Source organism: Cinclus cinclus, chromosome 2 (assembly GCF_963662255.1).
Source record: "Cinclus cinclus chromosome 2, bCinCin1.1, whole genome shotgun sequence".
NCBI classification, from domain to species: Eukaryota; Metazoa; Chordata; class Aves; order Passeriformes; family Cinclidae; genus Cinclus; species Cinclus cinclus.
In genome coordinates this window covers 31,819,126-31,890,047 of record NC_085047.1, presented here as the reverse complement: position 1 = coordinate 31,890,047, position 70,922 = coordinate 31,819,126, and the positions used below count along the sequence as shown (strand labels likewise).

At 43.8% G+C, this 70,922-nt stretch overlaps 2 protein-coding genes across 2 annotated transcripts in view; both read left to right on the top strand.

Moving 5' to 3' along the window:
* Positions 1–2,894, top strand: part of MFAP5 (microfibril associated protein 5) — a 9,697-nt gene extending 6,803 nt beyond the window's left edge. Inside the window, 4 exon segments of the mRNA XM_062513756.1 lie at positions 432–467; positions 1,181–1,268; positions 2,119–2,192; positions 2,776–2,894. Coding sequence (XP_062369740.1) covers positions 432–467; positions 1,181–1,268; positions 2,119–2,192; positions 2,776–2,894 — 317 coding nt within the window.
* Positions 2,895–17,326: 14,432 nt separating this feature from the next.
* Positions 17,327–18,913, top strand: AICDA (activation induced cytidine deaminase). The gene is made up of 4 exons (XM_062514900.1): positions 17,327–17,533; positions 17,997–18,267; positions 18,448–18,563; positions 18,860–18,913. Exons 1-4 carry the CDS (start codon positions 17,327–17,329, stop codon positions 18,911–18,913), a joined length of 648 nt encoding a protein of 215 aa, XP_062370884.1.
* Positions 18,914–70,922: the final 52,009 nt, after the last annotated feature.

Sequence of the window (70,922 nt, the reverse complement as noted above, 5' to 3'; positions counted from 1 at the left end):
CTATTTGACCCCTTGTCATGGACATTAAAGAAACAGTTGTGTTGGGATTCTGTTTCTAAAAAGGTGTGTGTCGCTATTTATGAAGGGCAGTCATAAACTCCTTCACCTGTTAACTTGATAAAGGGTAATTACAGCAGCTAAAGAAATTTACCTGACCTTTTAAGTAAGAATGTCCTTATAGTGTAATTTTTAACAGTAGTGGTAATACTTTATGGGAAAGCTTAGGCATATTTTTAGCATTGTTTATTACATAGTTGGCACTAAACTCACATTGGATTTGTACCATATGGTTTCATGTCAGTAACAATGAAATCTTTTTCCACATTAAAAGTTACAATGGAAGGCTCTTGCAAGAGTTTTCCAGATATTTGTTTTGATTAAGCTGATTTCTAGGAAGGAATCATGGTAACTAACTTTGCTCTATCTTCCAGTTCAGTCTGACAGCGAAACATCAACGGCTTCATCAGGTTTGTTTTAAGTTTGCTGCCCCCACCCCCTCCTAGACCCACTTTCACCCACCCTGTTAGCTCTCCAGATAGGTTCTGCCTGGGCACAGAACCTTGTCTACTGGAAAATTGCTTTAAATTCCTTGAGTTCCTTGAGTTAGAAGCGCTCGAGAATGATGGTAGTGGAAGCTGAAGCCTTCTCCTGGATGGCATGCCTGGGAAGGGAGGAGCTGGCAGATCAGCAGGCCAGATACAATGGGTCAATACTGTGCCAGTGTCAGTGGCCAAGACCTGGCATTTCAGAATGACGTGCAAGAAAATCCATTGTAGTTAGTTGCAATGTTGATTGTCCAGAAGAGAAAGGAAGATTTGTGTCCTGAAATGTGATTATTGCATGTCTATGAGAAACACATGTCTTAAATATACAACCAAAATTTACATTTTGTTTATATGTGTCTGTGCCTCTGGTATTCTGGGTGTCCAGTGAGCTTGGTTTGCATTTCAGTCAACTTTCCCTTCCTTTTGTCTTGTGAAGCAAGGGGATCAGAAATGTCTGCACCAATTTCCTCTTCTCTAAACCACCCCATCTCTCACATGAGAGCAACAAATAGGCTGGGGTTCTTCCCGAGAAGCCTGGGGGACTGTACCTAGTGATTAAGTTATATCTGTGCCTGAATGAGTGCACCTGGCCATGATGCTGGATTGCACCTCCGTGTTTTTGTGTGTGTTCTCAGACTGTCGTGAAGAAAAGTTCCCTTGCACACGCCTGTACTCTGTTCACAAGCCAGTCAAGCAGTGTATCAGCTACCTCTGTGTTACAAGGTAAGAAACCAGCAGTCCCTAAGAAAATCTCTAAAAATCGTATGTCCCTTTGTTGTATGAGCAATTGTTCCCTTAGATGTTTTCTCTGGTAATCTATTGGTGAGATGAATCCTATCCTCAGAGCATCTTTTTATGGTAATTATTTAAAACAGCACAATGACTACAGTCTGTCCACTGTACAGCACTAAGGAGCTGTAATGTGCCCTATATTGTAATCCATACTTAAGGTATTTATAGGGCCATGAAAATGATGAGAGGTATGGAGCACCTCTCCTACAAAGACAGGCTGAGAGAGCTGGGATTATTCAGCTTGGAGAAGAGAAGGCTTCATTGCAGCCTCCAGTACCTAAAAGGGGCTTCTAAACAGAGGAAGAGCAATGTTTTACATGGGGAAATAGTGATAAGACAAGGGGGAATAGTTTTAAACTTAAATAAGTGAGATTTAGATTTGATGTCAGAAAGAAATTCTTTACTCAGAGGGTGGTGAGGCACTGGCACAGGTTGCCCAGGGAAGTTGTCAATGCCCCATTTTTGGGAGTGTTCAAGGCAAGGTTCAATGTGGGGCCTTGAACAACCTGATCCAGTGGGTGACATTCCTGCTTATGGAAGTGAGTTTGGAGCTAGGTGATCTTCAAGGTGCCTTCCAACCCAAGCCTTATTATGATTCTAAGGTTTCATGAAGTCTTTACAAAGATTATTTTGCTATTGAGCAGCCTTATTCTAGGCTAAGAAATCATAAAAGTTGGGGGTTTGCCTGCTCATTAGTGAGTATACATATTTATTCCCTGTACCCCTTTTTTGTTTCTTTGTGTGCCTGTGCCTTCTGCTGCTGATCCTGGTGATCCCGCAGTGTGCGTCGCATGTACATAATAAACAAGGAGGTGTGCACTCGCATTGTCTGCAAGGAGAATGAGGTCATGCAAGGTGAGTGGAATCACAAGCTAGCCTAGAAGCATGGCTGCAGCCATCTGATAGAGTCTCTAAGCTAACTAGTTGGCTTAGACCCTGATCCACATACAGTATCTTCCCTGGACTTGGAAGGAATTTTAATGCAATGCAGTCTTGGACATAATACCCATGCCATGATAAAAAAATGGGAAGTAGATATTGTACTACTAAGAAATGTGATAGCTCTCTATTCCTCAATCTTGATCATGGTCTAGTAGTCCCAGATAGACCTTTATTCAAAGTCGTACTCCTTTAAGGTTAAAGGGTATATCTCTGTGTTTCTGTTCATGAGTAGAAGCAGGATCCAGTCTAGATTTTTTATGCAGTCTTTGTTGCAGCAACATACAAGTGGTTTTAATATGTAACATATATGCATAAAGCCAGAAGGAAATTCATAAAAGCCTAAGGACTTGCTTTGCTTGCCTCATGTATATGAGGACTAAGCAGTTTCAACAGTTTCTGCAGATGCAGTGAAAGATGTACCTCTAACTATTCTGCTGGTGAAGAATTTGAAGGAAGCTTTGATTATCTGTCAACCTGTGTGTCTGCTTGTCTTCAGATGAGATCTGTCGCCAGCTGGCTGGCCTTCCTCCTCGACGTCTCCGCCGATCCGGGCAGCCCCTGCCTCTACCTTGCAGGCAGCTCCTGGAGCAGCAGCGTGGGCCTGATGCTCTGTGAGCTGCCAACAGTAGGAGAGGAAAAGGAAGAGAGAAGTCATCATCCGCTACATACAGTCCAAGACAAGTGCTTCTTGTTTGTGATTCCCCCATCATTTCCTTGCTTCTATGCCTTCTACATCCTCTTCTTCAGGTGCTGCAGTGCACAGAGTACCCTCTCTGCTAGTCTGTCATGGTAGCTGTTGTCATCTTTATAATCTGTTGCTGAGGATATGGGATACTCCCCTCTTTTCTCTCACACTCTGCCCGGCAGACTGTGAGCTGCTTATTTCGCAGAGGTTCTTATAAATGTGCTGCACCTTCTCTTGCTTTGCCCCTGGAGAGAGACAGAAATGGGGACAGGGCAAAGTCTTCCCCAATGGTACAGATTCCCTAAACTGCATCTCATCTCACCTTCATGCCCTAGGACTCCTGCCCTAGATTTCTTGCCTGGCATCAGCATGAGCTCGTACGTAGTTGCCTGAGCCTCTCCAATTCTCCCGAGCCACTGAGTTTGTTGTGTGATAGCACATTCTCCTCCTTGTGTCTGCTGGCCTCAGGGAAGTGAAAGAACTGGGAAATGAGCTGTCCTGAACCCAAGGCAGACCTCATTGTCCCTGGGTGGCAACAGATCATTCATAACTACCTTTGGGAAGTTTTAGTCTCAAGCCCATTGCCTCCCTCACACACATCTGTTACCAAAAGGAAAAATTCTGGATTTAGTATGGAATTATATTTTTCTCAAGTAGATTATGTTGGGTCAGAGTGCTGCCTCTTCTACTCTTCCTCTCCTCTCCCCTGTTCTTGTCACTCCCTTCCCACTGAAGACATCTCTTGATGCCCATTCCAGGCAAGTTCCAGGGAGCAGTAATTACAGTTGCCTCCACTCCTAAGCCCAAGAAAGCCCATGAAGAACCTGTGTGACCTGACATTACTGAGACCTTGCAATGAATTGTCTCAGTGTTTTTTCTTAGTCTGGCTACCTCCGCACTCTCCAGTTGCTGTGCCTGCTTTCAATCCCCAGCTGAGTTCCTACCTCCTGACCTGGAAGCTCCTGCACAAAGCAGAAAGGAGCTGCAAATTGCAATTGGGTGTGGGAGCAGAATCATTGTCTGGGACTGCTGTTTATCTGAGACCTGGGATTTTCCTGCAGAATCTCTGACTGTGCTGACTTGCACAGAGCCAGGTGCTGATGGGGAAGGTAAACATATCTGTAGGTGTAAGCGCTTATACCAGGCCAGCCTGGACAGAAGAATTCACTGTGGCAGCACTGGATGTCTGGTCTGCTCAAGGACTTTGTTTGCTAGATATATGAAGACCATTTCCAGGTGTATGGGCAGTTTTCATAATAAGACCAGGAAGGGTAAGCAGTGAAGAGCAGTCTGAATTGTATTAATCACTCCATGTGACTCTTGGCACGATGCTGTGGGGCACCAGAGGATCAGCAAGACCCTGTCTCTAGGACCTCTGGGATGTTCCCAAGTAACTGAAAGCTAGTTTGCTAGTTTTGGCATTCACTCCCCTCACATAATAAACTCTTCTGCAGAACAGAGACCATCAGTCTTGCAGGAGCAGTGCTCTGTTGCACGGAACCAGGGTCACACAGTATCAGGGACAGTTTGCTGCACAGAGGCAGACGTCTCAGTAAAAGAGCAAAACAATTTGTGTAGGACCATCTCTCCAGCATTTCTGCTGAATGCAGCAAGAAGTGGTTACATCCTCAGTAGGGGAAGACACCTGGTGCAGACAGATTCCATATGAGGTCAAAATTAGATATAGATGAGCTAAATCTCTCTATCTTAATCCAGTATACAGGAGAAAGAATTCCAAATCGTGCAGTGACTAGAATTTTGTCCTACATAAAGGAGCACTGCACTGCTACTCAGAGGATGATGTTCATCTCAAGTACTCCAGGCTCATGAGACTGGGAATGAAGGAGGGATTTCTTTGTACTGAGAAGGTGCATATTTCTGTAGGGAGGAGGGTACTGAGAGCCTGATCTCAAAGACATTCCATGCTGGGATACCTGTGAAAATTGCCTGTGTGGAGGAAGGTAGGATGGAGATGGGATGTGAGATCTTGGAAACTGGATTAGGTCAAATCTGCACTCTGTATTTAGAGGTGAATATACATTGCTATAGATACATAACTGGGTAATATAGCTACTGTACAGCATATAGAAATTTAACTTTCATACAGGTTGGGAAGTGGTTAGAAGTCTTTCTGTTGCTTGCTTTCAGCAGGGACAGGAAGAGGTGCTCTTGTCCAGGAGAACACTGTTTTAATGCTAGAGTCTATATAATGCATATTAAAGGAAAATTTATTTCCTGTTATTCTTGGCAACTATCCTGTGTTTGGGTTTATTTTTCTCTTGCTGTATTTCCTCTAGATTTGTGGGGAGACTTGATTCCACATCAAATCCATAATTTGGAACCTTTTACTCCCTGCTAGCCTAGTCCTCTCCTGTCACCCTTGATTCACTCATGAATCACAGGTCTTCCTGGGAACTTTTTTTTTTTTTTCCTAGAGAAACATAACATTTTCTCCAGCATTATTTTTAACCATGGATAGCTGTGCTAGATTTTCCTGACAATTAGTAACTGCTGAATACAGCGATAACTCCTCCCAGCCTATGAAATTTGTGCTGAGAACACTTATTTTCACTGTGCACATGCCATGACTCTCTGATGGAGAATTAACATCTCCAAATAAAATGGCAAGATGACTGAAATAAGAGAAAAGCTGTAATGAATATAACATAAGCAGGGAAGAACTTGTTCACTACAGCCATTTAACTCAATAATGGGAATAACTGAGAGACTACATTAAAAATTACACATCTAGGTCAAAAATATTAGGAAAATTTCCTTTTCATTGATTTTCTGACTTTTTCATAGTTTTATCAGGCACTGATTACATCATATTTTCGTTGAGAAGATGAAGCACTAAGACATGGGGGACTCTGACCAGCGTCTTCATGTGCAAGCAGTCAAGTCTGCATTTAGATGGTATTTCTAGAACAAAAGTGGCTGTGGGCCAAATTACCCATTAGGCTGCCTCTGAGAGTGCCCCATAGATCTTCAGGACTAAACCACACAGTGCAGGTTATTTCACAACACTCTCCCCTATACCCCTTCCTGGCTGAAGCTGTGGTGTCCTGATCTGGCACTGCTGTAATGGATACAGCCTCAGTCCTAGTGACTGGAGACACTGCTCCCACCTGCACAGGCCAGACCCTGCTCTGTCTCTTAAACTCAGACTTTGCAGTGCTCCTGTACTGGCACTTTCCCCTGACTGTGTGAGCCAAGCAAAACACATGCCATCAGCTCTTTGTAATTCAGCTTATTCTTCCTTTTCCCTTACACTAGAGTCGACCCACACTTCATTAGCACTTGTCCCATACACAGATTTATCTCTCTTGCCGCTCTAACCTGAATTTACGTGATATCTGGACATCACTTTCTCTTGCAAGCCAGGGAAGTGGTTTTAATATGCCTCCAGATAGGTGTGCTGCTCATGCAGTTGGGGTAGCCACAAAGAAAGCTGTCAGAGTTCTGTTTTTAGAAGCATGATTCTGCATTTGTGGCTGATTTTCATAACCTCTTCTCACCTGGAGAAGGAGTTAGATGCCCTGGGGTCACTTCCCACACAATGGCTGTTCCTTCTCCTTTTGTTGTCACAGCTCCCCAGTACCCATCTCTGTGGCCAGTTTGAAGGCTGCTGTTCAAAACCCGTGCTCCGATGTCTCCTCCGTGGCTTGAAGCAATGCCTCATTGCTGGGTGTGCAGAGCTCACAAGCATGGGAAGCCTGTTGGAAGCAGCTGACACATCACCTAGAAGCTCCTGAAAACTGTTGCCTGAATCTTGTCCACAGAACCCACAGTGTGAACAAAGAGCATTTAACATTGGGCATCTCAGCTTGGAAGGATGCCTCAAGGATATACTGCTGGCTGCTGTGGGGGCTTGTTCTCCATAGAGGGAACTGATCCTTGCCACCCACCCAAAAAGAGCACCTCTACTAGGCAAAGAATAGCTGGGTTGAAACCAAAAGGGATTTTAGCTTTAATTTTTTATAAAAAAATTGTTTGTTTTTTTTTTTCTGGAGGTATTAAAGTACATGATCCTGTAGTATTGACCCCTGACACCACATGGTGACATTGTTTGACAGTATGTACATTTGTCCAGCTGTGAACAGCTCCTTGACTGGGGCACAAGAAATCTAAATTCCTGTTCTGAATCTCTTCACCCCCTGCCTCTGATCTGTAGCATATTGCTTTTATCTCTATTCCCTGCCATCCTTAGCCCCCTGTCATGCAGAAAGTTGGAATAAGCTCCCACAAAAGAGAGAGCTGGATTTTAGTCCATTAAAAAAGTCATTTAAAAATATGTGGGAAATACCACAAAGGCATTTGATTGTCTACTTTTGCTATTAGTGTAAATTATTTTTTCAAATAAAAACATGTTCCGTAATATGAGTTATATCACTTAAAATGCAACCAGCATGTTGCATACTCTTGCTAGTATGCTGAAGTATATTTAAAAAGTGAATTGTGAAAAACATTCAATTCATTTAATGAATAAATTATCTATCAGAATGCAGTTTGGGGCATTTTATTAAGATTGCAATTTCCTTACCAATACAGCTGGTCACAAATTGGCAAAAAAGGTGTAATAGAGAAGCATATGTCATTCAGTGTGTCTAACTAATAAGTCATGTCAGATCTCAGATCTCACCTGCTTAAGAATAAGAATAAATGTAGGTTAAGCTGTGCATTTTTAAAAAAAATAAATGTAGATATTGAGATAGTATATGCTCCCAGTTAAGATCACAGATAAACTTAGATTGAAAGCTGGCATGCAGAACTAACTTCAAAGCTGCTCAGTTTGCTCAGAGCCTTGTCCATGTGAATTTTGAAAAATTCAGCAGGGGATAGAGAATCCACAACTTGTTCTAATATTGCACCACGCTTAAGATGGAGAATAGTTTCCTGATGTCAGATCAGAAATTCCTTTATTGGATCTTTTGTCTGCTGCCTCTTGTTCTTTTTGCTGTGTATCTCTGAGCAAACTGTCTCCCCTACAATATTGCTGCAGACAACTTAAGAAAAAAACAAGAAGAAACTTTTAATTAATACAAAGCACAAGTTTAATTGCAAAACAAGGCATTACAATTATTGAAATCAGTTCTCTTCCTTTGGGGAAATTGTGTTTAAAAATGCAAAACATGACAAAATTCAGTGGTTCAGCTAAAGGATTTGCAGTCTGTGTCCCTGCAGCAGGCCACTTTTTCTATGCTCACACAGCATCCACTACTTGTGCACTACCTTCTCACCCTGAGGTGAGACACTTTCAATTTCTCTGCCTTGGGTTTGGTAGCCTTGGGTTTCACTGTTTTGCCCTTAGCTGGATCTTTGCCTCGTTTGGTCCTTCAGTTTTCATATTCTGTAGCTATTTCTTGGCCGTGCTGGCTGCCAGCATCTTGGCTTTCCTTGGGACTTTCTTCACAGCCAGAGCTAATCAGGGCTCCTTGGCAGTGCCAGTTTAGGGCCGCGTGCTTTTGCTGCCTTCTTGGCACCTTCAAAAGTGTTTCTTTTCTGCCTGGTGCAGTGTGAGTGTAGTTGCTCCTGAGACTGTCCATCCTGTGGTGATCAGTGATTTTCTCATCGCTTCTGCTTGAGCCCAGCACTGTCATCACACACCTACTCTTTTGGCTCCATTGTCCGTCAGCTGCTCTCTTTGTAGTCACTCACTGGTTTAGCTTAGGAAAGGTGTCTGAACTCTTTGTAGTCTCTGCAAACCACTTTGCCATTTCTGTTCCCTGAGAGTCCCCTGGGGCTCACGGTAGATTTTTGTTTCTCCAATCTAAAAGGTTTTTTGGCCTTTTTCCCGGTTTTCCAAATTGGAAAGGGATCAAGCTAGCCACCCTTAAGTAAATTTGCCTGTGCTTTATCTGTACCTGCACAAAAATGAAAGGAGTGGACCTGGTGTCCCCACGTTGAGCACAGACTGGGCAAAACTCATATACCTGGCTGTGTATATGAGTACAAGATCAAGAGATGCCCATGAGGATTTCCAGCCAAGGAAACATTGTACAACTGCAAGGTACTCAGCACACCACTGACAGCCAAGGAACATCCAACATGTGATGTTTTTACTGACCTCCCAAGACTTCTGTCACAGTCTCTCCAACAAAGTGCTTCTCCAAAGACAGCAGGGAAGTTAAAATCAGGATTTACCACCGAGGCTTCAGGTGCAAGTTCTTTTTGCACTGAGTAGCACGAGCTGCAGCACTGCACAAACACGAGCTAATCACAGGCAACACTGGTTTGCAAAACCATAACCACAGCTAGAAGGTGAGCCTCATCGTGGAAAACTGCAGCGCAAAACCGAGTTTCTCCCCGTGGCTAGCAGATGACTGCAGAGATATGGAGCCAGTGACTTCCACTGAGGAGGGGGAAGATGAGATCTGAAGCAGGGTGTGGGACGCCCAGACCAGGGGGGCCTGAGCTGTAGGAGAACGGGGTAACACTGGAACAGAGCCTGCAGCTCCCTGAGCACACAGAGGGTGTTCTCCAGGTCAGCACAGAGCCAGGAGCCAAGTGAGATGGGCAGGGCATGCTGGAGGCTGAAGCTGCAGGCACTGCAGTGGGAAGCAGCAGAGTGCAAGCAGCTCTGGTAGGTATTTTACCCCCCAGCTCTCTGCATGGGGAGGGCGCGTTCTGCTTTTATCACAGAGTCTGTTTCTCTTGGCGCAAATGAAGCAAGCTCCCAACCATGTCACGGCCTCAAGCCAGACAACACACTAGAGGACATTTAGCATGAGTACGTGCATTTTGGTCACATTTCTTATCTGCATTCATAATGGGGAAGCCATTCACTAGGTGTCAAACTCCTCAACCCAATCTAGCCTCTTTCCTGCCTTCCTGCTGGTGATCCCAGCAGGTGTCACTCTCTGGTAGCAAGGGCTGGAGGTGCTGTGACCCAGGGACATGGTGGAGGGTACTAATACAGGCAGGGAGAGAAAATAATTGTGGGGTCACACGGCCAGAACTGAGGATTATTAGTTCCTATAAGGAACCCCGGGCTGGGCTGGCAGAGAGCTGCAGGGCAAGAATGAGAAGCACCCACGGTGCAGGGCTGCGGTTGAAAGATGTATACTCAATTCAATAGTTTCACCCTGATTTGCCTCATCCCCCAGCACCAAAACAAGCTCAACAGTGAAACAAAAATAAACTGCAGGTCAAGTCTCCAGGTAAAGATTTTGCAGTGCAAGCCTGGAAAGCTGAATTACTAGTAAGACACACCATAACGTGCAGCCTTAGTGCACACCCAGCAACCAGATGCCCTCGATTCTGCATCAGTGCCATCATTGACAATCCTGCAGCGTGCAGCAGTGCAAGTTTTGTAAACCCACCCTCCCACACATCCTGAACTCCTGCCTTTTTTACATCCCCATGCCTCTCATAACCTGGGATCCCTGCTCTTGTCTAATTCAGATGCAGCCTCTCACCCCACAGCGCTCCAGCTTTGCATTTGCAAACCCCACCACCACACCATCCCTCTCTGGTGAAGTCCAACCCAGGCAGACCTCACACACATCCTCACAGCTTTTATATATCTCTGTGGTGCTGCATATTCTGCAAAAATCACTGCTTTGCAATGCAACAGCTGAAACCTTCTCCTCAGGCATGGCATCCACAGCTGCATCCCAGGATGAGCTTGCAGCACTGGGGACAAAGCTCTCTGCCCCGTGTCCTAACACTGGAGTAATGGGAGTGGTGTGCCTGGCACAGGTGTCTGAGCAAGTGCGCTACCTTTTTGTTGGGTCTGTCATTCCAAACAGGGCGATAAATCTTTGTGGAGTGAGCACAGTGAAATGTGTGTAATAAACAAGGATACAGAGTCTCATGCTTAGTGTATGCTCATATAAGTGAGCATGTTCTATGTGCTTATAATAAATAAGCATAACAGCTTATTTATCTGCCAGTGCCTACTGCAAGGAGCTCCACCATTCCCCTGCTCAGGGTCTCTGTGCAAGTCAGGGGCTGTGGTGCATCAGCACTTGTGGAGCAGAGAAAGTTTTTCTGTTTGAGGTTTTCTCTTGAGACCAAGGGAAGCAGGTGTCTGCATTTTTTGTGTTCAGTGTAAAACCAACCAACTGGTGATAGAGGCGCTACTTTCAAAAGGTGATTTCTGAGCAAAGGGTGAATGGAAAAAATAAATATATATTTATAATGGCATGCACCAACACATGACTTCCTGTTGACTAAACAAGCAACCTCTCCTCTGATTTGGGGCTAGATAATTTAAATTATTCATTGCATTTTTGCTGTCTAATTTCTTGGTAATTTGCTTTCTGAATCTTTCGTACAAGTAGTGGTGGCATTCCTCCTCTCACCCCACCTCACACCTGACCCTGCTCTTTAGCCAGCAGTTATTTCTCTGTTCTCAGTCCAAGGTAGAAAATAAAGCCCTGAGCACAAGAAACTTAAAGGGATGCTAGAACATCTTTCCATGATCCTGAAAAGCTGGAGCAGTGCCTCTTGCTAGATAACACTCCAAACACAGCAGCACTGGGACCCTCTCCAGCTTTCCCCACCAGCCTTTAACTGACCCAGGCTCTGATCAGAAACAATGATGCAGGCATCTGCAATATTTTAGTCTCCCATCTTCAGGTCCCTCTCCAAATAGGTTTTCATTTCAGCAAAAAGGACAGAGAACTGAAGTATATCAGCACATCTCCTCATGTATTTGCTCCCAGAGTATGCTTGACATACGTAACAGATCTGACAATTTACAACCAGGGAGAAAGCTGGACAAGCAACCAGATCAGGGATCAGCAAGTTTTCCACAGTTTTCCAAACTACTTTTTTTTTTTTTTCCAACCAGAGCAGGGGTCATTACATCTGCTAATGAGCAAAATCCTGCTGTGGCAAGAGAGTGCAACTCCTGTTTTAGGTAGAACTGCACAGGAGCTGAAAGTCCCTCTTGAAATGTCCCCTAGACTTGCTACATGACTCTGAAACACATCCACACTAGCATGTTTCTGCTCTGGTGATTAGAGATAGAGGCAGAGAAACTCTACCACTGACTTTGTGCACTTTGCACCTCACATGTGAGGGAAGTCACCAGTCTAAATGAACGGCATTAGAAAGCCTACAGCAGTGTTTAGACTTGAGAGCTTTGCCCTTAATTATAGTTCACCTGTTTGTTCATCAATTCTTTTTTTTTTATCTCTGTGGAGAGGACAGAAATTCTCAACATGTAAGGGAAAGAGCATGTTTTAAACATGGAAGGATGAATTCCACCTACAGGCAGCACCAGAGAAAGGATCTAGTTATACGTTTTATGAGACTTGACATGTAACACCTTCAAGAAAATAATTTTGCACCAATTAAATTTATGGGGAAGACCATGCTGACCATGGAGATATTTCTTGACTCCTTTCAAAGTGGAAAATTTTTATATAAAACTTTCTGTAATCTTTTGGCTATGAAAATTGAGAACCAGCAAAAGAATAAAGGTGAATTTACTTTGACATATTGAATGGAACACAAACAGTTGCGATGTCTAAGAAGCGGGATTCCCAGACTGTTTTGCTTTTTGTTTTTTCTTTTCTCCCCCTTTTTTTTTTTTTGATGTCCTGTGTAACAAATGTCCTCTTTGAATTATTAAAAGAAAATCTAGTATTAAAGTGTGATGTGTTGTTCTGACCTAGGAGATTTGTCACAAGAGCAAAAGCTGAATGGGGACAGCTGTTTCATTAGCCAGAGTGTTCATTTAGACTCAGTTAAGTAGGACAGGGATTCTCAAGGATTTCAGTCTCTTCTAGATTTGGTCAAACACTAGCAGCCAGATCCTCAAGGAGGATAATTGCCACAGCTCTTACGACCAATGCAGCTGCCAAAATGTGTGTTTATTGAGCACATGTCCTGCCCAGGTATTTCCCTCAGGAGTAGGACAGCCGATGTCTGGGCCTTGCAGGAGTGCTTCTCCTTTTCCTGAAGTATGCCATGCTCCCTGCTCTCAGAAACAAGTCCTCTCCAAGCGCTGGGCTAGAGAGTCTGCTCTGTTCTGGCAACTCATCTCTCCTTTGCATGTTTTTGCATACACCGGTTTCACAAAGCCTTAGCATTCTGAAAACCAGTAAAATTAATAAGGAAAGTAAATCAAGCAGAGAAAAACCGAAGAACAACCCTAGCGTGAGGTAAACAAAAGCCCTGCTTCTCAGCCGTGTCCCACTTGAGGCAGATAGGGAGCAGAATTTCCCGGCGCTGCCCCATCCCTCGGCCGTCCTTCAGCCCTGCAGACAGGATGGGTGCCAGGGCAGGACCAGAGCCTGGGCAGCCCAGAGCAGTGCTGGCAGAGCAAGGTGTGTGCATCCTGAGTGCCAGCCCGGCTGTGGCAGCCTGGACCTCACTCAGGGGTTCCTGACTGTCACCCTGCCACCCGCAGAGCTTGGTGCTGGTTCCAGAACCACCTGGAACAGCAGGGTCAGGTCCAGGGTCACTCCCCACTGGTGCTTTGTGTACAGCTTTGCAATGTAGGTGTGCCACCACTCCCGGTGTGGTGGACAGGGCTCAGACACCCTTGGCAATGTTCAGGTGCCAAAGTGAGGCCAGCCAATCCCCCCTGAGCCCTGGGAGCTGAGTCCCTCTCACTCTCATCTTCAGCTTCGGCGTTGCTCCATGCAACTGCCAGGCCTTTCGGGGGGTCACAGAGCAGCTGGGAAAGTCTGCCAACAATTTGGTGTTCCCTGAGCTGCTTCCAGCAGGGTGGCTCCAGCAGAGCTGCCTCTGTGGTGGAGCAGGGCAGGGTCACCACCATTCCTGCACAGCTGCGTGATGCGAAGCCCGGAGGGATGGTGTGGTTTTGCCCACATTCACACTACTGGTACACAAGCTCTCAGGCCCCCCTCTAACCACTAGACAATGTTTCCTGCCTTGTTATGCTATTGATATTATTTCAGAATAATTTTGCAGGTGGGGGGGTGCAGTAGGCAGTGCTAGGGGGATGGGGGTGGTGACCAATGGGTGCTGAGCATCTTTCAGAACTGATGCCCCTTTGCATCTCAGCACCTTCCTCTTCAGCTCCTGCAGCTCCAGAGACCCTTCTAACTCCTCCCTCAGCCACACCCTGATGAAGGCCAGCAGGGAGTAGATAGGGGTGAATGGGGAGGGGACACACAGGCCAGTGCACATTTCTGTACATCAGGTCAGAGGGCTACACAGACACAGTCTGCGAGATAACCTCCCTGTAATCCCGTCACCTGAGAGAGACCCTGGGAGTCATGGACAGGTAAAATGAGTCACTCTAATTTCTTGCTGATATGAGAGGAGAGTCTTTCTGTCAGAATTAACTTGCTTTCCCTCTAGTGTTGACCATCCCTTTCCCCATCTGAGTCACTGAACTAACTCCCTGCCTGTCCTGCTCTTGCAACTTGCATCTCTGTGTCTCTTGTTCTTTCTCTTTGACTGTCTGCCACCTGCACTCTTTTCCCTTTCTGTAATTTATTTCTTGTATTTCTGTTCCTTTCATTGTTTTTCTTTTCTAGATACAAGGGATGATAATAGAAGGATGAAGAGTCAGATCTGTTATCTGCCACTTAAGCACCTCAGTCCTCTACCTGCACTGCAATTACTCCATGAGCTTATTATGACTAATCACTCTCCACAATTGCATACTATGCACACACTCAGAGGGCTTCACTCTGATGTCATGAATCTTTATTTGAGAAGATCTCTGCTCAGGCTGCTTCTTCAGTGCCCAGGTATAATCACAGCTCCCGTGTCCTTGCTGCTTTCCCTTGAGCTATGCTATAGCCATAAGAGCTGCATGTGTATCCAGCAGTTTATACCTAACCAGACATCTGCTCAGTTGCTCCACACAACATCTGTTCATTCATTATTCTGTTTGCACCAGCCATATTCTGAAATCCTCCTGGGGAAAAAAAACCCTGGGACAGTAAACTCCAGAGGAAAGGGAGAAAAAGAACTGATGTTAATGAACATTTGTAGTTGAACAAATTTCTTCTGTGATTCAAATTGTCTTCAAATTTTTCTGAAACTGAAAAATAATCTAAGTGATTGTAATTTTATTTTTTCTATGGTTTGGGGTCATTTCTTGTTCTTCACTCTTATTTACATCCACATGCTACTCTGCAGGGGCAGAAACATTGAATAGAGAAAAATGGAATGAGATGAGAAATAGGACAATTAGAAGAAGAATCAGAAACATTTTTGAAAGCAAATTATTTTGCCCAAAACTTAAAAAAAAAGAAAAGGGGAAGTCTGTTTTCCGTTATATTTTTGATGTGATAAAAAGCATTTTTCCATATGGGTTTTAATGAAACATCAACATAATTGTAATTGTTTTTCACCTGGCTTATATGTTTCTTCAGCAAGCAATTGCCTTGTGCACAGTGCCTCTGCTCTGTTTTCTGCAGTTGTGGCACACCCCAGGTAAGTGCTATGCAAGCCTCTGGCCTATCACACCTGTACAATTTTCTGGGTTATCCTTTCTGGACAACCCAAGGAACTGTCACCCCAGAACATATCCCCTCTACAGCATCTCTGGTACGGGGCACAGTCTTTTCTACACCCCTGCAATGACACATCTAAGAGTTAGAAACCTGTGGCGAACCACCAGCTAATCATTTTATGAGGAGACCAATGCGTGTGTGTGTGTGTGTGTGTGTGTGTGTGTGTGTGTGTGTGTGTGTGTGTTAGGAACACACACTGGTGTTCATTTGTAAGTGTGTGTACAAAGGAGGGATAGGGTGAATCTAAGGTGGTAGGAAGTGAGTCAGCTCTAAGTGTGAGAAGGATGATGAAGAACATACAGTGGGCATGGGAAACACGCACACAACATGAACAGCCAGAGAAAGGGGTGATGAAATGCAGTGGGATCAGATCATGCTCTACTCCTGACACAAACTGCAAGCCCAACAGAATAGGACTGCAACAGTGCTTACAGGGCAGACCTCCAAGAATGGCCTCAGACTGTTGTTGGGCTTAATGAAATACTTAATAGGATGCTTTACCCTCTTGAGTGAGTGCAGTCTTCTCTATGGACTTTCTTGTAACAGAAGACATGCTTGCATGTGATGTGCTTCTGCGGGAGCCTGTCTGTATAAAGCATGGCATAAAAGAGTATGTGTGTGCTTCCTCTTTCTGTGTGAGCAGGACAGGTATTATTTCACTGCAGGCTGAGGGAGACAGGGCAGGAAAGAGTCATTTGCCTGTCTGTGGGACAATCAGGGGAGCAAGAGTACCTGAGGAAGAATATGTCTGATGCAGGTGAGGAGCAGTAGGGAGTGTCACACAGTGTCAAAGTACATCACTGGGTAACAGGCAAGAGGATGTGCATGAGTGTATGAATGAGTACCTGTGATGCAGTGGCCATGTATTAGGGTGCTCAAGGGACAGAAATTCCTGGAGGAGCAGAGAGGATGCCTGTTAGCTGGTCATTATGTGCTCTGCAGTGCTTAAGCTTTATGGTGACATTGGCAAACAGATGAAGGGTGTGTATTTGTGCCTAGACTCTCAGATTTAAATTCCTAACAAACCCAAATTCCCCTTTTCTACACTTCACTGGAGATCATCCAGAAAATCCAGCTCAGTATCTCTTAAACTTACCTCATTTTTGTACTGAACGTCAGCCTAACAGTGGGAAAAGATGACAAAGGACATGATTATTTTTAACCTATTCACTTCTGTTTTGCATTGCTGCGGGGGAGGTGAGTATCTCACCTCAATGAACCCAGCTGCCTGTGTCCCTCCACTTGGCAGCGAGGCTGTTAGATGTGGCTTGTGACAACCTTATGGCCTCCCTGTGCTCCTGCTGCCTCTCCCCAGCAGGATCCCTGGGCACATGAGCAGGCCCATGCCAGTCTTGATGTCTTTCTGCTGTGGTACTAGTACTTGTGTCTGGAGAGGTGTCAGCATACCTACCCTTTATATGTTCCATCTGTATGCTCTGGCTACTGGATGGCATCTTTCCCTAGTCCTGCACAGTTTCAACTCTGCTCTTCTTTTAGGCAGTGCTTGGAAGATGCTCGGTCCAGTCTTCTCTGGAGAGAGTCAAATTTGATCTGTCCCTTGCTCCAGTGAATTTTCAGGGTTTCATATAGCAAAAATAACATCTCTTGATCACTGAACTCCACATCCTCTCATCTTCACAGGTCTTCTCAGACGTCTTCATCCTTCTCCCTCATTGGTGTCCATGTTCTGGATATTTTCAGATATTTTCACACTCTGCCCAGCCATAGTTGCTGTTTGACTAATCACTATTAATTCACATACCATTTCCACTCACAAGGTCACCTGCTTCATCCCCAGAGTCACGTCTGCATCCTTTCCCTAGAACATTTCATGCAAATTACTGACACTGTTCTCGTACCAAGAGGCTTGGATGCGAAGAGGATATTTTTGGTGCTGAGCCCTCAAGAGAGACATGGTAAACTGCTGGCTGCAGGGTGGAGCTAACGTAAATTCTCTCGTCTTCTCCTGCAGCATCCTCATGCAAAGGAGACTCTTCCTCTACAACTTCAGGAACCTGCGCAAGGCCAAGGGCCGGCGCGAAACCTACCTTTGCTATGTTGTAAAGCGCCGGGATAGTGCCACCTCGTGCTCCCTGGACTTCGGATACCTGCGCAACCAGGTATGGGGAACAGGTGTCCACCCTGATCTGAGGCGCCTGCAGCTCCAGTTTGCCTGGGGCAGCAGGGAACAGAGGGCTGTGACAGCAGCGCAGGCACCCCTGGGCTCTGTGCCGGTACCCACGGTTTGAGGGATGCAGCCTCCGGCTGAAGCTGCCCTGCGTGCTACCCCGAGCGTGTTACCCGCACGACATCCAGGCTGCCTGCTGCGTTACCAGCCCAGCTACCTTCCCGCTTAGCTCCCGCCCGCCCCCTGCGTACATCCCTCCACATCAGTGCCCTCCTGCGCTTCTCTAGCCCTTAAGCACAGCCGCGCCTTCTCCCCGTGTGTGCTGAGCCAAGAACACGCTCCCCACCTTGTTCCTCCTCCCCCACACCCCATCAGCGCCTCCCCTCCCTCCTTACCCCGCTTACTCCCCGCTCACCTCACGCCCTGCCCTGTCCCTCTCTCCCCCTTTCCCGAAGATGGGCTGTCACGTCGAGGTGCTCTTCCTGCGCTACATCGCAGCCTGGGACCTGGACCCGGGGCGCTGCTACCGAATCACCTGGTTCACCTCCTGGAGCCCCTGCTACGACTGCGCCCAGCACATCGCCAGTTTCCTGCGCTCCTACCCCAACCTGACCCTCCGCATCTTCATGGCCCGCCTCTACTTCTGCGAGGACCGCAAGGCAGAGCCCGAGGGGCTGAGGCGCCTGCACAAGGCGGGGGCACAGATTGCCATCATGACCTTCAAAGGTGAGTTGTGCAGGCAGGAAAGTGGTGATGGAGAGCTAAGGGGCGTTAGGGAGACCCAGGAGAATGGGAGAAGATTGGGCAAGGAGCCGGAGTAGATGATGCAGAGTGGGATGATTTAGTGATCCTGGGAGGGGTCGGCGTCCTGTTGAGCACCCTGTAACTCCCCGGTACCTTGCACAGATTACTTCTACTGCTGGAACACATTTGTGGAGAACAGGGAACAGGCATTCAAAGGCTGGGAAGGGCTGCATGAGAACTCTGTCCATCTTGCCAGGAAACTTCGACGAATCCTCCTGGTAAGGGCCAATTCTCCTTCTTCTTCCAGTGCCTCTTCCCTCAGCTTATTCCTCTTTTCCTCACTACAGTTCCTCTCTGCTTTTGCTGCTCATCCCTGCCATCTGCCATTTCATTCACTCACGTGTCTTCATCTTCCACATCTCTTATGCCTCTTTCCCCAACTTCCTTCATCCCTCCTCTCCTCATTCACTTCCCTTTCTTCCACCCCTCATCCCATCTCCTGCTATTCCTTCCTCACGTTCATGGGTTCCTGCTCACTTGACAACTGACCTACTGTTTATATTTTGTCCTGCAGCCGCTGTATGAAGTAGATGATTTACGAGATGCTTTTAAAATCCTGGGACTTTGAAGTGAAAGTCATCAGCAATCAGAAGACTCTGCAAACATTTGTTCTTTGATTTCCAACTCTCTCCCTTAATACAGATCTTTCTCCTCTTCCCTCCTTACATCGCTCTTCCTTCCAGCCCTGTGTCTAGAGATAAGACTACCCTTACTTTTCATTTCCAAGGAGAATTAGGCTGATGTAGTGAAGACCCCTTCCCCAGGCTCACACCTTACCCACTGCTAACTGGGAATAGCCAGGACTGCAGCAACATTGCCAGAGAGTGATTTGCTTCCCCTCAGTCCCTGCGGAGCTAATCCAGGTGATCCACTAAATGGAGCTCTGGGTTTAGCCTTGCCAGGTGGGAGCAGACAGCCTGCAAAGCTGTTTGTGTGACTGCGTTCTCACTGGCACTGCACTGACCTGCACACCTAATGAAGACATCAGGGAGCACATTTTTTAACTCTTAAGAGCTGCACTACGCTCAGCTGCTCTGTGTCCTGCCCTGTGAAATGGTTTATTTTTCCTTCTGGATGTTGGTAAGAAGTTGAAAACCATCACAACTGAAGCGGTACAGCCTATGTATTAACAGCAAAGTTGGCCAGCTACTGGAAAGCTCAGCTGAGAGTGTAGAAGTGGGTCCTTGACAGCCCAGGTAGCTCAGCTTGAAAACCTCACTTGAAGTCAGCAGGTCTGTCTAAGTGGATGTGTGCAGAGTGCCACAGCTCTCACTGTGTGGAGTGCTCTTCATCCACTGAGCATTTCCCCTAGACCAGACATGCAATATGCTTCCTCCCCAGTCAACAGCCTCTGCTGGAGGCACCCTTTACAGTCCCACAGTCTTCTGTTTTTCCAAGTATTTTACTGTTCATCATATGGCTAGCAATGTCACCGTACAGTTGGTGGCTGTACTGAGAGCTGGCCAGAAAAAAAAAAACCTGGCATACACAAAGCTCTTTAGCCTGTAAATGGATATATTCTGTAAGGGCAAAAATCAAACCACCCTCCTGCCTGGCAATCACTCTGTTTCCACTAGGGGACCCCATTAGCTCCTGATCTGGTGGACACATCTTTACAAGCTGAAGATAATGGGTTCATAGCTCATGCCTGCTCACCACCACCTTCCCACCTAAATTACAGCTGGACTGCCCTCTCCAATCTAAGCTCTTGAGGCTTTGACAAGGCTAAGTGTGTCCTACACTCTGGGTGTGCTCTGTCATTTCCTTCGTGATGGCTGCAAGTTCTCTGCTCCATCCTGTTCCTCTTTCTGGGGAAGGCTGGAGGTTCCTCAGAGCACCTCCTCTGGTGCTAGTCCAGCTGCAGGAGGACAGCAGAGAGCCCTGCTCCTACACGACTCCTCCTGCCAGGAGAGGTCACAACCAGGTGCATCACAAGCTTCCTACAACTTCAGGCTCCCGAGGCACTCTCAGCTGGAGGAATTTCAACCAGGAATAGCACTGAGAGCCCTTTGCAAAGCATTAATTTGCAAGCATGGTGTTGTATATTTGTTTCATATGGTGCATATTATTTATATAGATAAAGGTCTTACAAACAAGCATCTGGTTTTGTCATTTTTTTGGTCTCATGTAGGTGAAGGAGGTAAATTGGACAAAGGATTAATGTGTCATCTCTTCTTTCTGATTTCTGGAGGCACAAGCTGGAAATATTAAACTGTCCTCATACTTTTACTTGTAGCTTTGAAGTTATTGACAGTATCACCCAGAAGATCAAGGCAGATAAATTGTTCAGGTACTTTGGGAATACTACCAAAAATCTTTGAAGTTATTTGAGATGCTTCTTTCACTGATGACCAGCCTACTGTGCCTATTCATTACTCATAATTGACCATACTGGACACAGAAGGGCAGCCAATATGCTTCACAAAACAAAAAGAGAAGCAAAGACATATAAAGAATCTTTTTCTTTCAACATTTGATATTGGCCTGTACAACAGCACTGTCCTTCTCAGTTAAATTGTTAGAATAAGATAACATTCTCATAAAAAGGAGTTGAGATACTGGCTTTTGCTTAAATTCTGACTAACACTGAGTTGAAGATAATTATTGAAACATGGCAGTAGGTGACATTGTCTAGGAGGAGAAAAAAATGCAATGAGTAAATGCAAAGAATCATGAACTACATTAAGAATACATCCTATGTTTAGATTCTTCTGAACATAAATCTGATTAAGTTCAGAGTGGACTCTAGAATTAATCCATGTGATTCAGCTATAGAAATTTAGCTCTTTTGCTATGGAGATTGTTTTAACCTCGCTTTTTCTGTTCACAAATACCAGAATTCATATTGTTTGTTGCAAGATATTCTTTAATTTGGCTTTCTAAATTAATTCAACCTCAAATGCTTTAGGTGTGTCTGCCAAGAATAACTCTCTGGAGTGTGACTGTTATTCAGTAACATTACTTTTTAAATCTAAGGTATTTCTCTTACTATGTAGATTGTGCATATAGTGAACATTTTACTACTGCTAATATGTTCTTGAGGACCATTTATCTTTACAGCCTTATGGAGATTGTGGGTGGGCTATTCTAGGTGTCTCTCTCCTTCATTAGCCCCTGAGCAAAAGCTAAGCTCTCAAGGGGACTGTGGCAAATATACCTCCAGTCCCAGCTGCCTGAGCTGTGGGAAATGGGAGCTTGTGATTTCTGGGAGGGCATTTCCTCCCCAGACTGTAGGGAACAGCCAGAGCAGAGGCTTTGTTGCTGGCTGAAAACCCCAGTCTCACTTGGTGCACACTCCATGGTTTGCAGCAGTGAACAAGGCACAGGCACACTCAGGTAGCTGTAGAGGATCGGTCCTTGACAGCAGAGGAAGCAGGCTAAGCGGGCTGGGATGGTGACTGGGTGGTCAGCTGGGCATGGCTGCCATCTCCTGGTGCACGGGGGCGTCTGGCACCCTGCTGAAGGTGTTGCCTTGGAGGGATGTTGATCCATGCTGCAAACAGCTCCCAAAGCCTGCCTCTCAACAGCTCCCAGAACATGTCCACAGAAGAGCAGGACACTGACATCATTCCCACAGCTGCACACAGCATTACTCCAGGTCAGTACACAGTGTCCTTGGGCTTTGCAATAAGAGACAGATTACCATTAAACAATGCAAAAACACACTCCAGACCCTTGCAAACAAGCATGTAATCTCCCTCCTTGCTTTCCCTTCCTCGCCTGTGTGCTAGTACTTGGAAATCAGGATAGGAAGGGGCTTCAGGGTCATGGAATCTGGTCTCCTGCTACTTGTCCCTTCAGGGGGTTTTTAGCCTAGATGTATTTGTGTCCAGCATTGTCTTTGAGCACGTTTTTCTACTCTCCCCGGTGCTGACCCTTTAGTATTCCTATAAGCAGAAATGTCATTATTTCATCACATGTGCATTAAATATTCACAGTGATGGAAGTCAGATTTGGTTCACAGAAGAAACATGAAGGGATTTGGCAGAGAAGAAACCCCTCATTCAGACAATGTGAGCAATGATGAGCAGAGCCTCTGCTGGGGAAGGAGAAAGTGGATTGCTGCAAGAGCAGAGGTCACAGCACATGAGGAGGCACCAAAGGGTAGCAAGTATTCTGAAGGCTGTGTTTGGCTTTTCAACCTCTCACACACTTGTGTCTTAGGCACGTTTTCCCCTCAGGCTTCCAAACCCACATCAGATACGGCTAAAACTCCATTGGTGTTACTGTTGTTGCATCCAAATTTGAGCGCAGGGAGGTTGTTGATGTCTCCTTACTGTAACTTCATCATTAATTCACATTTAAGAAGTACCCCATGCTATATGCTGGCACAATATCTTTACCACCAGAAGAAGATGAGAGCAGACCAGCTGCCTTCCGTGGTTACCTTTAAAGGCTACCAGCATGGTAGAACCACCTCTAGGCTCTCACATGCCAGTAGGGGCACAGCAAAGATACATCAGACTGAAAATTCACGCTGCAGATAAAATTAGTGTGAAAAACTTCACTGAACTGACTTGGGATTGGCAAGCTTCCAAACAGGCCAGAGAAAGTTTGTCCTCTTGCCTTCAGTGGGAAAGGGCTGAACCCTGGGCATGAAGGATTATGGACCCTGTTGTACTGAACTTCATGCTGATCAAGTGATTCGATTGCTCCCTAAGGAAACAAAGAGTAAACACTATAGTGTCCAGAAAGAGGGCATGTGACATCCACTATTGAGGCCCTGGACAGGGGGAAGAAAACTTTAGCTGTGCTATACATTGCTAAGAGCTGTTTTATATGACTAATGTAGGAGACATTCCCCAGCCAGCTGTGCTCAGCCTTAGATACACTCTCATACTGCAGGGACTGGAGCTGCTTCCTCAGCCTGCAGCTTTTCTGGCTGTCTCAATGATCTGCTAAACATCTGGAGATTTTGGCACGGCCAAAGGATGCTATAAGCATTAATAAACTAGAAGAGATAGGCACAGTTCCCACCAGCCCCTGCTTTTTTCTTCAAGATATCATTTGTGCATGCTGTGGATCCCAGCACCAGCACATTTCCCCAGTGGGATCATCAAATTATGTAGTGGGCCCCCTGCTTGAAGAGATTGGGAATCATGACACGTGGAGCATCCCACATGATTCATTCAGATGATCTACATTATTTGCTGCTCAAATTCAAAACTGCTCCAAGACCCAACATACCTGTATCTTCTTTTTGTCTTCTGCCAGTAGAGAGAGCTCAGAGCTCTTCAATATCTCCTGCTTCACCATTCCTCTCCATGTTTCCAGATGGAAAAGCAAATGCTTTTTACTTTGTTTCCCCAGTTTGCAATGAACAGCTATGTCTCCAGAGTGTGGAATTACAAGGGAAGGTTGTGGAATTACAAAGAGCTGAACAAGAAAAGCAAAGTTTGCACAGTATTGACATCTTCCCTTTTATTACATTTATTACATTACAACTATTACATTGGTTTTACAGTCATAAAAAAGTTTACACTTACAAATAAAACCTTAAAATGAAGTATTATTACAGTATTGCATAAGTACTGTAATAGTATAAGATATTTTCTGAAACATATACAAGTAGCCATAAAAGCGATCTTCATAAGAAATTCTGAAAGAAAGAATGCACGGCTGATTACTTCTTTGGAACAGATCAGAGCATGAAAAATGTTACACGCTGGCCTCTCGAGAGGGTACTTGCAGAATCTCATTGCAGAATCTGCAGACATGGAAGCTCTGATTATGGGGAATGGGCTCCATCTCCACTGGACTCTCAGGAAGCTCTGTAAAGACCAGCATGTCCTGGATGCCTGGCTGCATCATCCAAGCTTCCTGATGGCTTCTCATGTGTTCTTTCTGTTCTATTCAACACTTAGCAATGCCCAGCCAGTAACAAGAGTCTTCTCTGGTGGCAGCAGGAAACTTATCAAGGTTGCAGCAGAAAAGACTGCCAGGGTCTGGCTTTTCTGGTCTTGTATTGATGCACAAACTGACCTTGAAAGCATGGTGGTGATGCTCATTAGCATTCAGTTTGACAGAAGTGGAGGAAGCCCCTAGGAGGAAGGAAAAAAAAATTAAAATTAGATACCAAAAGCTTAAGCTGTCTCTCCAGCATGATAGAGAATTTGAAAATAAAGCATCTACTCCAGGAAATCACTCTGATCCTCCTTCGGTGTGTTAGATAATCTCTCTTGGGACACATTTTTCCAGACAATAGGGTAGCACATCATAATTTACTGTGCCATGTGCATCACCCCTAAAAATAGAGACCATTTAGAAACAGAAGCATTTAAAAGGTGGCAACTTGCATTGCTGGATGCAGGGGAAGTGGAGTTGGATCCTGTGGAAAGGATCCAAAGATCCAAATCCAAAGATTTTTGGGGGGGATTAGAAAGGCCCCCCACAGATTTCTAGTACCACATCGTATTTGCATCACGGCTTACTCCAAGGCTGTATCTGGCAGCTCAGAGGAAAGTTCTCAGTGTCTCCAGGGATGCAGGCAACAGCCTTTCCAGGTTTCAGTACAGCACCATTGTCAGGAGAGATATTTTCCTTCTATCCTGTTGGAATTTCTCTCATTGCAGCTTGAGTGTGCTACCTGGTTTTCTCTCTGTGCATCACTGAGGAGAGTTTGGCTATCACTTTACTGCCTTAAAATAGTGGAAAACTGCAGTTAGATCCCACTTAGCCACCTTCTCTATAGGTCTAGGAAAGCCTGTTTCCTCAGCCGCTCCTGGTGGGACAAGTGCCCCAGCCCCCTGCCCTTTGCAGTGGTACTACACCAAATCCCCTCTGCTTCCTCAGTGCCTTTCTTCTGCCTGGGAGGCCAGGGCTTGATGCAACAGTGTGTATTTCTCTGGAGCACATGCCTGGAACTCACTCACCTCATTACACCTCTGCGCAATTAGTAAAACGGGGCAGGATGTTCCAAAGGGCTGAGCACACAGACATTCCCATTCCTTCTGCGGACGGTTGGTAGCTAGTCAGAACTATCGATGATGGGCCCTATTCACCTTCGTTTGAGGGGTGGCTTGTGTCTAGCTGAGACAAGAGTAGCTGAGCAAGTGCCTGACTTCCAGCAGGCTTCCCAGCCAGCAGGACTCCACAAAAAAATCACCAAGGTTGGGACAGGCAATTTGTTAGCTGGCTCTTTAAAACCAGGAGCCGAAGGGCAGATTCCCCTTGTAGTGTACACTGTACAGGGAATGGTGCTGAGTCAGCAGCAGTTTGTCAGCACTCAGGAGCACTCAGCAGGCAGCTCTGCTCAGCTCCCGGCAGGCATCACACCGTGCACTAGATCGCACGTAAGATGCTGAATTATTTAATCATCTCAGGCATCAGGAGACTCCGAAAAGCTGAAAGCCAAGGGGAAAATGTCTCCTGAACCATTACATTGCATAAAGTGCTTTGTTAGATCAGCTGATTGACTGGATATTGCCTAGTGACTGTGTATCCTGTCACCTGAGCGTCTTACTCAGACAAGAAATGGAAAGGTCAGGTCTTAAGGTACTGAAAGTCCTACGTAATGTTTGAGGTGGATGGAACTGAAATGAAGTGTAATGTGTGCCTTCTCCTCAGCCAGAAATAAAACAAGGAATTCATAGCATCCTACAAACAGGTTAGTTTTGAGTCTGTGACTGAAAGTTCCTGCCTGCATCATTTTGTGTCTGTGACTCTAAGTGCCTGCCAGCAGTTTCGTGCATCCCTTCCTCCACCTCCTGCCATCCATTCTGCAGAGAGGGACCAGTTCAAGCAAGAACAGGATTGCCCCACAAAGGGTGGCTGAGCCCCGCAGTTAACTCCAGCCCTGGTCTTCTCTCCTGTTCAGTAGACCACTTCCTCTTTCTGAGTAGGACATCAGGCCATACAAATAACTTCTGCAGTTGTATGAATTGCAAAAAAAAAAGGGAAAGCAAATCTTGGCCATGTGACACTCTTTTCTGTAAATGCTGATCCTGAAAGTAAATCCACCTATCTGGGCTTTTGAACTTGCTCAGAACTTAACTAAAATCCATGGCCCTGTCCTGAGAGGCAAAAAGAGAACACTTGAATCATGATTACAGAGCTGAAGGAGCTCTTGGAGTCAAATAGCTCCAGTAAGCTGCAAGCTAATGTACTCATAGCTGATTCATGCAAAGGGTTGAAATAATGTGCCCTTTCCTTAGTTAAAATCTGAGACTGCTGCTAATTCTCTTCTCTCCTCTGCTCCTGGCCACAAAGGCACAATGTAGAAGCATAGCCCTTTGGCAATCTCTTGCCTTCTTGGCTCTCTACTTACGCAGCATCGAGCCTATGCTTATTTTTCCTACTATCATTTCTACTAACACCATTGCTGGGATCATCCAAACCTCCTTTTCCTTGGACTGCTTGCATTTATTTTCACTCTTTGTGTTTTCTTCAGGTGCCTACTAACCAAAAAGATATGAAAGAGTTCTGTGCAACTCAGAAAGAAGTATACAGTGACGTTCTGGGGCCAATAATGGTCTTCTCCAGGTTGATATGCAACAAAATTGCTCCAGCAGTAGCTGTAATCTAAGAAGAGAGATACCCAGTCACTCTTGATGAAAGGGTGCCCAGTTCTTTCTTCATTAATATGTGAGTGAGTCATTTGTTTCCCAGTAAGAATACAGTAAAGGACAAAAATATTCATACAAGGGCTACACAAATAACTACACAAATAAGTTAATGGAAAGAGGAACCAAAACTCTACAGAGTAGCAATATGTCTAAAAATTAATTGCCAGGGAGAGAAATTGATCATTGTGCTGGCTTGAGCAACCCTTATCACAAATAGCACGCTCTGGCATAAAGCCAAGAGAGAAGGAATCATCAAGTGGCAGGAATGAAAAGGGAAGTGCAATATGCAGTCAGAGCTGGTCGGGCTCTCCTTTTGGCAGCCTTGTGCTTGAGAACACAGCTTTGGTAAGACAAGTTGCTTCAATCACGAATCTGCCTGACTTATCCCAATGATCAGGGAAAACCTGGAGTGAACACTAACATTTAGCAGTTTCCTATTGATCTTAGTGTTGATAGGATGGCCAGAGCTTCTGCCATTGATAGGATGGCCAGAGCTTCTGCCAATGCTCTGGTGCTACAGTCACAGAGACAGTACCCCCAGTATAAGCAATGTCCTTTAAGATTACATTTGACCTGGTGGGTTTTGTAGCTCCACACTCCAGAGGTAAGTAGCCACACAGGTGTGTGAGGTTCATCTCTTCAAATACACATTCCTTTTTGTGAGCTGCTTGTCTGGACTGTTTTTACAGCCTAACATCACCAGGCAAGCAAGATACACACACAAAAAGCATGCACACAAGATGTGTCTTCTGTGATGCATCATCTGAAAGTCTCCTTAAGACAAGTCTATTTCTCTTCTCCAGCTCCAAAGGGAAACCAATTATTTGATGCAGCTGGCAAGCTGATTTGCATGTGTATCCCAGGAGGGACAGGTCCCGTCTTGCCCAGGATTTTACACTGCGTGTAAAGGAGGTGTGGATAGCCAGAGAAACCTCCAACCCTCTATGTTCAGATTTGGCAAGAGGAAATGACCATGCTGGTCCTGCTGTTGTACAGGATTGGGGAAGAAATAAGGCAGAAGAGAGTGACATTTTTGCACTCACTAGTCCTCCCAAAGCCAGTCATCACCTCTGTTACAAACCAAGAGTGTACATAATCCCAGAACTCTCAATCCACACTTAGACAAAGAGCAGCTGGGTTACCTTCAAGGTTCATGATATGTACAGCGACTCCATTCATCATCAGGTTATGGAGACCGTGTCGATTACGGGCATCGTGGTGTCTGAACAGCTTGGCTGCATATATTTTCAAGGTCACATTTGGGTGTGACCTCAGGAATTCCAGAATCTTTTTGGAGCATTTTCCACAGGGACTAGTTGAAAGGAACCAGGTGATGGAGCAAGGAGCTTGTGGCCTGTCCTTGAAATGATTTTCCAAGAAGCTGATTTCAGCATGCTGTTCAGGATTGTTTGAGCACCAGTTCCTCCAGATGGAACCTCTTCTCCACCTGATTTCATACAGCAGGTATACCACTCGTCCATTTTGGCTAGGCAAGTAATTACTTTGGAAGTCTCTTGGCAGTATCTTCCACCTGAAGAAGAGTACCAGCAGTACTATGATCCCAGCACCTCAATGATGTTTGGTCCCACTGTGCACTGCCTACTCTCAATTTCAGCCTGGACTCCCACTCCCAGCTTTTCCCACCAGAAATGAGCAGCTTGAAGAATGTTGGCATTTAGCGATCTAAATCTGGAATTTGATGAAAACTTCAGAACACCCCCAGCACCTCCTTGAGAACTGTTGGGTGGGTAAGCAACCCCATCACCACTCAGAGATCAGCACCAGTCAGAGCAGTAAGCAAACTGGAAAAGGAAGATTGAGGAAAGGGATATTAAGAATAAAACAAGGCACAAGGCTGTCTCTGGAACTTGCCATGTAACTCAGGCAGCAGTGAGTGACAGAGCTACATATCTTACCCTTGGCTGCTCTCTCTGGATGAGGAACCTGTGTAGAAAAGATTTGTGGGTCACTGAGGATAGCAGGTCAGAAATCAAAATTTCCTCTATGCTTTCTGTCCAGACCCCTTTCAGTTCTATACAATCTCTGCCAAATCTCTTTTCTCTAAAAGGGCTCAATAAGTAATCACAGTACAGCAGGATAGGCACTCTGGGATGCAGGAGTACACTCCTACCTGGAAGCTGAACTTGATGGTTGTTTAAACTCTGTTGTACATGAACCCTTGCTCAGTTTAGCACATTATGGTTGACTGTGTAAACATTCAAGTTTAAATTCCCTGATTTCAGCCATACTGCCTCTGTTTTCCCCTGACTAATCAAAGAGCAGAATCAAATGTCTTATCCCTTTAAAACTTCCAAACCACTTCTACAAGACAGGCAAAGCTTGAACCACTTTCTCATTGGTATGCATAATCTTGGCAATCTAGACAAAAACATTTCCACAACCAGCTTCCTATCTTCACTTAACCTGTAACTTTCTAAAGAAATAAAAAAATATCAGTACCAAGGAAAAAAATACCGGTACAGAATGGAGGGTAACAAATACATACAGGGTGGCAACGCAGACCTGCCTGATTATACATATTTTGTCTTCCATGGTGGCAAGCAACTTTGACCCCATGACTCACCCCTTCCCAGCTGAGGATCTAGAGGAAAAAAATTCCAGGTGATCAAGGCTACTGATTCATTTTGTAAAAATCCACCAATAGAAAACTTAAGGATCTAGGAACCATCATTTTATTCAATAAAATAATTATATATTTTTAAGTGTATATAAAATAAAAATTATTAATTTTAGTTTTCATTTTTATCTATTATGCATAATATGATAATGATTTCTTTTTAAATTTACCCAGAATTAAGATACTAAAGGCATTTTTCTGCCACTTATCTCTTGAAGATGAGGAATTATGAATTATACAGAGTAAAATTACATTTTAACAGGAAATGAATAGTTTTCCACTACTGTCCATCAAGAGAGACATGATCAACTCCTTGCACAGCCTTACTGCCCTGATTCTTTAAGCAGAATATTCTAGTTATTTATCACAATCAATGTGAAATAGATTAAAATATAAGTTAACTAAATTTCTCCATTCTTAAATGCCTTTGAGATCTCTTTTCACAGTAAAAGTCCTTTTAGGTTTTGAATTCTGCCTGCCATACCAAGGTAAACAAAATTATATTAATATTTTGAAGCTGGACCTAACACTCAAGGTATGGAAATATTTTCAAAGACACAAAACACAAATCCAGATCTGTCTCCTGTATAACCTTGTGACAACAAAGCACATTTGTGTCTACACTCCAGCCCTTTAGATACAACTACAGTAAATATCTACACTTGAATATGGAGAAACAGGCCTGCCTTTCACAGAAATGTACTTACCTCTGGCACTGACAGCAGCCATGGGTGTTTCTGGATTTATGTTTGGCTTCCTGGGACACGGGTGCAGCTTTATAAGTCTTAAATTAGTTTCAGTTTCTATTCCTGAATCAGAACTGTGCTTTGAACAGCCTTACGAATGCTGCTCAGCTGATGATTTCCTTATGGCGACTTCCTTCATGCCTGCTTGCATTATCCAACTGGCTGAAGCTGAAAGCAAGCCCCTAGCAGCAAAGAACTGCAAAGGGGGGTGATCCCATCCAAAAATTGATCTGGCCTTGAGTACAAAGTTACCTCCCAGAAGCTGGAATTAACAGGTAGAGACACTTTTTGCAGTACAGACAGAAATTACATTTCTTTTTAAACTCTGACTCCAGAACAGAAAAGTAAATCTTCTCTAGTCACCCCAATGCAAGAAGAGAGAAAAGCATCTACACAAATGGCATGAAGCCACATAGCTGTGGCACGGCATGTCACTTTTCCGACACCCAGATGCCACCAGGATGTTGAACAGAGCCCAGTGGAAAGAGTGAAACAGAAGACATCATCATGTGCAAAACCTGTGAGTCTGTGGAACTCCAGCAGGTGGTGGTGGTTGCTGCCATTTCCCTACATGGGACTTCTCCCCTGGAGTTCCAAGGACCTCTCACACCCCTTGAGCCCGAGTCCTCACTCCATGTGTGTGACCACTGAGCTGTGGGCAGTGACTGGGCAGCCACTCTCAGGCTCACTCTAAGCAAACTTCCCAGCATCCAGCAGAGCTTTGGCACTGGACGCCTTGTTGTGAGGGAACACCCGCATATTTTTGAAATATCACAACTGAGAAGAGCTCTGTACTCACGTGAACACTCTGAGAGCAAGACCTGAGCCACCTGTGGAGTATCTGCAGAAGCTGTTGGTCATTATATCAGTTCACCGATGTAAATAGAACAGACATTTTCCAGTGCCCTGAGAAATCCGCTCAGCAATATGAACTGGGCACTGGGCATCACCTTGCTGGGATCAGTTCTGTAACTCTCACAAGATGCAGCAAAAAATATTTCTCATTTAATCTGAAAAATTACTGAAACAATGCTAGTTTCTAGTGAGAAGCTTTCCTCTGACTGACACACCCAAAACTCGCTTGCAGAGAAAGGGATTACAAAGGAATTCTTCACGTGGCTTAGGTCGAATCAGTCTCTGTCACTCACAATTCTTTCTGGTTTTGTGACACAATTAGTTTTGGCCTTATGCACGATGTAGAGATTGCCTTCCTTGGTGCCAAGCCGGATATGGGATTTTAAAGCTAAGGGGGTGATTTATTTGTATTCTCTGCAGCAAGCTCTCAGTATTCTACTGTCAAAAAGTATTCACTTTCCTGCCAGGGCAGGAAAAAACCCAGAAGGGTGTACATGAATTGTGGAGTTCAGAGGGAGTAGGGATTGAGGCACTGGCAGGACTCTGTGTCAAGAAGAAGAGTGATTGTGGCAGGTCAGCAGGCAGTGCCAACACAGAGTCTGCCCTCGGGGTCTCTTCTGCTGAAAGGTCACTCCTCACTTCTCAGCATAGAATTGTTCCCTGGTGGTTGCATAATTTCCTACCATAGAAGAGTGAAGAGGAGCAACTCAAACACTCAGAGATTGTTGAAACAAAAACGTGATTGATTAAAGTGGTTTCCAGTTCAGTGGCCATGACTCTCAGTGAGACCAGGAATGCTTTGGTGCTGTAGTACTCCCTTCACTGCCCTATCCTTACAGTACATACTTACAAATAAGTAGGTGTGAATTAGGCTTAGAGATTATTAGTCTGATCTGCAAGGAAAGGCTTGGTTAGCAGTAGTAGTTCCTGACAGAAAAACAGCAATGTGCCACAGAAAGTGGAGAACGACAAATGTCCAAGCAAGGAATCAGCAACAGTTTTAGGTGTCTTCAGGAAGCTGAATGTGCTGTATGAGATGGTGGAAAGCCAGAAGGAAAAAAAAAAACAAAACAAAATAAAACAAAGAAACAAACAAAAAACCATACCAAACAAAAAAAATACAAAAAAAACCCCTAAAAACCTATTGCAACTCAGTAGTTGCTTTAACCCTAATAAAATCAGGAAGTAAAGGCTGCCACATAAAGGCATTTTCATGTTTCTAGAAGAACTTGCACATTCTGTTTATGGGGACCACACTCCAGTGAGTCAAAAGGAGGATGATGACCTTCAGAAGGATCATACAAACTAGGTAGGAAACCTGTTCCCTGGTTTTTATGAACAATCCATCTGTATGCCTTTAAATTGCTAAGTGCCTGTAGCAAGGGTTATCTATATAAGTGGAGTCTTGTATTACTCAAAACAACTGCGGTAAAAATTTTTATCCTACTTCTCATGCAGTCAATTGTGTCCCCTTACAGAAATTGCATAAGGTAATGTGAGAGATAAATGTGGAGGTGGTTCATGATGCTGAGCTATCGGTAACATCTGGATATATCTCAACCACTCCAGCAAAATGATGTTTTTTTAATAACCACCACCCTCAGATGCAGGCATTTTGGAGGAACATGCACAGCAAAGGGTGCACAGAATGCACAGAATGGTGAACAGACTCCTTTAAACACCAGGCTCCTTAGACCTTCATGAGAATATTCCCTTTGGTGGTCGTAGAGCCACGCTGTATACATATGACCGGATTCACCAGGGAAAATCATCTAGAAGCTTCAGTTCCCTCAGAGCATTTTACAAAGGGCCTCCAGGATGCACACAAAGTGATAGAGAGGTGGACAGAACATCAGGGAGCTGGGTCCCTTCAGATAGCTCCCAGGAAAGAGACTGCAGCAAAACAGGTCTGCAGCATGACTTTTACAGACGGGTTGTCTGCACTCCCTTTTCTCAAACATCTTTAGCTTATCTGACACTCAAAACCCAAGATGTGGATCTGGTAACAAATTTAGACTGAGACAGAGTCCTAGAAATGGAAATATATGGAAGAAATTAGGGAAGATTAGATGAGAAAAAGCACAGAAGGTAAGTTAAATCAGACATCAAAGAAGACAAAAAGGGACAAGGTTTGAATCAGCTAAGATCCCAATTTGCAAATCTCTGAGGATTTTACAGGTACTGAGCTTTTTATTCTCTGGCTGAATGATCTATTGGAAAGAGGTGAGAATCACCAAGTGGAAATCTGGAAGCAAAGAGAAAAGTTAAATGTAAATGTGACAAAAGCCTGGGGCTTTTGGCATAGAGGCTTAAGTCTCAAACTCCACTTACAGGCTGCCTCCTGGATTTAATTTGAAATGGTAAATCCTGTGTTAGTTCAAGTGTTCTGCTGATGACACATTTGACAGTAAAAGGAAAATCCACTGTATGTTTATTCGGATTTAATGGAGTTTTCTCAGTAGGTGTCTATACTTTTTTATGGAAAGAAAAACCACACAGAGCCTTCTGAGATTTATTCTGTGACCTCCACATTTAGAAAAGACTTAAACGTGTTTATGTATGAACCCGTATGTATGAATTTACACTCATGAAGATATTTACAGATATATATACACACATATATTTACATATATGTGTATGCAAAATAATGCAATAATGCATATAAAAATAATTTGTAGATACACAAATACATCTCCTTAGCAACATATTACTTTGCAACTCTGACAAGCACACCCACCTATGGCTCTTTTCTCTCCCAGTACCTTTGTTTTCATTTCCTCTGCAGGCTGCACAGAGTCACCGTACTTTACTGAGACTCTTGCTCATATTTGGAAACTGAAACATAGATTAAGATAACTGATGTCACCCTCCCACTGCTGGGTGAGCTTTGTGAGGCTGACACTGAACAGTGAAGTGGAATGGTAGACAGCCACAAGGATGTGCAGGCAGAGCTCCGATCCAGGCAAAGTAAAAAATAATTGGCTAGTGGGAAAGACTTACCTGAGTGCTTACTTTGGTAACAAAACATCCTGATATCCTGGTAATTCAATTCTTTTACATTAACTGGTGAGGTTGTAGAAATCAAATAATTGCCCAGCTCATTAAAGATACTTCATGAAGACTCAGAGTGAAAAGAAAAATTTGCAAGAGATCATATCTGTATTTTGGAATGTTCTTCTACTCTAAGCAGTCCTTCTACAGTCTTCTCACACTACTTAGAGCCACTGAAGTTCTGTATATTTATATTTCTGATTTTGCTTCGTTTCTATGTCTTTGTTTCAATGCACATGCTTTCTCAAAGCATGAAGAACAATTATTACCCCAAACCCTGTGGGAATTAGAGCCCAGGCTCTGCTTTCAAGCCTGAGTCAGTCATCACACATCCAGCAGAGTTTTAAATATGAGGGGGACCACATAACCAGGTGGACTTCACTTGAGAGAAAGCAGTGATTTTCTATGACTTGTACCAAGAAGAGTATTCAGAGCAGCTCTAGGAACTTTCAGCTCTGAGATTTTCTTTTCCAGCTACTTAGAGATTGCTCAGTGACAACAGTATATGGCTAAACTCTCCCCAAAATTCACCTGCAACATGTAGCTGTCATGTGAGGCAAAACCTCCATCAAAAGCAGAAAACATCTACCAGGATCAGGCATTACAACCATTGGGCACCATGAAGGATGGAGTTAATTCTCTTCATTGCAGTCCATACTAAACATATTAGCCCCTGGGCCATCTGTGGGCACTGTGTCAGTGGAAGCCACAAGTGAGGGCAGTCAAGATAACCAACTTTTCTCTTTTTCCCTTTTTTTTTTTTTTAAGTCCTCAGGACCCCAAGAGGCACAGACCATAATAAATAAAAATGTCCAGCACACAGCTAGATAAATCCATAGGGCTGTGGGTGAGCAGATGGTTCAAAAAGTTAGTCGTGGTTTACATCAGGCTGGTGACCAATCACCACTGGCGCTCCTTGGGGCTCATTTTTACAGACAGTGATCTTCAACATTCTTATAAATCATCTATATGGAGGAACCAAAATCGAGTAATGATTTTTAGCCAATGATACTAAACTAGGAGGATCTGTGCATTCCCTTGAGGGTAAAGAGGCCCTGCATTGAGATCTGGATACTGAAGAGCTGAGCAGTCACCAATTGTATGAAATATTGCAAGAGCAAGTGCTGGATTCTCCACTTGGGATCGGGTAATCCTGAAATGTGGGTAATCCTGAAATTTGTGTAATCCTGAAACCGCTGATCAGTGATATGAGTGGTGTAAATGGAATGAAGCTGCATTAGTGGATATTCAGCTTGGACAGGAGGAATAGGCTCTTCACTGATGTGAGAAATGAAATCCACTCCTCTTAAATTTTTAAAGAGTTTTAATAAAAGATAATAAAGAACAATCATAAAGCAATAGTTACAGAATACACTGGGTGCATGGCCTCAGCCAGGCACACCCACTTCTTCTGTCTGAAGGCTTTTATATTGTCACAGTTGTGTTACTCCCTCAGATGATTTTGCAGATTTATTCTGGGCTCCTTGACTACAATATTGCTTCAGATTTTTGCAGCATTTGCATAATTCAATAGTTGCAGATGTCAGCAGTCTAGAGTGGTCTTCTGATGTCATTTTAAGTTTGGTACTCTTCCTTTACGGTCTTCTGCTCTTCACTTATGCTAGCTTGGATATATATTTTGCAATAATAATCACATCTTAAAATACACCTTCTGCAAGCCCACTTACATCTTGTGAAAGCCATGCCTCCCCTTTTATGTTGCCCTCAAGCAATTACAAATTTTACCCCACTTAAAATCAATTTGAGACTTAACACTAATTATCTAACAAGCTATTACAATTTTATAATTAAAACAAATTATAAAGGCAACTACTACCTAACTGTTTATAACATGGATGATGATTTCAGTCATGTTGTTTAGTTTTAGGTAGTCCTGCGAAGAGAAGGGAGTTGGACTTGATGATCCTTTTGGGTGCCTTTCAACTTGAGATATTCTTTGATTCTATAAATGAAGATCCTGAAATGGAAAAAAGACGTATGACATTTAGATCCTCCAATAGCACTTTGAACCTGCTGTGATTTGAAATGGACATAGCAGAAGCAGTCTATTAGTTGTCGCAGCCCAAGATGTTACTTTTCCACATACGCCATATGAAATGGATTTCCCAAATAACTAACAACCCACAGAGCCATAGATTTCTTTCACTCTTGTTCACTAAAAATGGGATTTCTCACAAAATTCTAATACATTTAAATCAAAATGCTGAAGCACTTATATTAGTCTTGCTAGATTTTCTTTTTATATAGTCTTTCCCAGCCAAGGAAGTGGACCTATTCATCCAAGCAAAGTCTCACTAGGACACAAGGACACAAACTTTCAGCACTGGTGTTGAAAACATTTTTCTCTCTCCTGCCTTTCAGGTGGTTTGGCACAGAACAAAAACAAAGGCTGAATTTTCCCAGAGTACAGACATTCTGTTTTGAACAGCTTTCCTCATCTCACAGAAACTGTACCCTTCCAACCAGTCACAGAAGTTACTGAATGGAATCTAGAAGGGACTTTAATGAAATATGCAGGGTTCTGGTAACTGGGGGTGTCGGATCACTGCAGAAATTGAGAGGAAAGGGCTGAGTAGCACCATTTGGCAAACTGAAACCCATGCACAGATCCAGGTTAAAAAGGAATCTGTTGGAGGGTTTCTGTGATGAGACTGGAGTTCCAGGTAAAAAACAAGGAAATTTCCCACCCTAGAACCCAAAGGAGAAAAACTGCACTCATACATTTTCCTTCAGAATATTGCTGCCTTTTTCACCCTAAAAATGAAACCTGAGATAATTTTAGTATAGGAGGTAATATAAGGGTGGATTTTTATTTGGAGGCCTCCAGGGGAAGTTATGGAGAATATCCACTAAAGCCCCCCCATGCGCAGTGAATATAGTTTTGACTTGTTTTAGGAAATTAGTATTGATAAATAACACCAATTTAGAGGACAAATGCTAATGCAACTGCCCCCCAAGTCAAGCTTCTTCTCTGGAGCCCCCCCTTGGTACTAGCTGTATTTGTTTATGAAAATGTGTCTCAAAGATGTTGGGACCTTGTTCTCAACCTTGGTTCCCAGGAAGAACCAAGATGAGAGAGGCGCCTAGTGTCCCCTGGTGCTTGGAGCTCTGGGATTTGTTTTGTCTTCCTGCCTAGGGAAAGAGCACAGAAAAGTACTGAGCAAACTAGCCATAACACAGTAATAGGCTAAAGAGCTCCAAATATATGTGCGAAGAATACAGAGAACATATAAAAGAGAAAAAGGCAAAAAACCAAGATGGCATCAATATGATGGAAAAATATCCACAGTGCTTCTCTCCCAGTGGGACAGAACAGTTCCCATTATTTTTAGTACATTACTTTTTTCAAAAGCCTGCTGCAGTACTCTTTGAAGTCCATCTAGAGCTACATGTGAACAAGGGCTTCTTTCCTGCTCTTTACAGCTCAGCTGCCCTAGACTGCAAATCATTCCATGGGACTCCCTCTACCTCTCAGAGTGTACTGACCCCAAGAATATCTTCGAGCATTAGACGATTCCTCTCTATCTCCAACCGAAAGCTCGGAGCCGTGAAATCAAAATTGCCGCCACTTTGTAAAAAGGTGTCCCAGCAGTATCTGTAATCTGTAGAAACAGAAGCAAGATAATTAATCTGAGTTTATTCAGATACCAGAGAAGCTAAGGGAACAAGACTTTTTAAGCTCTTCCTTGTGTCCATATCACAGAGACAGACTGCCTGTGGACAGGTCAGCTGATGGATGCTGTCCACACCACGTTTGGAACCAATGTCATTCACCCGGGGCAATTTTCTTACTTCCCTTCAGCCAGCCTTATCCCAGCGACTGCATTTATTCCCTTAGGACAAGGGAGAAGAGAGACAATGGGAGACAATCTCCTATTCCCTCAGGAGTGCCATAACGATGGTATCTCTAAACAAAGGAGAATTTTCATACAGATCTGGTTGCTAAGTGTCCTGCCCCTCTTTTCCTGCACTATTGAAACATCGTTTTTTTGGATGTGACTCATTGACTGCATGGTGATGGTTAAGCCCCCAAGGGGCACCACCGAAGCAAAGTTCACCATCTCACCCCTCCCCAGTCCCACAAAGCGTGGGAAACCTTGCCTTCAACTTCCATGGCTTGAATGGTTACTCCTGGGAAGTCATCAAGTTCCCTCAGGCCCGCGCGGTTATTTGGAACGTGCGCGTAGTAGAGCCGTGCTACGCAGATGTCTATGTTCACGTTGGTCTGCTCCTCCAGGAAATCCTGTATCATACTGCAGCATCTTGCACAGGGACTCCGGGACAGGTACCAGGTCATGTTACAGAAACTGGAGCTTCTTGGCTCGAATATTTGCTCCAGGAAGTACTCTTCTGCATGGAGATCGTCATTTCTGACCCAGTGTATCCAAAACCTGCCACTCCCACCCCACTGCAGCTCGCACAGCAGGTATGTCTCGTTTGGATGTGTGCGGGGATCAAACTGCTGTCTCAATGTCCTCCTACACATATACATGCTGAAACAGAAGAGAAACTGGCTACAACTTTGTTTTCAGTGGTACTCCAGTACATTAAAAAGGGGGACAGTGCAGGAAATTGGAGGAGAACTGAGAAGGGCAAAGCATGAGACAGCAACACAAGGAAAACGGAGAGGCAGGCACCAGGCAGGGTAAAGGAACTAAAGGAACCAAACCCTGAACTGCTACTCCTCCCATCATCTACTGCATGCAAAACTTCCACTGCCTCCCTACGTCTGTCCTCTTCCCCATCAGTGGAAGCATTTCTAAAAGTTCTCCACATTTTTTGGTGTGTCATGACAGTTCTACAAGGTTCCTATGTAGCCCTTTTCAATGTACAGAGCTGTTGTGAATTTTGTAAAAACTAATACAAAAAAAATAAAAGAGAGAAAAATCACTGATACACTATGAAGCTGAATATTTCTCCTTATTGGATTCTCTTGCTGTTTGTACTTTCATAAGGATTAGCACAGTCAGCACCATCCTCTATGAGAGAAAAAGAAAGAAGTGCTCTATGCAAAAAGATGCAGCTCCCAGGATGGATATTTTTTGAGTTCAGAAAGAACCTCTACATATTGTCAGTTAAGAACCTACACGAAGACTGCCAGTAGTCTTTAATATATCTTTTATACTCAGTAATTATCCATAATACATAAATAACGAATAGTCTCCAGAGGCACTCCGTGGCCTTTGTAGAACTGCCGCATATAGAGACTTATATGAGAATGCACTTCAGATATATGTTTTCCCACATTAGAATGATTCAGAATAAATCTAGTAGACAACTGGTCAGATTCTTAAGAGAGACACGATAAGTAAGCCTGTAAATTGTTTTATAGATTAGTACTCATTAGAAACAAAAACCAACAAACAAAAACCCAAACCAAACTAACAAAGAGAAAGCACAATAAAAAAAAAAACAGACTCAAAGAAACAAAAAAGTCACTTAACTCCCCAGTCTGAACTAGGGACAAATGAAACCTTGCAGAAAAAGTAACTGTCACATATTCTCTATCTGCAGTACTTATCACCTATGTGATAAAGCTTCTTGTTTATCTGAGTCAGTCAGAAGGCTTTGTCTTCTTACCCTGTCTTCTTCCACATCCCAGCCTCCTACACATTAAAATACATATGCACACAAACCAGTTCATAAACCACAGGGTATGTCTCTTTGTCTTCTCCAAGTAAACTCCATTTATATAAATCAAAGGAACCACACATGCAGATTTCTTTATCAGACTTTCTACTGAATTTATGTAAATGTAGTAACATATGTAAATGTCACCAAATGTTTAATTCTGGTACGGGAATAACTATTAATTAATGTTAATTAATGTCTATTAGCTTAAATTTCTGTAAAACTCAATTTTTAGGGAACATATATATAGTATAATTATGTCATATGTTCCAGATAAATATATAAAATATATGACTGGTTGAAGTTCATCAAAGAAAATTCATTAAACTCCCGATACTCAAGCCAAGTCAGTTAATCTAGTTTTCACAGAAGGTACCTCTAAGGTCTTGGAAAGCAATGTCACAACAGATTACAGAAATCTGATTTGTTCAAAGGTATCTGTAGATGTTCCCATCTGATTATAACACACAACCAAGTTAAAACTTCCAAATCTTAAACAGGTCTTAAGCATCCTCTTGCCTCTGTTTTGATCCCATAAAATATTGCACTCTGGGCCAGCTATTGCAATGGGTGTCCTGTTTCAGGGACATAAAGCTATTTCTTTAGAACAATCTTGAAATACTCTAATCTTCAAGATGTAGACATCTTAGGGCTGTGTTAAGCCAAGTGAAATTTATGGTGTAATGAACTTAATGCAATATGACCAAAAAGTCTGCATTCTTACAAATATTTGCTACAGCTGTAACTTGCTATTTTTAAATAGTAGATTTATGAAAATTTATACAACACTACCAGAAGGACAAATGAGAAATTTTAAAACCGTGATAGAACATTCACACGTTATAGAATATATACAGAGAGGCAGCGTTCATCTTTCTCCCCATGTCAGATAAAAGAATACTTAAAGTAAATTCAGGGTGTACAGATACATTGCCCAAATCCATACAATCACCTCAACTCTTTTTTAAAATGTTTATAGTTCTCACCAACTGTCCTTTCTGTTCAGCATTGTTACACATAGTACCCATATACACATATAGCCTAATTAAAAAAAAAATTAATCACATAACAGCTATTGATACAAATATGAGACAAAATTCACAGCTGGCAAATAATTAAAGACATAAAGAAGAAAGCATTATTATTTTTCTTTCTAAATTTGGTTCATCAGTCTCATAGAGGTGAACTTGTAATCCTTTCAGAATTTGAGAGCTGCAGAGAAATGCACTGTAAGTGTGACTAATGATTTGAAAGGTGGATGGTACCCCAAAATGTTTAGAGAAATGTTTAGGGAAGAAAATGGCAAAAGGACAGCATAACTGTCCCCTAGGCTTTATTTTCCTTTTTATTAACATGCAGCTGCCATGTAAATGTGCATTAAACCTTGATGATGTATTGACCGATTACAAAATACATTTTAAAATGTGTTATTTATATATTTCCTATTGTATGGCCCCATCATTCGTAACTTGGAACAGGAATGAAATGAGATTATTTTAAAATTTACTAATATTACAAAAATAGCTCCTAATACGAATATCTCTCCTATTAAAACTGTGCAATAAACTGCATCATTATAGATATTTAATAATTTTCCTGTTTTCCTCTTAACTCTTTTTATTGGAAACTATTTTCTGCTCATTGCAAGATAATGATAGCAATAATTATAATTCCTAAAAATACGTGAGCATAAATTTGTCACAACTTTGTTATAAATGAGAAATAAAAAGTCTCGATATTTAGCAAAATTTAGATTGCTTTATTTGATATAGACGGAGCAAGCAGCACTGGGGAACGTGAGGGGTCACTGCCCACTCCACGCTCTGTCGAACTTTGGTTTGCAGCTCTTTTTTATAGTATGGTTTTCCTTGTAGTAATCAAGAATTGTTATTCTTTTCGTTGTCATAATTCTGCCAGGGAAGCAGTGGTGGTCAAAAAAACATCCGTGGGACTTTTGTGTGGAATCTCCGGACAATTTGTCAAGTAACCATCGGGTTTTGGTAGATAACAGCAGAATGATTGAATCATGTATTTCCCTTTATCTAGGTCCATGTATTATCTAAGTATTCTGGTTTATACAAACTCCAAAGCTTCTATGATTAACACGAATCTTCTATCAATTACCACATTAATAATTTTCCTTTTGTCCTCTTAATACTTCTTATTAGAAACTATTTAAAACTCTGCTCATTGCAAGATAATAATAGCAATAACGATAATTCCTAAAAATACGTGAGCATAAATTTGTCACGACTTCTTTAGCCCGCCTTTTTTGTTTGGTTGGTTGGTTGGTTGGTTTTGGGTTTGCTGTTTGTTTTTTGTCCCCTGCTAACGCTCTGCACAACCGAGTCACTTCTTCGCCAAACTGCGCAATAAAACCTCCCCCTGCATCGAACAGAGGGTGGTCTGGGACACTTTATTTTGGGTGGTAACAGCCAAATAACAAACAGCCAAACAGAGCCTTACAAGCGGAGCAAGAAGAGGAATTTCAGCTTCTCCCTGGAGCGCTGCGACTCCCGCCCCATCCCCGTCCCCGACACCCGCGCGGCTCCTGCGCTTCTGCCGGAGCCCGCTGCTCCTCAGTGGTTTGTGGATCCCGGGACAGCCCCAAAAACAGCGGGAACTTCCCCAGCAGGCTCAGCCTCCGGGGCAGCCCCCGGCCCACCGCAGCCACCCTGGGGACAAAGGTCCCTGGGGACAAAGGTCCCGGCGCTGGTGGCACTGCCCTCGCCCTGCCCCGGCAAGGCAGAGCCGCCCAGGCACAGAGCGCTCCCGGGGCTGCAGAGCCAGCCGTGCCCCCGGCCTGAAGCAGCAGCACCGACACACAGCTGGAGCTGGGCTGCTGCTCTTATTTTTTTTTTTTTTTGGCCAGCGATTTCTTTTACCCTCTAAGCCCTCTGCCGTGCATGGCTTCTCCTTTCCCGGCCGGCTCTGGCGGTGCTGTCCTGCTCCCTTGTCCCTGCAGACGAGGCTCCGCGGACGCCCAAACACGAAGCACAGCCCCAGGCTCCGATGGCACAGGGTGATGAAAGAGGAAACGGGAAAACTTTTCCTGACCGCTGCTGGTGTCTCTTAATGACGTGTCCAAACATGCCTGCCCCCAGGAATGCTCTCTCCTCTTTCCTCCCACCTTATCTCAGCTGCGAGGGGCCTGACGCAGGTTCCCGGTTAAAAAACCTGTGTAGGAATTGAACCATCTCTTCGGAGCCTGCTTCTACATTTCAAATGGATGATAATGCTTCCTTGGCAGAACAACGGGATTCACTCTGTGCAGCACACAGACCTTCCCTGAAGCACCTGAAGCTCGGCTCTGTGGAAAGCACGGTGGTTCTGCCTCCTGTGTCGCCAGATCTTTCCATGCTGTCACCGCTTTGTCAAAGATGAAGTGCTCACAGATAGCCACTCATGAGAGACTTCACTCACAAAGTGTCGGTGAAGCTTCCCCACCTTCCCTACCAAACCCAGCAGGGCTTCCCCTCTGGTTTTGGACAATGGTGCCTGGAAACGGGGTGCTCAGCATCTGAAGGGGTCTTAGATTTACTTGCTGTCTATAATCCTCTTCCTGTTCTATTTTATTAGAACAGCTGTTCTTTCACTCACGTCTTGTCAGGCCTTTCTTACTGAGAACCACTATATACCCTGCCCCATCTCTCTTGCACCTAAGTGGTCCTGGCCAGGACACTGACATGCACACATCTTGGAAATTGACTTTGATTTGATCCTTGTGGGTCCCCTCCAACTCAAAATATTCTATGATGCTGAATGAGTATATGGATAAGAGTGCAAAGGCGCAAAATCCATTTATTTTGAGATTTGCAAAAAAATAGCTTCCCATCGCAATTTTTATGGTCTTTTTGAGTGTTGTTATGGGAATTTCCTGTGGAAATATTTAGGAAAGATCATAGCTCCCAAGTCCCACACAGTTCCTGCTGCTCACCTAACCACTATGCTGGAAGAACACAGCACAGCTCAGCAACAGTGCCAGCCCGTTTTGAAAAGGTGGCCGAAGCAAACCTGGCAAGAGTCACAATCCTAGGAAGACACCAAGGAGTAGCTGCAGTTAGCAGCCACGTTCTGCTTGCAGATTAACTGCACTGTGGGTGCAGAGGGCTCAGCTGGCTCCGTGCAGAATTTGGCTGGGCTCCTCAGCTGGGGCACAGCACTACCTCATCAGGTCTGGAAACATTACAAACACTTCCATGGGACACCAAGCCTAACCCAAGAAGGACTAGATGTCCTTCAGAGGCTCTGCAGGTGTGGTCTTCAGATGAGGAGCCCAGGGAAGCAAGCAGCAACAGGACTCAAGTGACTCCTCAGAGACCAGGAAAGATCCAGCTCTGCACTCCGCGTGCCACCAGCACTCCAGGGGAGCAGGTTAGCTCAGGCTCAGCACTGCCTGCACACACAGAGCCAGCCTTGGACTTGAACAGTTACAGAGCTATTTGTCCCTCCAGGAACTGGCTCTGGGGCTTTTTCCCATTACCTGGGATATCCCAAAATGGAACAAGTTGACAATTATGAGGATTTCAGCTTCCATTTCTCTTTTTATGGAATACCTCAAGAAAATTGCTGAGCCCTGTCTCTTCTGAGGGACAAGGAGCTCCAGTGATTACAGGACTGATGCTGAAGCTACTGCCAGATGTTGACACCAGTTTGTCTCATCTTCTTGGCTTGAGTGCTGGCTGTCTCAGAAAGCACCTGTCTCCAGTTGGGAAGGACAAAGGGAGCAGTGTGTGCTGTTGCCTAAGCAATTTATGCCACCCTAACCCAATGGGAAATCTGGTGTGGCTTGGAAGAGGAGGTAAAGGCATGCACAGCCAATGTCTTCATTTTGACATGTCTGTTTGTAAATGCATTGGAAGTATCTGTGGCAACAATGCAACCTTCTGAAAGCTGGAAAGGATCATAAATACTACCAAATAAGGTCTGCTAGGAACGTACTTCTATCATAAAAAGCAGAACACAAATGGAAGTTCATGGTAGAAATTCATTAATTTCAAAGTTGTGATAAACTCACCTAACTTGGAATGAAAAGCTTATATTAATAAGGAATGGGCCTCTTTGCAGTTTGCAGATTGAGGTGTCTTACACATTTAAGATAAGATGGTGACACTCAGCCTGAACGGCCTTGGCAGAGATTTGATGGGAAAGCTTCCTGCAGGATAATGTGCAAAATGAGTTCGTTTACACAATCCATTCCAGTGATTTTGCTCTGACAGCAATAGACACAAAGTCTAAGTCATGGGATGAAGCCAAGATGTGGGATAAGTACTTTCCTAAACTGCAAAAGCTCTTTTCCTTACAATGTGCCTGTCAACAGCTTTTTCCAAAGATCTACACAGTATGTGATGGGCTGACACTGAGCAATGCCAATGTCTCTTCTCCTAAAGCCATTTCCCGTTTGTCACCTCTAACTCTACAAGCAGTATATTGCTTTTATCTGCAACCCCTGCGAGTTCTTGGTGGACAGACACACCCTCATATTGTTAGGAATATTTTGATCAAGTAATCGGTTAAATTGTATTAAAGGGTTAGCTATGATTATAAGTAGAAAATTGGAAAGTATAAGGTATAGAAATATCACTAGTCTATGTTTGGGATGTGTAACCTTACAAACCTCACCAAGAAGTTACTGGACCCTTTGATTTCAGTCAAGAACCTATAAAGAGCATCTTGCTCACCAGTTACTCTCCCTGGTGGGGAAGGAAAAAGTTAATTTTAAACAGTATAGGAGCAACTTACTTGGTATTAATTCTGTGCAGAGAAAAGCTTAGTTTGGAACCTGTAAGCATTGTGGGTGCAAAAGGGAGGAAAGAGAACAGGCTTGGTTTTTTTACAAATATTACTATTTAAGTTAAGAAAACAGTGGGATACACGCCAATGTGTATGTGCCTGAATGAACAATGCCCTCGTTGGAAAGATTTATTGGGAAATTTGGTGCTTAAATAACTTTCCGTGATGAAGAAATATAATCTCAAATATCAGAATCAAAAGCTGTTGAGGCAAATATTTCTATGTTGCAGGAATAAAAAAAGAGCTGGAAGAAATCCCAGAGGAGGTAGAGAACTAACCCCATCCAGGCAACTGAGATGCCTGGATGATCAAAGGTGGCCAAACCAGTATGGATTATTTTCAAACCTGAAGCCAAACTGGTAAAGCAAAAATTATATCATCTTAAGTGGTAGGCAAGTAAAAAGTTGGAGAAGCTTATTGAAAAATTTTTAGAATATGGGTTACTGAAAGAGTGTGAATTAGAGTATAACATACTGATATTACCAGTTACAGATTAGTGCAAGGTTTAAGGGCTATTAATAAAAATTACCTGAAATTTATCTAGCAGTAGCTAGTCTGTACACACTCTTGACAGCACTGAAAAGGGAATATAAATGGTTTGTGATGCTCGATCTTAAGGAGGCTTTTTCTTCAATACCTCTTGACACAGACAGTTAGAAATTGTTTGCTTTTGAGTGGGGGATTCCAAATACCAGGTGGAAAGTGCAGCTGACGTGGTTTGTGCTCAAAAAAAAAAAAGAAAATTGAAAGCTGGAAAAAGAAAATCTGGACAGAACTTTACTACAGTATGTGGATGATATTTTACCAGCAATCAAGACTGAAAGTAAGTGCCTCACTGCTAGTGTAAATCTATTACTTGGGACTATATAGATACAGGGTGTCAAAGAAAATGGCACAAATACACAAAGAAGCAGTAATAGATTTTAATTTTGAGAACTCGCAGTGAAAAAAAAAAAAACAAGCTTGGGAAACAGCTGAAAAGAAACCATTTGCCAGACTCCAGAGCCAAGGAATACAAGCCTTCTTAGGTACAGCTGGTTATGGATTGCCAGTTATGGGGTACTGCAAAACCCTTGCACAGTCCTCCACCAAAAATACTTGGTATAGACTCCTGAGAGTCAGAGGGTCTTTGAAGCCCTAAAAGAACCTTAATGCCAACTCCTGCATTGGGACTCTCACAATTAAACCAAACCATTTGTGGTATTTGTGCAGCAAAGGTTGCATCTGGCACTAGGGGTACTGATGCAGCATTTGGGACATGAAAGTATCCTGTCCAAAACGACTGGACAATGGAAGTAAGGGTGTGTTGGGGAAGATGAAACAGGAAAACATTATAAATATGATTGCCTGGCGTAAGATTTTGAGAATATGGAAACTATAAGCGAGATTGAAATGAAAGCCATCTTTGAGATACCAAAGTTTAGTTACTGAACAACTGGAAAACAATAGTATGGCCATCTGAAAATAATCCCCTCTTGATTGAAAAATTCCCTCTGCTTGCAGACAGGTCCAAGGGTCAGAGCAGACCCTACTAGCTTGGCAGAAGGGGTCCAATGAGTAGTTTTTAGGGTTTAAAATGTAACACTGCATGATAATGTAGTGATTCTTATAGGCTGTATGTAAATGCTATAGGATTTGTCTCGTGTATTAGATTGGTTAGTGAAAATTAGAATATTCAGCACAGAAGAAGATGTATTGTAACGGGAACCTTGCTCACTCTTACTCTCTCTTGCTCTTACATTTGCTCTTACTCTTGCTCTTGCTCTTGCTCTTACTCTTACTCTTGCTCTCTTGCTCTCTTGGGCCTGTTCTGAGCTGCAGCTGGCAGCTCCAAGCAGGGCCCTTTCACCCATGCCCTTTGCAATAAACCACAAGTTCCAAGACTTGGCTTCAGAGATCTCTCGTCTCCATCCGTCCCAACCATCCAAACCCACTGCTGCTCCTACAAAGGTGAATACCTGAGAGAGGTGGTAGCTTCAGAGAAGCACAAAAGCTCCTATGTGTCCCACATGGGCACAGGAGGACACTGGATATTGCCAGCAGGATGCTGCAATACCGGGTTGCTCTGTTGGAGCAGGACAATGCTAAGCTTAAGGTAACTACTTTAAACCCTGCCATGTTTCTCCAGGCTTCAAGAAGAAGCCCAGAGACCTTTGGATAATGACTGCCTATTGAAAGGAATGAGAGGGAGGTATTTTTACAAACAAACTGTGGTCCTGCTTGTACATAAAGCCAGATAGTGATAGATGAAAGAAGCAGTGGGAGGAACCATAAATTCCAGAGGAATTCCACTAATTGACACATGCTATTACTCATTCAAGGTTGTGCTAAATTCCTGGACTGAGAGAAAAGAGATACAGAGAAAAAGGGACAAGTGGGTGCACATTAGAAGGGGGTCTGTATTAGGAAATTTGGGAAGTCCGCACCTCTCAAGTACCTCCGCCGAAGGGGAGAGAGGGAAATGAGACTGGGAAATCAGGGTAAAAAGGAGGCTGCACTCTCTAGCAATTTGAAAGACCCCGTGGGAAATGTTCCATGGTCTCTATCATTATTGAATACAGTTACAGGACTCCTCTGCCTCCTTTTTGGACATAAAACCTCTGGCATCTTGAATTAATTTTCCTAACACTGGTAACCACTGAACAAGTGTGTTTTGGCAGACTTGATCTCAGGAGTGATCCCATCCCGGACCCAGAAAGGGACCTGCATTCCAGAGGGAGCAGCATGGTACAAAACAGGAAACAGGCAACTGGTTATGCAGTAGGAGCCTTGACTCAGGTAATAGAAGCCCAGGCTTTTCCTTTTAACACACCAGCACAAAAAGCAGAATTAGTCACTTTACACTGAGTGCCAGAGATCACTGAAGGAAAAAGGGTAAACATATGGGGTGATTTAAAACATGGGTTTGGAATAATACACCATGAAACCACATGGAGAAAAGGGAACTGCTATCAGCATAGGGGCTCCTATTAAATGCAAAGAAATTAGTCAACTACTACAGAGTGTGTAAAATGAAAGAAGTGGCCGTGATTCCCTTGTAAAGCTCATCAGTTTGAAGACTCCCCAGTTAATACAGGGAATCAATTAACTGACAGAACATCTAAAGAGGTTGCTGAAAAAGGTGTCCTTGCACTAATATCTAGCACAAAGTTGAATGTCTGGGAACAAAAACCAAATTATAGTAATCAGGACAGCCAATTAGCCCTATCATAAGAAGCTATGGAAAATCCCAGCAAGTGATTGGTAAACTCGTGTGGGCAGGTAATTGTACCTCCACAATTAATGTATAAGATAGCTAAGATAACAGAACTAAAACATCAGGAAACACAATAGGAAAGAGAGAATATGGTAATTACTTTATAAAGGAATATAGTAAGCACGAAGATCACAGAAATTAATAGATCAGTTGTTGAAAAATATGTGATTTGTTTTGTAAAATAATCCCAAGGAAGGAGGAAGGCCACCTCCAAAGTTACTGAAACACATGAATTTACATCCAGATTATTGGCAAATTCATTTTTCGGAATTGTCCAGGCAAAATGTGGATGGGTATATTTTGCTATTGGTAGACCCTTTTTTTTGGATGGCCAGAAACTTTCCCATGTCACACCAACTAGAGAAGTCTCAAAGGTTTTGCTGAAGTTAATATTTAATAGTACTGAAACTAACTCTTAAGTTTTAAAGGATACATCGCTATCAACAGATCAGTGGGACCAGACTTGCCTGTACATCCTTTCTGACCAGGAGATATGGTGTGCATCAGAACCTGGAATTTTGGACCAATCCAGGAGAAGTGGAAGGGACCAGGTCAAGTGCTCCTGGTAACCTACACTGCACTCAAGGTGGAAGGAATTGAACATTGGGTTCCTCACACACAGGTAAAACCAGCAACCACACATTAAATTCAGCAGACACAAGACTGACTAACACCACTGAGTTTACACATATGTATGTGTAAATCCTATTGTTTTAGTCATGGAAAATGATTTTCTAGGGGGATACTATTTATTGGATGTATATGAAGATGATAAATAATTGCATATCTATAATTTTTAAATTTTTTTTAACTTTTGGGAAGGGGAATGTGGTTTTAAAGCTAGTACAAAATTTTGGCAGATTATAGAATGCAACTTCTATAATATATTGCCAATGCAGATCTCTGCAGAAAATCCAGTTCTGTGGGGTTTTAGTCATCAATTTGAGAAAAAAAATGGAAACTAATGCTAGTGGGAGCCTGGGGCTAGGTAAAAACTGAACAAAAGGAAGTATCAATAAGAGATGGAGAGCCATTGAAATTTAAGTGTGATTTTACTCAGATTCCAAACTTTAATCCTGAAAAATTGAAAGTGACTTGGGAAAAAGAGATAGAAAAAAATTGTTTTTAAAATTAAATGCATAAGTAAATGGCACAGTGGCATACCTTATCATCCTGAAGGATGGCAGACAGTTTCGTCATTTGTTGAGTGAAGGTGATTTTTGTTGCCATACCATGGAAAATAAGGAAAAAAGAGGCCCAGGATATGACATAAGGTTACAAAGTCCAAAACAAGAACTGGTTTGTAGGGAATACCAAACTTCAAAGCAGGGATGTTACTGGGAATTGGGAAGAGACTGAGGAAATTCAATTTGCCAACTCAGTCATTTGGAAAGAGGTGCACTTACCCAGCTCAAGAAGAAAAGCAAAATGAGAATTAAAAGTCAAACAGAAATAAAGCAATTAATCGTCTTCCTGAGAAAAACTCCAGATGAGGATTTGATGTTAGGATTAATCAAGGAGTTTGCCAATTTGCAGGATGTATCAGAACTTACTGCTTGTTTACCAATACCAGGAGCAGTAGCGGAGTCCATTCCATAGGGAATTTTAACCATGAATTTCACTATTGAAGAAGGTAAAAATGAAACCACGTGTTGTGAACAGAAACCTGTAATTGGATGGAAGGAGCGGGTAGGGAAAATTAGGAAACGATGGAAGTCTCCAGGGAAAAGAGCTGATGGTGGGAAATTTCCAAATTATATTTTCACCAAAATAGGTAGATTTCAGACAGTATGATAGTGTTCTTATGATGAATAAATAAAGAAAAATGATAACCCAAATGTTTATGGAATGGACATGTGGCAAAACTAATCAAACAAAAGTAAAGGAGGCATACTGGGATTCCATTTGGTCTATGACAATATTTTCCCAATTTCAATATATGACTAAGGCCCCTCGGTGTTTTACTTGGGATGGCTTGGTTTTTGCAAACTGGCCATTTGTTTAAGAAAGGGGAATCTGATATCAAGTAAAGCAAAAGCCAGTGTCATGGTGGAAATGTGAGAGGATATATAATTGTAATCCTGTTGATAAGGTAATATAGGCTATTCCCTCTTTAACTGCTGCTTTGAAGTAAGAGTCTCATACTTTAAATACTCATACTTTGAGGCCTCAGAAATAATCTCCAATTGACTGATAGGAGGGGAAGCTTTTTTTTTATTTGCAGTAGAGCTACTGTTATAGGACCCTTGGACATTTAGTATGAGCAGTGAGTGATGTGACTTGGACAACTCCTTTACCTTAAGATGGTAAAGTAAAGCAAAAAATACCATTAGGCATGCCAACTTTATATCCAGTTGGCAAGAAAGTTCCTTTTAGGGGAGCAGTAGAAAACCTGCAGTTGGAATAGGTGGGAAGGTCAAAAATGGATGAATGGTAGAATGAACCTTCATCTGGAGTGAAAGTTCGTTGGGGCTTAGAGTATTTATTGACTCCTTTAGTAATGTATAGAAATAAAGAATGGATATCAACTCACAGGACACGTAGAAAGGCTGGCAAATGTGACCAGGAAAGGATTTATGGATTTAAAGCATGCAATTACAAGCAACCTCCAGGATGACTTTTTAGAATGGAAAGGCTTTAGATATGCTCCTGTTCAAAGAACATGGGCATTGGAATTGTTATGGGTTTATATCTTCAAAAGAGCAGAGCAATTGTAAAGGCACATCAGCCTCAAAAGACAAAGAGTCCCAAGTGTTTAAGTCCATGCTAAAAGCTTTCTGGTATAGAGACCTGAGTAGAGGCAGCTCCCTGGTATAAAGCCCCGGGCAGAGGCAGGAGCAGCAGTTCTGTGGTACAGAATCCTGGGTAGAGGTGGAAGCTCCAGCCTGGTACAAAGTCCAGAGCAGAGGCAGATGCTCCCTGGCCTTTCTTCTTCTGTTCTTTTCTTCTTGTCCTTCTTCTTCTTCTTTCATGTGGTGGTAGTGACAGTGATGATGGTGGAAGAAGAGAGAGCAAGAGAGTTCTCACTCCAATACACAGATTCTTATTTACAAATTACCCAGTGAGCTAAAAACATGAACCTGAAGCATTTCTTCTATTTCTTCCTAAACCTATTAGAATTCTAGTTTATAATATGAAGGTTTACGCAGAACTTGCGCATATAGCCTATCTGTTCTGAAGAATGCAAGCAATATTCTTACTATATTTTTATTAGTATGTCTATGTTTTTGAGCTTTCACTGAAACTTGTTTGTGAAGCTTGTTTTTGTTTTTGAGCTCTCACTGAAGTTTGTTCTTTTACACTAAATTCTATGGCTTTTGCTCTTTAAGGCACTTAAAACATATTTTTGCTTACTTAAAACTAAGGCTTGCACCTTCATTTCACGTCTGTGTGGTTTAATGTACTTTAATTTCTCTAAAGGTTTTTAATTTAACTCCTGCATTCTGTTCTCTCTCTGAGGGATTCAGAGAGGCCTCTGTTTTCACACTCCAGCATCTCCCCCTCCTCTTTGAGCCATATAGATTCCCTTAACAGCTTTATTAATCATCTGTCGAATGCATTGGAGAAAACAAGGCACCATGATTAGCACTATTATGATGACTAAAATATATAAACCTATTTTCAAAAACTTCTTCACCCACAATGTTAAATTCCATCCATCAAACTAACCATCCAACCTCAACCATTCTGTGACTCGTACCATCTGCAGGCTGCTTAGACTATTTTCTCCTCCTGGATGGCCCCCTAGTAGCAGAGAAGGCTGTCCTTCTCATCAAGGGCTGGCATGGCATGTGTCCCCACCACTCAGCACCTACTGGGTTGCATCCAGCAGTGGAGCCAAGGATCTTCTTGGTGGCAAACACAGAGGTCAACCCAGCCTTGCCCTTGGTTATTTCAGGAGGGTCTTGGCCAGCCCAGCTCCTTTCACCTGGTTATCAAGGCAGAGCTTCACCTGCTTCATTTGGTAGCAAGTGGCCACCGTGGCAAAGCACACATGGATTTGCATTATTATTAATATAACTGCAAGGATAGCAGGCCAAACTCTATTTCCACAAATGAAAAACATTTCCCACAGTATTTGAAAAGATGCATCATTAAATGCAGACTGAACTAAAGAAGTATAATTACACCAAAAGTTCTGATTTTTATATGTGGCATGATAAGGAGAAACATTCTTAACTAAAGCTTGATTTTTCCCTGTATAATTAAATTTGGCACACTAACTAAACAAGTGAAAAAGAGATTTTTTTTTCCTGGGGTTGTGTTGGACAGACATATCGTATTTAAACTTAATACATTAGCTGATGTTATTTAAACATTTACTTTAAGTTGGCTAACTAGCAAATTTGTACTCCTAAAAGCAAACAAAGCAAAAGCAAAAGTGTAAAATATAACTGAACCTCATAATTTTCTGTAACAAAAAATTCTACAATACTACTGATTTCCACATTTAAAAAACTAAAGCTCATAATCTTCTGCAGGTAAAACACAAGATGTCAGATATAAGTTGGAATCTCTGTGCAATTCACGTCTGTGTGTCCGCTTCTTACTTATAAAATGATCAGTGTTTTCTTACATTCAATAGGGTTTCACATTCTTTGCTGTGAAAATACAAACTCTTTGCTCCAAGTTATTAGAGGAAATGGACCTTCAATTTTTCCTGTTTCTGGGTTTCTAATCAAAACCGAAGGATTTTCTTTTAATTTTGCCTGTGTGCTGTCAGAAAAATGCCTGTAGTTCAGGTTCTGCAAAAGAACTGTTCAAAAAATTACAAACCTACAAGACTTGACTCAATCTCATCTGTGGTCTTGCCCGTGCCAACCCTCCTTTTGTTGATTTTAAAAAATTTAATTGCAAATGTGAAAAGAACAACTATATAAACAATACATGTAGTAAAACTAAAAACTTACAATCAGGGATGATTTAAATACAACAATCAACAATATTTTAAATTATAGGCATATATATATATATATATATATATATTTAGGTAATTATTGATCTTTAAAACACTGTGTCATCACCCCAGAGTCTGCAAACAGCTGACAAGCCTTGATTCAATGAGGAATTAGATGATCGTCTCCAGATAATGAGCATCACATTCACCCTAAAATTAGCTTCAACTGCCATATTGATAGGGTCAAATTGCTAACTCAAAATGACTGGAATATTATTTTGATGCAGAAAATACCTGGGTTTATTGACCACTTCCCTTCCAGGTAGAATTAAGGCCTGGCCACTGCCTAAATTCTAATTGGAAGAGAACTGCCTGACATGTTTTTTTTAAAAAAACAAACTCTAAAGGACAAAAGCTACAATGAAACATTTCAGGGTGAGGAAAAAAAAAAAATCACACCACTTCAGCAGTTTGTTTTCTCTGAAGTTTTTCCTCCAGATAGAGATGCTTTGAACATGGCAGGCTGCTGGAGTACTTCTGCAATAATAACTGGAAGAAATCATAAAACTGGCAATTTCAATAAAGCTCAGATAATTTCCTTGGAACTCTGAAAAAAACTTAAAATTCTGAAACAGCACAGTGCCAGGTCATATGAAACCTTCTGAAATAAGAGAAGGAACTAATAAAAAAATCAAAACTAAGGAATGTTAAAAATTCCTCTTGAAACTAAAGATGCCTAGAAACCTTTTGATTCAGGGGTGTGTCTCGAGGTTTTCTAAAATTTACTTAGACTGTTGAGAGAATCCAGGTTAAACAGTAACATGTAAGAGACAGAATTACTTTGTAAAATAGAGTGCATACTCTTAATACAATTGTTTTGAAATCAAATATGAAAACTGAATTTGAGTCTTAAAAATTGAGCCTATAGAGAAATACTGTTATTTCCAGTATGCATAAAGGAAATTTTGACTTAAATTAAACTTTACAGTTTAAATGATGGTCCTAGAAGTGGTCCTAATTTGTGTTCATGAAGCATTTAATTGATAATTTGAGAAATGTAAACTAGAAATTTATTACAATTTGCTTTGAAGGAAAACTGGAGTACTGATAATAAATTGGTGAGACATAAATTTGCAAATTTCTTCTTTATACAAATTCAAAACTTATTAAATCATAATGAGGGCACTGCAAAGGCTTAGAAGCTGTGTTTTAAAATTAATAACTATAGAAAAATTAATGTTGATACTTGAATAAGTGTCCATTAATATTTGAGTAATAAAAAATTGTTAAACAGAGGCTGTATCTATTCAAATCAGATATAAAATGTTTCATACCTTCATTATTTTGATCTTTTTAACAACAATCCTATGAAAATTGCAAATCACAGGTTAATGAAATTTTAAAAGGTGGATTTTAACAGTGTCAATCTATTCAAAACTGATCCTTCTATTATTTCGACTAACAATTAATTGTCAGGGTATTGAGAACCTCCATGACCCAAATATTTCTATTTTTGCTCCCCATTGAGACAAGAGGCCTCTTCCCCACACCGTGATAGGATTTTGTACGACAAAGGGGCTAATAGTTGCTTTTTTCCTTCCTGGCCCTGTAACAAGAATCATGTGTTCACTTTGCAAACACAAGAAACTCCTTCCAACTCCTGTAAAGGAATCTAAAGGTGTTACTAAACTCCACTGTTTCAGCCAAAACATACAAGATGTGACTGAAAGCAGTTCCTGACGTCCCTCCCTGCCTCTCCACCCGTGCACAAGTCCAGTGCTGCAAAGAGGAGGTGGTGGGGAGGGAGAGCAGGGCAGCAGCATTGGATTTGTGGATACTCAAAAGACAGAATTGATCCTTGCTGCATACACATTCCAAATGTGACACACAAGCTGCAGAGCACGACCTGGACTTATTATAAAAACATAGAAGAAAATATCCATGAGTTTCAACAAAATATGTAAGAAAATTGGATAGCTAAAATTTTTAGTGGATTGGGATGGAATCTGAGCTTATGGGTAAAATCACTGATTAACACAATTTTGTTAGTAGTGCTCCTAGCAATTATGTTGAGCTACTATTGTTTAAAGAAGCAAATTAACAAGACTGCAGGGAACTGGATGATTATCCTAGCAGTAGCTAGACAACCAGATGCAAAGGAATCACTTCCAAGTCTCCCACTAGCATGTAGTGAATAAGATTCAGATGAAAACATTGAAATAATTTTCAAAATTTTTGAAGGGGGATATGTTATTTATATTTAAATCAAATAATCTATTCAATAATATTAAAGGGTTAGCTATGATTATAAGAAGAAAATTGCAAAGTACAAGGTATAGAAGTATCAGGAATTTTGTGTTTGGAATATGCAACCTTACAAACCTCACCAAGAAGTTACTGGACCCTTATGTTTCAGTCAAGAAGCAATAGAAACCATTATCCCCATCAGTTATGCTGCTTGGAAACCCACTCCACTTCCCACATTGATTTTAATATTAAGGCTTCCAATGAGTAGACTTCAGGAGAGGTGACCAATGATTGTTTTAGGCTAAGAATTTTGATGAAGTTGTTAACAAGTGGTATCAACCAATGCAAAGATTATATTTAAGAACATGCATTGTAGACAGATTATGTAAAATAACTTATGTACTGATGATTCAGCAGAAAATGTATACAAAATGAATGGTTGTGTTGGTTAAGTGGGACGTGCTTTCAGAGGAGCTATTCCCCATGTTCCTGGTGCCTGAATAAAGAAGTGTCTGCTAATTTGCATCAAACTGGCGTTGGATAAGTTTATTTTGACCCATTTGGTGACAATACAACATGCAACAGCTATAATTTCTTAGTAAATGTACCTGATTGATTCTCACTCACATGCTCTCCATCATGCAAACAACATCAGTGAATGACACGTGGTTGTAAAATTAACGCAGCCTGAGACGCAAGAACATTGCATGTCCTAGGTCAGGTTCTCTTTCAGTCTTTCAGACTTCATCATCTCCCGTGTACTGCAACAGCAGCATGATATGCTGACCTGGATTTCCTACACCTTAGGGAAAGGGGTGCTTTTGCTGTGCTGTGACAGCTTCACATCATGCTGTCAAGCCACAGGTTAAGATTCTCCGAGTGAGCTGGCAACAAAAGGCTGGAGGCTGAGGGCTTTTTGTTTCCAAATAGCTGGGGCTGGAACTGCCTCCTCCTGCTGCTGCAGTGTCCTAGGACTGGATGAAAATTACATGCTGAGATAACATTTAACTCTCCCACCACAGAATGGTGGCTGCCCTCAGAAAGAGCCAGTCCCTTCCTGGGAAACTGTCCAGACGCCTGCTCTATGCGGCAGGAGTGGATGGTTGCAGTGCACAGAAGGAGCCATGCTCAGTACCACCTGGAGCACCAGCTCCTCACAGGCAAGGCATGGCACAAAAATGTGCTAGCACAAAATCTCAGCTGGGAGGAGTCACCACAGCCCTGTCAGAATGTGGCTGTGGACCACACCTGAACTAGAATAAATCCACAGCACCTACCAGGGACCAAAAGCACTGCAAGGGGTCTGGCATTAAGGAGATCTGGCTCAGGAGTCTGCTGGGTCAATAATAAGCATTATTAGTTACGGGGATCTGATGGGGCTATAAATAAAGCAGGTTAGGTCACTAGGTTTGTAGACAGCCAACAAAGAAAAGATGAAAACTGATGAGTAGACAATGTGCCCTCAGTCATTTTGCCTCTTAGGTGCTCTGGTCATATTTGTTAATTCAGTGAAAGCTAGAACATGGCAATGAAAAACATGATGTGAGATCATCAGAGTGTAGATAACCAGAAATACAAAACATCTTGTTCTGACAGTTCAGTCATGGGATATATGAGTCATAATGTTTTAGTCCAATTTGTAACATTCAATATGCTGCTCTTTATCTTTATTACTCAATGAAATAAAAATCAAAACATAACTGCATTTTTGTAATTTATTTTCCCCTTTGAAAAATTTGCAGAGTATCAGGAAATATTTCCTATGCACATATTAGATGTTGGTCCCCCAACAGCTGGGCCTTTCTGGCCCCATATCTATTATGAATTTTGTTAAAGAAGCTTTATCACCTCACAGAGTTGGATAGGACAGAAGAATCTGTACAAGACAGTAGCTTTATGGAAGACAATTGTCACCAAAATCAGCTTATAAAAAAACATGCAGCACTCCCCAGTACATCTCTCTGTAGCCTCTAGGATGTTGATGACCTTTGCTGTCAGATTCTGAAGGTTTTTCCTACATCTCAGCCCCTCTGTCTTCAGACCTGCGTCACAGCCAATCATCTGACATTAAATATTTGTTCAGGCCCGTGGGACAAAAAACAGGAAGGACAGTTCAGAGCTCAAAAGCAAAAGGCAAATAAATACCACAGAGAAAAAAAAACAAAAACTGATCCCTGTTTTTAAGCTTGTTTTATCTTTTTATGAAGCATAAGCTTCCCTAATAATTTTCAAAGGGTTTTGATGGTGGGGAAAGACAATGAAATAGCTTCCATTTTGAAAGCTAGTGTTTGAAAAAAAGAAAGATGGGAAAAGTCTGCCTGAGCAGTATACAACAATGTAAAGTATTTCCCCTCACTCTTCAAAGAAGGTGTCTTTTCTGCATCATTCCTGTGCTATACAGACATTTCTCACTGCCAAAAGACTGCCCTAAATGATGATACTGCCTCTTGGTTACTCCAGTTCATCAATGAAACTCTTCCCATAAAGAGGGAACATGAGTCAGCCAGGCAAAGGAAGCCAGGCTGGGATACAACACACCTCCATGCAGCTCTACTTGTCCATTTGCAGGGCCCTCCCATTACTAGAGGAATTTCTTGGAGTGGTAACAGAAGTCAGCCCACCCCTCAGCACTACCCAGCTTCCATGCTGCCCCAGAGGCAGCAGGCAGCTGCCTACACATCCTCAGCAGGGCAGCGGGAGGAATGAGCCCGCAGAGCTGGGGGGTCTCGGGCAGGATTGGTCCCTGCTGCTGCCTTTGGCACAGCCCACAGCAGGCACCGCTGCTCCTATCCCCAGCCTGAAAATGCCCCACCTCGTCCCAGCCCTTTGCTGCACAGCACCAACAACTCTGGGGAAACCTCTGCCTGCCCTGGGGTTAGACCCTAGTGAGCGCAGGCTTCTTTTCAAATACAAATGCATGAGCAGGAGCATCACAGAGGCTATGTATCCAGGCAGTGGAATTTGATCTCTGATCTCTGTACCCAAGTCACCGTGTGCCTTCTCCGCTGGTCTGTGCATCTCCAAAAGGAATATCCAAGCTGCAGCAGTGGGTAGTAGTGAGTGAAAGGAGACACAAGGATAAACAGTTTCTCTCAGGGCATAGTGGCTGTGCAGGGGATGGTAGGGCAAAGGGTTTGGGCAAAAGCACAAGGCAAGGAAAAGAAATCCCAATTCAAGTGAAGTCTTCCACAAGACAAGGAATGAAGAAACTTCATTTTCTTCTCTCTGGCCCCAGTTCATTCTTGGTCTTTAGCCTTAGAAAGATACATGAGCCAGGACAGTTTTATCTTGACTCCAAGCAACTGTCTATCTGTACAGGGATTCTGTAGCAACACCTAAAGAAGGAACAGGCTGAGCTGTGAAATGGGCTCAAGTCCAAATCCCAAAACAACGCTCCAAGTTATTTGGCTTGAATCATAGTTTTGCAGATGTTCTGAAGCAGAATAGCTCCACTTACTATCACACAAATTATTCATAGGACTGCAGCAGGACTATCCCGGGCTATTTGTTGTTGCTTTTGTGCTGCCAGTTGCCACCCATGCAGTTCTGTTATTGGGAGGGACAGGGTAAATGGTCTCCTCCACAGGTTTTTATAATGTTACATTCTAATCCAGTCAGTCCTGCAGAAGGTAGTAAAGTAGTTTGGAGAACAGTTCTGCAAAGTAACAGGTGGGTTTTGGCAAAAAGCAACCGGGCATGCAAGTGAACGGAACTGTGATATGAAACAAGGTATCACACACCCAGGAAGTTCCATTTTCCCAGAAATACCTTCTCTGACTGACTTTAGCCAAGCTCAAAGACAGTCGGCCGTAAATCAGCAGTTCTGTTCCCTGAAAAGCCTCACTCTATTTTTATTCTGACTCACAGCACAAACAGGGTCCCTCCTTCCCTCCCAGTCTCATTTTACCCCACATCCTGTGTTGTCCTATAAAACAGCTGATAGCCTGTGGCATGCAGCAGGGATACCACAGAGCCAGGTTTAAAAGGAGATATGAACCCAAGTCTCACCTAAGATAGGCTACCCAGCTAATCTCCTCCTTTCCACAGAGACCTTTTAGTTCTGTCCAAGCAACTTTTCCCTATGAAAGCCAAAGGATCCTGGCCAGCTCAGCTGTCATTCCTACACACAGTGCTGTGTCTTCAGGACAGAAACGAACTCAAAGAGCTGCAGAAAGAGATTGTCTTTAACTGAGGAGAACAAAAGCTGGGACAAAGCACATCTGGGTGGAATTTATCTTTTGACAGCTACATCAGAGGGCTGAGGCTTATCATAAGGATACAGACACTGATGGTGTAGCAAGTACAGCTCACATACTTTTTTCTGCTGTCCCCCACACCTGGGGCAGGATAGTTCCCCAAGGGAAGCCTCTGAGTTTTAAATAAGAGGTGAGCACTGTCTTAGCTGAAGGGACTGATGAGCTGGTTAGTGTCCACAATACATTGAAAAGAGTATGGACATTAAACATGATAGGGTGGGAAAATCCTCCTGCCCCTCTGGCTATGAACTCCTCAATCTCACTCCTCAATCTCTTCTGTGCTACAGCCACAGAACCTTCCTGGGATCCTGTCATCCTTACTGTTAGGCAGGAAAGGACTACCTGTGAGGCTTTCTTCTAAGACACAACATATTTTGACACACACACACACACACACACACACACAAAATAGGTTCAGCACACAGGAGATCACAGAAACAGCTGAAAGTTGGAGATTAAAAAAACTATTATTAATCTGGCTCCTTTGAGCATGCAAAGAATCCTGGTGCAATCTGACTGTGATCTATGAGGCAGAGTTGAAAAGCAGATGAAGCTGCAAGGTTGAAACCATTCCCTGGTTTGATTGGGCAGATTGTCACCATGCCAGAGAGGATGTCACATCGGCGTTGTTGGTGGAAAGTTCTCAGCAGTGATGTCCTTAGTGGTGCCAGTGCCACGCATGCTGAGAGTATCTAACTATCCTCACAATATAAATGGACAACAGTAAAGGAGGACCACAAAACCATGAGAATTATCCTTCTTCAGGAAAAAAAAAATGGTGCCTGCACCCTTACAGCTGATGGCAACTACAGCAGCAGCTGCAAGCAACTGGTGCTTTAAAATCAGCTCTCTCAGAGATTCTGCTTGTCTTCAAATTAAGCTTACTTTGTGGCCACAAACTGCTGCACATCACACGGAATCAAGGAGATATAACAAGGAGATACAGTGGTGAAGGAAAAATATACGGGAAGAAGATAATTTAAAATAACAGGCCATCTGGAGAAGAAAACTGACGGGAAAAATTCAGGAGAGAAGTGAAAGCACATAAGAGAGAGGACAAAAATAAGTGGAAAATCCGGAGGGGATATCAGTGATGGGCAAAGGACAGCCACATTTCCATCCTGACTGTGCAAGGGTAAGAAAATGCTGGATAGTCCACACTACAAAGTTTACTCAGTCCATGCAGAGGGGAGACAGGCCAGAAGATCGTGACAGCAGGTAGAAGGAAAATAAATCCTAGTGCAACTAAAGCCCTCAGTCGTTGCCAGACTGGATTCTGTCATATGCTGCAGTCCTGCTGGGAAATGTTAGCAACATCATCCTAAAGGAGGGGGAAGTTCAGCCTGCTTTCATTCAGCCTGCTTGATTCTCAAGTTAATGAGCCCTCCAGGACATCAGGCCACATATTCCCCAGGGTTTACACCCTACAGATTAACATCTACTGAAACTATTCTGGCTGAAGTACTTATTTTATTTGCACAGGAAGTTTCTCCCAGTTGGGGCCTCTATTGTGTGGGTATCTGCTGAGTGGAAGCTCTAGCACATGAGTCACTTGCCTGCAGCACAGGTAGCAAAAAAAAGCTCACTGGGAATTTGAACGGCCTGCAGCAAAGCCAGGAGCCGGTAACAGAGTCATACTGGAAGAAACACAAGAGGACTGAGTCTCAGCTGCCATCGAGAACAGAACAGCCAAGACCACACCTCTGCAAGATTCTTAGTGTCATATTCAGTCTTTGCTTTGCGAAAACCAAGTTGGAGTCTGGCATGTCATGCTCGAAAGGATGCTAGTCCCTCCCTCTGTGCAAGCAGGCGAAGATGTGCATTTTGCAGTAATTAAGGTGGACCAGCTTGCAGCCAGTTAAGCTGATGCCAGTTCAAGGGCCGATTTACAGAGGCTGCGTCTGGGGTTTGCTGCCGGCAACAGGAAATCATGTCCAAAGCACAGGGGCGAGCTGAGAGCCTAAAGAAGGGAAGTCAAGGGCAGAAAGGCACAAAAAACCTTGTGCTGAGGGAGAAGCTGTGTTTCCAACCTCTTATTTTGGGTGCAAAACTGTGTAAACGCAGATTCCTGGATTTAGGTGTGGTTGTGGCTGATCATGGTGGGGCTCACCACGCTCCCTGCGTGTCGTGCGACACGTCCTCGGCAACGATAAGGGTGGAGCCGAAGCCGCTCGGAGCCCGCGGGGGCGACGCGGTGGGCACGGGGGACACCGCTCGTGTTCCGCTGGCAGGCGGCGCCGGAGGGGCGGGACCCGGGATGCGGGACCGGAGATGCAGATGCGGGGGCTGGGATGCGAGAGCCGGGATGCAGGACGGGGTATGCGGGGTGCAGGACGGGGGATTCAGGAGCCGGGATGCAGGGCGGGGGATGCGGGATGCGGGATGCGGGAGCCGCTCCCGGCGCGGCTGTCTGCTGCCGCTCGGTGGCCGCCGCACGGTGAAGCACAGCAGGGCCGAGGTGCGGGGGATGACCCCCGGCCCTGCTGTGCAGCCTTCCCGCCATTTGTCCCAGAAAGCGGCCGTGCCGTGCCGTGCCGTGCCGTGCCGGAGGAGCAGGTTCAGGTGTCCCAGAAGCGACCCGCCTGTGAAAGGCTGACCTCCTTCAGGCATCCTTCTCGTCCTGCTGCTGTGTCCCAAGACCGGCTGTCCTTCACGCCAGGGTCAATGCTGCCGAACGGATGAGCTCCCCGCCGCGGGGCTGGGGTGATATGGGAAACATGTATGTATATGGAAATTCAGAGCTTTAGAAGCATGTAATGTAGTTAAGTAGGTGGAGGGGAAAACAGAAATATATAGCTTATCTAGCAATTTTGTAAAAGTAGAGAAACAACTTGTAACAGAACACAGGAATTTTAGTTCCTAGGTAAAGGCCATAAAGATAAGATGTATATTGCAAAAACTCGATAAATATGAACCTGTGGTTTAAGAAACCAGCAAGGACCAGGCTCCTGGTTTTGGCCAGGACAAGTGACCTGGGAGCTTGCCAAACCTCCCCAGCACCTGCCCAGAGGTGAAACAGCAAACACCTGAAGAAGACCTCTTTACTTCATCTGAAGACCCCCACCCGCGACCACCAGGAGGCATGGCACCACAGAAGACTAATCATAATATGTAGCACAAGGAGGCGGAGAGAGGGTGGGAATGGGCGGGCAGGAGGTGTGGGTTTGTGGGCTGTATGTGTATTTAAACTTGAAACCTGTCCTAACCAGACACGCATGTATTGTGGGAGGATCCCCCATGCGTCCCAGCTGGAAATAAAACATACCTGCTTTACAGATATATTCGTAAAGTCCTTATTCCGCAACGCAGATGCAGGGATGCAGACAGGGTTACCCCTTTTTCTTCTTCTCGGGTGTGGGATGGCCCCGAGTGCATAATGCAGAACCTGCTGAGGAGCTGTGTACTCGGGTCACCATGATTGCTTGGACTGATGTGGAGTGACTCATTCTCTGCCTGAAATGGCATTCCCTTCCGGAGCTTGGAGGGATTTGAGGGTAATGCCAGGATGGGCCCTCTCCCTGGGCAGCAGCACAAGGCAGGAGCACACAATGGAAGCTCCACATCTCCCAGCAGCTGTGTTTTGAGACACGAACTAGCCAGCAGCCACACTTCCCTCCTGGCAGGGCATATCTGTCCCAGCAAAGGTCTGTGGGAGATGCTGTGATGGAACATCTGTGACAAACCCAACCAGCTTCTCCTGTGCAGTGCCCAGGGCTGAGGCACACAAAGCCTGTACACTCCTTCCCTAAACACCCATGACAGTCTGGATAGGAAGTGATGCCATGGCAAATCCTCCCTTTGATAGAACACTGATCTTCACTTCTGCAAGCTGTCAAAGACTTGTGAATCGCCTGACGCTTATTTCAGGCCGGGCAGGAGTGCTGGGTCACCACACAGCCTTGTGCCTTAGTTTCCTGGCATGTGAGTGGGGGACACAACAAACAAAAGTAATTGAAATTACACAGTTTAATTACACAATTAATTGCTATGCGCACTGCTGAGCCTGGGGAGGTAGGCAGTGACCTGTTTCTGGGAAGTAATTAATTAAGCCTGTATTTTTCTTTTATTGGTTATACTGAAGAGTTGATGTATTATTTTCAGTCCTTCCCCATACCTGATATTTTGACAATTTAGTTCACACCAGACCATCTCCATGGGTAGATCATTTTACCACAGAACTACCCAATGTCATCACATAGCATTTTCTTGCAGTTTTGACACGACCCTTTCAGATCACGGTCAGTGTCTAACCAGCGTCTCAGCTGGTATTTTTTTAGCTTTGAACTATCCAAACTCCATCATTATCCTTATCCATAACCTAACCACAGAGTTAAGAGCTGGCTTGGAGATGTACGCTAGAACAGTGGTCCCTCTGGTAAAGTGGAGGTCTTTCTCTGATGTGGAAAATTGCCTGGAGCTGTCTGCTGGTGAATGTGGGTTTGTTATGGACCCAGTGCAGAGCAAGAGCAGACATCCCTCACTTAGCTTGGACATTTACTGTATGCTAAGTACTCTACATCCCAAAATATTGGATCAGACCAGTCGGACAGTTGTACTTCTGCTAACAACTCATATAAAGGGAAACTCTCCTCCCCTGCCAACACAGCTGGCAAACAGTGTAGGCAAACTCCTAAGTCAGCCAACTTCAGAGAGCACAAGGACAGGGCTGGGAAGTGTTTCACCCATCCCTGTTGACCTGTTTTTTCTTGTATCTGAGCTGAGTTTTCTAACCGAGGCTGGCCGCTACTTACCAAGTTCAGCATCTTGATGTACCCAGTGGCCTCAGGCCAGTATGTAGCGGTTTCTCTGTGGCTCTGAGGTTGACAGCTGGCATCTACTGGTCCCAGCAGTTACACTGTACTGATAGCAGGGAGCTCTCTAACCCTGTGAAAATCTAGTCTTAGCAGGAAGCAGAGTTGTCTCAGGGGTCATAATAAACCTGTGCTACAACATGCCCTGGTCACACCGTTTCACTTTCGAGTAAAAGCTGCACATTTCCAACACACACCTCAAATACAGACAACTGCGAGCATGTTATGAACAAGCCCCAAACCCAAGCCTGCTGAGCCAATGTTAAGTCTTCCACAGCATGTGCAGCTGTCTCCCTGAGGTGAGGATGAGAAAGAGACAAAGAACCACATGTGGCAGATCTGAGTCAGGCCATCGAATGTTCCACCGGAAAATGCTCAGACACCATAGCGGTGAAGGCAATCTAGGAACCTGGACCTAAGATAATTGTTTTCTGTTCTCTTTTTCTCTTACCTCCCCTCTACTGATTGTGGCTCAGCTTTTTCTAACTGTGTCTAGCTTTATTTCTTTGTCCTGGAATGCATGTATTGCCACATGTAAATAAAGGGTCAGAATGTGCGCTCAGGTGCACTGTTACAAGCACAGAAAAAATCTCAAACTTAGGTGCGACCCAAGTCGATCTGTGTCTTTGACTGTCATGCAGCAAGAATCCCTCCCTGCTCCTGGTTACACAGAGGGAACAGAAATCAGCACCTGTCCCACTGGACTAACATTCTCTCTTTCGGCCTTGACTTCAGGAGACTGAAACAAGATGTTCATGTGTCTCACTATAAGGGAAGTTTTAAAGCTACGAAAAGGATGTTGCATAGAACAGCCTGGTTCAGAGAATGTGCTTTTCCTCCTGTTCCCTAGTGCCATAGCAGATTGCTGTTAAGCAGGATGCCAGCAGCCCTTGGCACTTCCATGACTGCATCATTCAGTGCCTTGAGGACAGCTCCAGGTGCTCCAAGCTGCTCTCTCAAGACACAGAAAGGTCAGTACACGAAGAAGACAATGTTGAATCCCATGACCAGCGTACATTTATTCTCTGGGGATCAAATCACAGAAAAATAGTGCCAGGACATTGCTTCACAAAGCAGGTGGATACTGATAGAAACTGAAATCTTCAGTGGTTTGTGTCAATGTGCTGTCTGTGAACTGCAGTGGCTGAGGAGAGGTTAATTACACCCGACTTGACCATTTCTGCTGGACAGTTGGTGAAGTTTGATGGGTGCAATGAGTGAAGAGAGATGTCTGAGGTGCTATCATGTCAGAGGGCCCTGCTGGAGCACAACTGGACACCTGCATCTCTGCACCAAAGCCATTAAATACTCTGAAGGTTACTTTGCATCTGCAAGCACTTTTGACACTATTATTAGGCTGTTTATAATTACAGTAAAGCAGTAGAGTGGTGAGTGGAGTTAAGTGAAGGTGTTCTCAGGCCTGTCTTAACCCCAGAGTTTGCATGAAAGACACAACTGGGGTTGAACAGGGAATTTTTAGCAAAATGTTTTTCTCAACACAGACAGTCATGGCTCCATCATGACTAAGCTCTATTGGAGAAGCATTTTTATTTTGTCAGAGTAGTCTGGGGGTCTGGAATACTTTCACTGTATGGTTCTTTGGCTTCTGACCTTGCAGGTGGAGAGAGATGCAGTCTGTACTATGGCACTGCTATGTTCCCCTACCCACTTTCCACCCTTCACTGGATTTAATTCCCAGACAAATGACACCCAGTTTAAAAAGCTCCAGCCTCATCTCTTCGTCTCTTCTTTGTCTTTTTCTTTTTCCACCTCAGCCAAGTCGGGCAGCTAAATATTGTCAGACAAAAGCAGGTAAATCTTTTTCTTCCGTCAGGTCAGGCGCAGACATCATCCACTTGCAAATCCCATTCCACAGCCCTGGGCTCACCCGGCTCTGCCATTCAGATGTAGAGCGGGTGCCAGCCGGGGAGCCTCAGGCTCTAACACTTGCTAATCGCTCACGAATTCATGTGCAAGAGCCCACCTTGGAGAAAAGAAGAGGGCATATAGTTGAGGGCAAGGGCCAGGAAAAGGGGAATCCCTGTCTCAACGCCTGACAGATTTGAAAACCGGGCACCATTTTTCCTAATACTAGCCTTCGCTGTAATTAGGCAGCTGCATCACAGGCGATCTGCTCCTTTGGGGACTTCCTAGGATTTAGAGAAAACCCAGATAGCACAGATTTGGCACAGTGAGCTGCCTGAAAAGTATGTGCTAACTTCGAAGAATTTGGCCGTGGGACATGTTAGAAGCACTTTCAGACTGTGTGCCTACTTCTGGCCTGCACGAGTGTGATTCCAGCCACCCACTTGGCACGTAATCCTCATTAGTTCCGTCAAGGTATTAATTTACAATGGGGAACATATATGGGATCATCCTCAGATGAGAAATGTGGGAGAAAGTAGGTGCCACAATATACAGTGAACTCGAGAGAGCCCGAGGTTTAGCCACCACTTCAGTGTCCCGCTTGAACTGAAGGCTCTGGCAACACTGGATTTTGTAGGAAGTTATCCCTGTGAGAATGAGGAAGACTAAGTCTCAGGAGAGGGGGGAAAAAAAAAACCTTCTGTGTAATTTCAAGGTTCGTAAGTGGTGTGTGGTTGGACAACAAAAGACAAAGTGCTTGATGCAGAGCAGCCTTTGGAGGAGAGTGGGGGAGGTGGCTCATGCCATGCACAGGGCCTTGGTACAGTGTGAAACACAGGATTTGTCATCTCCCCCCTAAGGTGGAAGGGGCAGAAAGCATTTTAAGACAGCTCTGTGCTGTTTGCTTTTAGTAAGAGGACTACCAACTGAGCCTGTGGGAACAGCCGCACCAGGGACAGCGAGGAGACGGGAGGATTGGAGCAGAGAGCATGCTTGGAAGGTTTTTGCCCGATATGCACATCTCTCCATGTTCCCCAGGACTTTGCATAACCCTGACTCCAAGCTGCTTGCAAGACTGCTCCATATTCCAGCTGATGGGCACTGATAAGGAATGCTTCTTCTGAAGAGTGCTCACAGCTGCAGCACTCTGGCATCCTGTGTGTGGCAGGCATGGATAAGGACTGGCAAAGAAAGAACAGACTTATCAAACCCTAGAAATCCGTGTTCTCTCTAGCCTGCTTCCCCCACCTGCTTTTTGACACACACAGCTTTCTTGCCTGTTCAGGGAAGCACCTGGCTTTGTGCCATGGATGCCCTGTGCCAGCCTGCCCCTGCACTGCTAACAAAAGGCCTCATCACCCAGTGATTCTCAGGGCATTGAGAGACTGGGCTGTCAGGGGGAGGGAGAAGATTTGTCCTTTTCTCTACCTGCTCCCCTAAGAGTCAAGAGAAAGGAAAACTGTATTTTAATATGAATGAGGGCCTAATTTTTGTTTTTCTTTCTTGATTCTCTTTCCTCTACAGTCTGTCATCTTGGGTCCTGACTGCAGGCTATGACCATGCTGCAGGGGACAGGCTGTCCAGAGCCAAGGTACTGGGCAAGGTCTGCAGGGCAAGAGTGTTTTCATATGCCTAACCTGGGGAATGTTCACTTTCAACAAAAATAAAATAATAAAATTAAAGGTGCCTGCCTTGGATGAAAGCTCAGATAAACTCAACAGAACACAAGGCAAGGACTTCTAGCTGCCTTCCCCAAGCACACACACCTCTGTCAGAGGATGGTTGTTCCCCAGGAAAACTTCTGAGGGGCAGTGGGGCTTTGGCCATGGTTCCCTGTTCACTAACACCGATCCAGCACGCTGCTGCCTCGCTGAGCACCACCAACATGAGCAGAATGGCACCTTGACATGCAGTGGCACTTCACAACATTTACGAAAAAACAGGTGACCCACATTACAGCCAGCTACAGGAGGCAGGAGGGCACCTAATCTATGTAAAATCTGAGACAATCACTGTAGCATTATCCTGTAGATCAAAATGAGTTTGGCAATGCTCTGAGGCAGGAAAACCCCAGCATTTCTGACCCAGTGGTGTGAGCTCCAGAGCTGGATTTGCAGCATTAGCCAGCTGGTGCTTCCCCAGCCTCCATCTATGTAAACTGGTGTTTTTGCATCCCTTCAAAGCAAGCTTGAGCTCCAGCCCTCTGAAGGTAGTGACCCTACTGAGAATAATGGGAGATCCTTGCAGGGGGAACTCCTGGATGAAGCACCTTCCAGCCACAGTCCTATCTCACTGTGCTTAGACAAAGAGGCCAAGACTGCTTTTGGACCTGAGCTTCTGTCTCTTCTGCTGAAGCACTACAGAAAGGGTTTGTTAGAGAATGCTACAGCTCAGTGAGTGGCTGCATTCAGTCCCATACACCTGATAGCAAAGATGTGTGCTTATGTCTTTAAAAACATTTTCATGGGTGAGGGCATGGGTCAAGAATAAGCCAACTTATTCTTGACTAATGTTGCACGGTACATAATGAGCACATAATGTGCTAAGAACTGAAAAAGAAGGGGAGGGCCACAGAATGAAGGGAGAGGGGGACACAATCCAGAGTCAAAAAACTAATTGTTCCTGCAATTTGGCCCTGTTGGGGAAAACGGGATTAGACTAGATCTGACCTGTGTTGCTGTTTCAGCTGAAAATAGTTCCAAAAGAAACACGAGTGGATACTTGCACTTGCTCTGTGAGTCACTCCTGGCAGGTATTCTTTAAAAGCACATCAGCTCTAGAGATTCATGGGCAGTATATCAAATCTGAAGGCTGATGGTGCCACAGGCAGATGTTCCAGACCAATCACCCCATCAGCTTCCCGAATATCCACATCATGTTTCCCATAAAATTCCCTGTGTCTGTATGACTTCTGGATTTACCTTTGCAATATGTTTCTATGGGTACCATTTATTTGGGGGAAAATAACTGGGTTTCTTTTCCTAAATAAATTCTGACTTTAGATGGTATGGTTTTATACACTCACACAACTCTTATTTCTCATAATTACATTTTAAAATATATGTTTGGTGACCTGATTAGAGGTGTTGTGGGGGTGAGGGAGCAAATTATCCTCACTGGAAGGGATTGTGTGGAGAAGAGATTTGGTGGTTAAAGCATACAACAAAGGGAACAGAGGACAAATGGGATGAGAAAACGAAAATATTAACAAAGAAACAAAAGAAAAGGCGGAAATTAAATCCACTGGATGCTCACTACAAAGCAGGTGTGACTCTGGGACAGAAGCTGATATATACGCAAAAACTGATCTATTTGTGAAAATTGCAAACTGTGCCTTTCCAAACACACACACACACACACACACACACACACACACACACACACACACACACACACACACACACACACAGCTCTCCGAGGGAGGATTTGCTGGCAGAGGCGGTGTTACTCCATCTGTAAAACCCTAATCCCTCTGCCGCGGCTGATCGCGTGTCCTCGGACGACTCGGGGGTTCCCGCAGCCTCTGGAGCCGCCGAACACCAGGGCTGTGCCTTGTAGAAACCCACCCGCGGGTTTTCCCGTCTTTGCAAAGGGCTGGTTTTGGCCAACTCGGAGAGCCCCCGCGGGGATCACGCGTGTCCCGGGGCAGCCCTGCCAGCAGGGGACATGGGGACCGGCGGCTCTCTGCCCCGCAAAGAGCAGCAGGACTGCCTGGCAACCGAGGGAAAAATCCCTTTACCGTTCGTGCATCTGCTCTGCGAGCACCGAGCAAGTGACCTGCCCAAAATCCACAGCCCGGCTGCCCCTGCTTGCTTTGGGGCCAGAAGTAGGCTCTGGCCCTAACTCGCTATTTACATCCCTCACACCCGATTATAATCTCTTCCTCCCACATGCCTAATAGTCTTGATCTTGCCCGGATTCTGAGAAACTAAATCATTAATTAGG

Bases quoted from the DNA above. Each gene is read 5' to 3' on its own strand.
- AICDA (XM_062514900.1), top strand. From the start codon at position 17,327: ATGGTAAACTGCTGGCTGCAGGGTGGAGCTAACGTAAATTCTCTCGTC. The intron at 17,534-17,996 runs GTATGGGGAACA...CCTTTCCCGAAG, and splicing joins TCGGATACCTGCGCAACCAG to ATGGGCTGTCACGTCGAGGT. The intron at 18,268-18,447 runs GTGAGTTGTGCA...TACCTTGCACAG, and splicing joins TGCCATCATGACCTTCAAAG to ATTACTTCTACTGCTGGAAC.